Genomic DNA, 72089 nt, shown 5'->3' with positions numbered 1-72089 from the left:
TATCTAAAGAGGTAAAAGACCTGTTCTCAGAAAACTATAAGACGCTGATGAAAGAAATCAAAGATGACACAAACACATGGAGAGATAAACCATGCTCTTGTTTTGAAGAATCAATATTGTGAAAATGACTAAAGTACCCAAAGCAATCTGCAGATTTAATGCAATCCCTATTAAATTACCAGTGGCATTTTCAAAATAACTAGAACAAAGAATCTTAAAATTTGTATGGCAATACAAAAGATCCTGAATAGCCAAAGAAATCTTGAGGAAAAAAAAAAAAAACATGGAGGAGGAGGAATCAGACTCCCTGACTTCAGACTACACTACAAAGCTACAGTAATCAAGACAATATGGTACTGGCACAAAAACAAAAATATGTACCAATGGAAGAAGATAGAAAGCCCAGAAATAAACCCACACACCTATGGTCAACCAATCTATGACAAAGAAGGCAAGGATATACAATGGAGAAAAGATAGTCTCTTCAGTAAATGGTGCTAGAAAAACTGGACAGCTACATGCAAAAGATTGAAATGAGAACACTCCTTAACACCATACACAAAAATAAGTTCAAAATGGGTTAAATACCTAAATGTAAGACCAGACAATGTAAAACTCACATAGGAAAGCATAGGAAGAATACTATTTGACATAAATCACAGCAACATCTCTTTTGACCCACCTCCTAGAACAATGTAAATAGGAACAAAAATAAACAAATGGGACCTAATGAAACTTAAATGCTTTTTCCCAGAAAAGGAAACTATGTACAAGATGAAAAGACAACCCTCAGAATGGGAGAAAATAATTGCAAACGAATCAATGGACACAGGGTTAATCTCCAATGTATATAAACACCTCATGAATCTCAATATCAAAAAAAAAAAAAAACCAATGAAAAAATGGGAAGAAGACCTAAGTAGTCATTTCTCCAAAGAAGCCATACAGATGGCCAAGATGCACATGAAAAGCTGCTCAACATCACTAATTATTAGAAAAATGAAAATCAAAACTACAATGAGGTATCATCTCACACTTGTTAGAATGGGCATCATCAGAAAAATCTGCAAGCAATAAATGCTGGAGTGGGTGTGGAGAAAAGGGAATCCTCTTGAACTGTTGGTGGGAATGTAAATTGATACAGACACTATGGAGAATAGTATGGAAGTTTCTTAAAAAACTAAAAATAGAACTACCATATGACCCAGCAATCCCACTACTGGGCATACACCCAGAGAAAACCATAATTAAAAAAGACATGCACCCCGATGTTCATTGCAGCACTATTTACAATAGCCAGGTCTTGGAAGCAACCTAAATGTCCATTGACAGACGAATGGATAAATAAGATGTTCTACATATATGCAATGGAATATTACTCAGCTATACAAACAATGAAATTGGGTCATTTGTAGGGACATGGATGGACCTAGAGACTGTCATAGAGAGTGAAGTAAGTCGTAAAGAGAAAAACAAGTATTGTATATTAACGCATATATGCAGCATCTAGAAAAATGATACATATCAATCAGTTTACAAGGCAGAATTAGAGACACAGATGTAGAGAACAAACATATGGACACCAAGGGGGAAAAGTGGGCAGGGGTTGGACGATTGGGATTGCCATATATACATTAATATGTATAAAGTAGATGACTAACAATAAATAAATATCAAATTGTACACTTTACATATATGCAATTTATTGTATGTCAATTATATCTCAATAAAATTCTTTTTAAAGGAAAATAATGGTGTTGAGGAAACTGGGTAGTCACATGCAGAAGAATTAAGTTAGAACGCTATCTTATGTCATACAGAAAAATCAACTCTAAATGGATTGAAGAATTGAATATAATACCTGAAACTGCAAAAATTCCTGGAAGTATGTATATAGGGGGTAAGCTCTTTTATATCATTTTGGAAAACATTTTTGGATTTCATACCAAAAGCAAAGTTAACTAGTGGGACTACATCAAACTGAAAAGTTTCTGCACTGCAAAGAAAACCATAGATTAATTAAAATGCATCCTATTATGTGGGAGAAAATGCTTGCAAATCATATATTTGATTAGAGGTTGTTATCCATAATATATTAGAGCATCATAAAATTAAACAACAACAAAAAACAATCTGATTTAAAACTGAGCAGAGGAACTGAACAACAGGTACATATAAAAGATGCTCAAAATCACTAATTATCAGGAAAATACAAACGAAAACCCCAATAAAATGTTGCCTCACCCCTTTTAGAATAACTATCTTTATGAAGTCAAGAGATAACAGTGTTACTGGGGATATTAAAAAAAGGTATGTGCACTGTTGTTTGAAATGTTAATTGGTGTAGCTAGTATGGAAAATTCTACGGAGGTCCTGCAAAAATTTTTGAAAATGGAATTACCTTATTATGTAGCAATCTCACTTTTGCGTGTATTTCCAAAGGAAATGAGACAAAATCTCGAAGAGATATCTGCACTCTCATGTTTACTGAAGCATTATTCACAATAGCAAAATATGGAAACAACCTAAGTGTTCATCAATAGATGAATGAATTTTTAAATTCACACACATACACACACACACTGGAATGTTATTAATTTTTGAGAAGGAAATCTTGCTGTTTGAGACAAAAATGGTTGGACTTTAGGGACATATTGCTAAAGTGAGATAAGTCAGACAAATGCTGCATGATATCAATTGTATGTGAAATTTAAGAAAGACAAATTCATAGAAGCAAACACTAACGGTGGTTGTTAGGGGATAGGGTAGGAGAAATGGGAGATATTAGTCAAACAATACAATCTTCCAGTTATAAGATGAATACATTTTTAAACTCTAATGTACAGTATGGTAATTATAGTTAATAATACTGTATTATACAATTAATAATTGCTGAGAGTATATCTTAAATATTCTAAGCACAAATAGGAAATGTTAATTATGTGACATGGTGAAAGTATTAGCTAAGGCTGTGGTGGTAATCATTTTGCAACATATAAGTGTAACAAATCAACACATTGTATACCTTAAATTTACACAATGTTATATGTCAATTACATATGAATTAAACTAAAAAATATTAATCTAGACTAAGTGAGAGAAGTAGAGTATCACCATTAGAGTAACACAGTAATAACTTCTGTAGGCGAGGTGAACTGACAAGTGATAAAATTGGCGAGTGATTGTTTTAGCAGCAATGGAATATTTGCATAAGCTCAAAGTATCTCTCCTAAAATATTTCTTAATTATCTTGATTGTTTCAACATATATTCACAACTTTTTTGGTATTTTTTCGTGAAGTAATTGAATCTAATTCTACTCAATCTATACCATTATCACCAGAGTGTGCTGCACTTAATGACTCCATTGCAAATAATACAGTATAGGAAGAGAGAAATAGTGGTTTTAGAGTAGAAAAACTTGGCACTTTTGAACCTTAAACATGTGGTCAAGGTAAACACCACCGAGAATAAGTCATGCTGATATCCGGTACCCCCTAATATAATCCAAGGAGAAGGCACGTTATCTCTGTTTAAATACGGTCTTAAAATTTATAACCACAGCTGATATTTGAGGAAACATTAAACAAACTCAAGTTGAGGGACATTCTACAAAATAGCTATCTAATACTCTTCAAAATTGTCAAGGACAAGAAACACAAAATTGTCAGGAAACTTTCATAGCTACACGGTGCTAAAGAGACATGACAATTAAATATTACGTGGTATCCTGAACTAAATTAAAGAGCAAAAAAAAAAGACAGTGGGAAAACTGGTAAAATCTGAATGAAGTCTCTAATTTAGTTAATGTACCAATGTCAATTTCTTAGTTTTGATTATTATACCATGGTTATGCAAGTTGTTCACATTAGAGGAAGTTGAATGAGGGATATGCAGAAACTCTTTGTACTATATTTACAACTCTTCTACAAGTGTAAAATTATTTCAAGATATAAAGATTTTTATCCACTTTTAAAATGAAATATTTTATTGTAATAAATTACCTCGGGTACATTTAAATTAATATTACTGAGTAAAACAAAGTAAATTTTTCAGTCTGAGTGATTGTCAATTAGATGAATTTGTAATTGGATGAAGATAACATTTCTTATTCCATTTTATGTTTTAGTCTATGTAAAGGTTTACATTGGATCTTTGTATCCTGATGGGTTACTGTTTGTTTTCTAGTGAATATAAATCAGATGTGAAATTTTTTATGTTTTCCAATTTATAAAGTTAGTAATTTAAAAAATACTTTGATGAAATTAAGTAGGATTTTAAAAAGAATAAATATCACTTGATTATCTCAATGCATATGACATAATTTGAGAAATTCATCACCATTTTATAATAAAAATTTTCAATATACTAGGTCTACAGGCAATTTACCCCAATATAATAAAGATCATATATAAAAATCCCACAGCTATATTCATACTCAATATTTCCTCTAAGATCAGGAACAAGGAAAGCATGCCCACTCTTATCACTTTTATTTACATAGTATGAGAAGCCCTAGCCAGAGCAATTTGGCAAGAAAAAGGTATAAAAGACAACTAACCAGAAAGGAAGAAGTAGAATAATTTCCAGGTGTAAATGACATGATCTTATAAGTAAGAAACACTAAAGACTCCCCTCAAAAACACTGCAAGAACTAAAAAGCAAATTCAGTAAAATCATAGGAGACTATCAACATGTAATAATCAACATGTAAAAAGAAAATTAAGAAAACAATCTCATTTAAAATGTATTATCAAAAATGAATGGATAAAGAAGATGTGGCATATATATACAATGGAATATTACTCAGCTATAAAAAGGGATGAGATGGAGCTATATGTAATGAGGTGGATAGAACTACAGTCTGTCATACAGAGTGAAGTAAGTCAGGAAGAGAAAGAGAAATATTGTATGCTAACTCACATATATGGAATCTAAAAATGGTACTGACGAACTCAGTGACAATAACAAGGACGCAGATACAGAGAATGGACTGGAGAACTCGAGGTATGGGAGGGGGCGGGGGGTGAAGGGGAAGCTGAGATGAAGCGAGAGAGTAGCACAGACATATATATATACTACCAACTGTAAAATAGATAGTCAGTGGGAAGTTGTATAAGAAAGGGAGTCCAACACAAGGATGGAAGATGCCTTAGAGGACTGGGGTGGGGAGGGTGGGGGGGACTCGAGGGGGAGGAGTCAAGGAAGGGAGGGAATATGGGGATATGTGTATAAAAACAGATGATTGAACTTGGTGTACCCCCAAAAAATAATAAATAAAAAAAGAAAAAAATTGTATTATCAAAAATAATAAAATATTTAGGAGTAATTTAATCAAGAAGGTAAAGACATATATACTAAAAACTGAAAAATATTAATGAAGAAATTTAAAAGTACCCAAATAAATGGAAAGACATTTTATGTTCAGGAACTGGAAAAGTTAACATTGCTAAAATGTCCATGGTATTCAAGGAGATCTAGAGATTCAATGTGATCTCCATTAAAATACCAATAACAAGTTTTACACAGAAATAGGAAAAAAAATTAAATCCATGTGGACCCAAAAAGACTCAATATCCAAAGCAATATTCAGAAAGTAGAACAAATCTGGAGGCAAAACACTTCCTAATTTCAAAATATGTTACACAAATATAGTGACAAAACAGAATTGTACTAGCATGAAGACCTATACAACAATGGGACAGAATGGAGAGTCTAGAAGTAAAACACTTACACATATATGTCAACTGACTTTTACAAGGATTCCAAGAATACACAATAGGAAAAGGATATTTTCTCCAACAAATGCTGCTGGCCAAACAATATCCACATGCAAAAGAATGTTTCTGAAACTCTGTCTAACACCACACACAATAATCAAGTCAAAATGGATTAAATTCTTCAACATAAGATGTCCAACTATGAAACTCCCAAAAGAAAGCATAGGAAAAATCTTCATGATATTGTTCTTGGCAATAATTTCTTGAAAATGACACCAAAATGCAAATTAGAAAAGCAAAAATAGACAAGTGTGTCTATATCAATCTATAAAGCTTCTGCACTACAAAGGAAACAACAAAATGAAAAGACAGCCAATGGAATGGGTGAAAATGTTATTAAACTATATATCTGATGAGAGGTCAATATCCAAAATACATAAGAAACTCCTACAAACCAATAGGAAAAAGATGTCCAAATTAAAAATGGGTAAAGGACTTGAAAAGACATTTCTCCAAAGTAGACATGAAAATGGCCAACAAATATATTAAAAGATGCTCAATATCACTAATAATCAGAGAAATGGATATGAAAATCACAACGAAATACCACCTCACACTTGTTAGTGTGGGTATTGTAAAACCTTGGATTGCGAGTAACTTGTTCTGTGAGTGTTCTGCAAGATGAGCAAACATTTCTAATAAATTTTAATTTGATAAATGAGCAATGTCTTGCAATATGAGTACTACATGATGTTGAACGCCACATGATCACAACTGAGGCAATGGTTCTCCTCTCTCTCTCACTGCAGGATTGTGGGTGATTGTCTCCCATGTTCGGATGCTTGGTCTCAGGCCGCAGTGTTTGGCAGAAATCAGTGGTTTTTCAGAACACTGGAAGGTGCCCACAACTGGCACGAGTGTATTTTTTGTCACTTCAAAGCACCTGTGGACAGTCCTTTGCTTTTCCATACAAGAGTAAGCTTAGGAACGTTTTGCTTCATTCTAGGTCAGTCTACCTGCAGATAGACCCTTTCCTCTGCTGCCCTATTGCCAGTTACATTAAATACAGTATATGACAAAAGTTGATTAATACTATACTGTAGTCAACACCCGTGTGAGTGTATACAATGGCCTCCATGCAGAAAAAGGTTGAAAAGAAAGGCAGTAGGAAGGAGATGATTACAGTGGAATTTAAGGAAATCATAATGAGGTATGCAAGTGGCCAAAATTGCAAGATTTTATAAGAAGTCTACATTGACCATTTGAACAATATTAAAGAAGAAAGAAGAAATTAGGGAGCTAGATGCAGCAAAAGGAGTCACGAGAATATCAAAGCAATGGCCACGTGTTCTGGACGATGTAGAAAATTTGCTTCTGGTTTGGATAAATAAGAAGCAACTAGCAGGTGATACTGTGACCGAGAATTTTATCTGCGAGAAGGTGAAGGCCTTGTACACTGACCTCGTAAGTAAACTGTCAGATAAATCAACAGAAAATGAAGAAGGCTTCAAGGCAAGCAGGGGATGGTTTGATAATTTAGAAGAGAAGTGGCATCCATAGTGTTGTGAGGCATGGAGAGGCTGCAAATTTGGACGCTAAGGCAGCTGAGGCGTTCACTACTGAGTTCCAGAAGCTCATGGTTTCTGAGTGTTACCTGCCAGAGCACGTTTTTAACTGCAATGAGATGGGACTTTTTTTGGAAAAAGATGCCAAAGGGGACCTACATTGCAGAAGAAGAGAATGCAATGCCCAGTCAGAAGTCCATGAAAGACCATCTCACCCTCTTGTTTTGTGTTAATGCAAGCAGGGATTTCAAAGTCAAGCCCTTGCTCATGTATCATTCCGAGAATCTACAAGCCTTCAAGAAATGCAAGGTGCAAAAGAGCCAGTTAAACGTTATGTGGTGGCCCAACAGTAAAGCTTGGGTCACACATATCTTGTTTACTAAGTGAATCAATGAGGTCTTCGGTCCTGCAGTGAGGAAATACCTTTTAGAAAAGAATCTGCCACTCAAAATCTTGCTGGTTATGGATAATGCTTCTGCTCATCCTCCAGGCTTTGAGGATGACTTACTGGAGGAATTCAAGTTCATTAAGGTCAAGTTCCTTCTTTCCAACACCACTCCAATCCTCTAGCCCATGGATCAGCAGGTCATTTCGAACTTTAAAAAGATTTACATCAAAGCACTATTTCAGCAATTTTTCAAGGTGACTGAAAGAACAAACCTTACCCTCCAAGAGTTTTGGAAAAATCATTTTGACATCATGAACAGCCTCAAGATTATCTATAAAGCCTAGGATGGGGTCACCAAGAGAATCCTCAATTCTGCTTGGAGAAAACTGTGGCCTGATTGTGTTCTTGGACATGACTTAGAGGGGCTTGCTCATGAACAGGAGCCACCAGTTGTTGATGAAATTGTGTCCTTGCAGAAGACCATGGGACTGGAAGTGAATGAGGGTGACATTCAAGAGCTGGTGGAGGAACATGGCCAGGAGCTGACCACCAACAAACTGATGGATCTGCATCACAAGCAACAGCAAGAGGTTATGGAGGAGATCTTGTCTGCAGAAGAGGAAGAGAAAAAGACAGAGGAATTCCTCACTTCAAATGAGATTAGGGAGATGTGTAAAGTGTGGGAAACAGTGCAAAATTTTGTAGAAAGGCACCACCTGAATAAGTTTGCAACAATGTGAGTGCTGGCTCTGTTTAATGACAATACAGTCACATTTCCACGAAATCCTCAAAAGAAGGCAAAAGCAAGTGTCATTGGATAGGTTCCTTGTTAAATTTGCCAGAAAAGAAAAAGATTCCATTGAGCCAATAGATAGAAGTGATTCTGTTAGTGATAGTGAAAGTCCTCCTACACAATAACCTCCTCTCTCTTGTCTCCCTCACATCAGCCATGAAGGTTTTAAAAGGTAAGTTCAGGATAATTTGTTTATTTTTCTTTATATTTTGTGTTTTCTTTATTATTTTGTATAATATTACAGTATTGTAATCATTTTATGTGATTATTTTTGGGTTGTGGAATGAATCATCTGAGTTTCCATTATTTCTTATGGGGAAATTCGCTCTGATATACAAGTGCTTTGGATTATAAGCATGTTTCCAGAACGAATTATGCTTGCAAACAAAGGTTTTACTGGTTCACATGGCAATAATTGGCTAGGATGTGGAGAAATGGGAACACTTGTACACTGTTGGCAGGAATGTAAAATGGTGCAGTCACTATGGAAAACAGTATAGAGTTTTCTCAAAGATTTCAAAATAGAACTACCTTACAATCCAATAATTCTTCTTCTGGGTATTTAATCCAAAAACATTTAAATAAGGATCTGCATTCCCATGTTTATTGCATTATTCAAAACAGCCTTTTACAGATGAATGGATAAAGAAATTGTAGTATATATAAAAAATATTATTCAGCCTTAACATAAAGACAAAAATCCTGCAAAAAGTGAAAATAAAAAAGGAAAAACCTTGAGGACATAATGTTAAGTGAAATAAGCCAGTCACAGAAAGACAAATAATGCATAATCACATATATGATGTATCTAAAATACAGTCAAACATATAAAGAGAAAGCAAAATGGAGTTACCACGGGCTGAGGAAAAGTGGAATAGGGGACTTGCTAATCAATATGTATAAAGTTTCACTTATGCAAAATGAAGGAGTTGTAGAGATATCCTTTATGAATCATGCCTACAGTTTGAAATATTGCAGTGCATACTTAAAAAGTTGTAAAAATGGTAGATCTCATATTGATTGTTTTTACCATAATTAAAACCATGTAGAAATGAATTATTGTGCCTCATTTTGTAAATGAGAGAGAATAACACATCTTGTAGCACATCAGAGTGACAACTTTTTTTTTAAGTTCTTTATTGGAATATAATTGCTTTACATTCTTATACCAGCTTATGAGATACACCAAAGTGAATCAGCTGTATTTATGCATATATCCCCATATTCCCTCCCACCCACAACTCTCCCCCACCCTCTCTGTCCAGGCCCTCCAAGACACAACCCATCATTGAGTTGACCTCCCCTTGTTATACAGCAACTTCCCACTAGCTATCTCTTTTATAGTTGGTAGTATATATACGTCTATGCTACTCTCTCACTTCGTCCTAGCTTCCCCTTCACCCCCCCACCCCCCCAACCCCGTGTCCTCCAGTATTTTCTCTGCATCTGCATCCTTATTCTTGTTCTGTCACTGGGTTCAACAGTACCATTTTTTTTTTTTACATTCCATATATATGAGTTAGCATACAATATTTGTTTTTCTCTGTCTGGCTTACTTCACTTTGTATGACAGACTCTAGGTCTATCCACCTCATTACATACAGTTCCATTTCATTCCTTTTCATAGCTGAGTAATATTCCATTGTATATATATGCCAAGTCTTCTTTATCCATTCATTTGTTGATGGTCACTAAGGTTGCTTCCATGTCCTGACTGTTGTAAATAGTGCTGCAATGAACATTATGGTACTTGCTTCCTTTTGGATTATGGTTTTCTCTTAGTATATGTCGAGGAGTGGGATTACTGGATCATATGGTAGATCTATTTTTAGGTTTTTAAGGAACCTTCAAACTGTTTTCCATAGTGGCTGCATCAACTTACATCCCCACCCACAGTACAGGAGAGTTGCCTTTTCTCCACACCCTCTCCAAGTGTATTGTTCCTAGATTTTTTGATGATGGCCATTCTGACCAGTGTGAGGTGATACGTCCTTGTGGCTTTGACTTGCATTTCTCTAATGAGTAGTAATGTTGAGCATCTTTTCATGTATTTGTTGGCCATCTGTATGCCTTCTTTGGTGAAATGTCTATTTAGGTCTTCTGCCCATTGGTGGATTGGGTTATTTGCTTTTTGAAGCTGCATGAGCTACTTGTGTATTTTGGAGATTAACCCTTTGTCCGTTGCTTCATTGGCAAATATTTTCTCCCATTCTGAGGGTTGCCTTCTTGTCTTGTTTATGGTTGCTTTCGCTATGCAAAAGCTTTTCAGTTTCAGTATGTCCCATTTGCTTATTCTTGATTTTATTTCCATGATTCTAGGAGGTGGGTCAAAATGGATCTTGCTTTGATGGATGTCAGAGTTTTCTGCCTATGTTTTCCCGAATGAGTTTTATAGTGTCTGGCCTTATATTTAGACCTTTAATCCATTTTGAGTTTACTTTTGTGTATGCTGTTAGAAAGTGTTCTAATTTCATTCTTTTACATATTGCTGTACAATTTTACCAGTGCCACTTATTGAAGAGACTGTTTTCCATTGTATATTCTTGCCAACTTTGTCAAAGATAAGGTGCCCATATGTGCTTGGGTTTACCTCTGTGTTCTCTATTCTGTTCCATTCATCTTTCTTACTCTTTTTGTGCCAGTACCATACTGTCTTGATCACCATGGCCTCGTAGTATAGTTTGAAGTCAGGAAGCCTGATTCCACCAACTCCATCTTTCCTTCTCAAGATTGCTTTGGCTATTCAGGGTCTTTTGCGATTCCATACAAATCATAAGATTTCTTGTTCTAGTTCTGTGAAAAATGCCTTTAGTAATTTGATAGAGATTGCATTGAATCTGTAAATTGCTTTGGGTAGTACAGTCATTTTCACTATGTTTATTCTTCCAATTCAAGAACATGGTTTGTCTCTCCATTTGTTTGTATAGTCTTTGATTTCTTTCATCAGTGTCTTATAGTTTTTTGCATGTAGGTCTTTTGCCTCTTTAGGCAGATTTTTTCCTAGGTATTTTATTCTTTTTGTTGGAATGGTAAATGGGAGAGTTTCCTTGATTTCTTTTTCTGCTATTTCATTGTTAGTGTATAGGAATGCAAGAGATTTCTGTGCATTAATTTTGTATCCTGCTACTTTACCAAATTCATCAACTAGTGCTAGCAGTTTACTGGTGCAGTCTTTAGGTTTTTCTATGTATAATATTATGTTTTCTGAAAAGAGTGACAATTTTCCATCTTCTTTTCCAATTTGTATTCCTTTTATTTCATTTTATTCTCTGATTGCTGTGGCTAAAACTTCCAAAACTATATTGAATAATAATGGTGAGAGTGGACACCCTTGTCTTGTTCCTGTTCTTAGAGGGAATTCTTTCAGTTTTTCACCATTTAGGGTGATGTTGGCTTTTGGTTTCTCATATATGGCTTTTCTTATGTTGAGGTAATTTCCTTCTATGCCCATTTTCTGAAGAGTTTTTATAATAAATGCTTGATGAATTTTGTCAAAAGCTTTTTCTGCATCTATTGAGATTATCATATCGGTTTTATCCTTTAATTTGTTGATATGATGTGTATATATTAAAGAATCCTTGCATCTCTGGGAAAAATCCAATTGATCATGGTGTATGATTTTTTAATGTGCTGTAGGCGTCTGTTAGCTAGTATTTTGTTGAAGATTTTTGCATCTATATTCATCAGGGATATTGGTCTCTAATTTTCTTTTTTTGTGACATCTTTGCCTGGTTTTGGTATCAGGGTGATGTGGCTTTGTAGAATGAGTTTGGGAGTGTTCCTCCTTCTGCTATATTTTGGAAGATTTGGAAAAGGATAGGTGTTAGCTCTTCTCAAAATGTTTGATAGATTTCGCCTGTGAAGCCATCTGGCCCTGGGCTTTTGTTTGTTGGAAGATTTTTAATCACAGCCTCAACTTCCATACTTGTGATTGGTCTGTTCATACTTTCTATTTCTTCCTGATTCAGTCTTGGAAGATTGCATTTTTCTAAGAATTTATCCATTTCTTGCAGGTTATCCAATTTATTGGCATATAGTTGCTTGCAGTAGTCTCTCATGATCTTTTGTATTTCATTGGTGTCAGTTGTTACTTCTCCTTTTCCATTTCTAATTCTGTTGATTTGTGTCTTCTCTCTTTTCTTCCTGATGAGTCTGGCTAATGGTTTATCCTTTTTTTTTTAAATCATCATACAGAACCAGCTTTTCATTTTATTAATTTTTGATATTGTTTCCTTGTTTTTTTGTATTTATTTCTGATCTGAACTTTATGATTAATTTCCTTCTGCTCACTTTGGTTTTTGTTTGTGTTTCTTTCTCTGATTGTTTTTGCTGTAAGCTTAGGTTGTTTATTTGATATTTTTCTCGCTTCTTGAGGTAGGACTGTATTGCTATAAACTTCCCTCTTAGAACTGTTTTTGCTGCATTCCATAGGTTTTGGGTTGCGGTGTTTTCCATTGTCATTTGTTTCTAGATATTTTTTTGATTTCCTCTTTGATTTCATTAATGATTTCTTGATTGTTTAATAGTGTATTGTTTAGTCTCCATGTGGTTGTATTTTTTGCAGTTTTTTTCCTGTAATTGATATCTAGTCTCATGGCATTGTAGTCAGATAAGATGCTTGATATGATTTCAATTTTCTTGAATTTGCTGAGGTTTGATTTGTGACCCAAGATGTGATCTATCCTGGAAAATATTCCATGTGCACTTGAGAAGAAAATGTATTCTGTCATTTTTAGATGGAATGTCCTAGAAATATCAATTAAGTCGAGATGGTCTAATGTGTCATTTAAAGCTTGTGTGTCCTTATTTATTTTCTGTTTGAATGAGCTGTCCATTGATATAAGTGGGGTGTTAAATTCTCTTACTATTATTGTGTTACTGTCGATGTCCCCTTTTATGGCTGTTAGCATTTGCCTTATGTATTGTGGTGCTCCTATGTTGGGTGCATAGATATTTACAATTGTTATTTGTTCTTATTGGGTGGATCCCTTGATCATTATGTAGTGACTTTCCTTGTCTCTTGCAACAGTCTTTACTTTAAAATCTAATTTGTCTGATATGAGTTTTGCTACTCCAGCTTTCTTTTGACTTACATTTGCATGGAATATCTTTTGCCATCCCTTTACTGTCAGTCTATATGTATCCCTTGGTCTGAAGTGGGTTTCTTGTAGGCAGCATAGAGAAGGGTCTTGTTTTTGTATCCATTCAGCCAGTCTGTGTCTTTTGGTTGGAACATTTAATCCATTTACATTTAAGGTGATTATTGCCATGTGTGTTTCGATTACCATTTTCTTAATTTTGGGGGTTTGTTTTTGTAGGTCTTTTCCTTCTCTTGTGTTTCCTGCTTAGAAAAGTTCCTTTAGCAATTGTTGTAAGGCTAGTTTGGTGGTGCTGAATTCTCTTAACTTTTGCTTGTCTGGAAAGCTTTTGATTTCTCTGTCGAATCTGAATGAGATTCTTGCTGGGTAGAGTATTCTTGGCTGTAGGTTTCTCTCTTTCAGAACTTTCAGTAAATCCTGCCATTCCCTCTTGGCCTGTAGAGTTTCTGGAGAAAGGTCAGCTGTTATCCTTATGCATTTTCCCTTATATGTTGTTTGTTGCTTTTCTCTTGCTGCTTTTAGTATTTTTTCTTTAGTTTAATTTTAGTCAGTTTGATTAATATGTGCCTTGGTGTATTTTCCTTAGGTTTTTTCTGTATGTGACTCTCTGCACTTCTTGGACTTGGTTAACTATTTTCTTTCCTATGTTGGGGAAGTTTTCCACTATAACCTCTTCAAATATTTTCTCAGACCCTTTCTTTGTTTCTTCTTCTTCTGGGATGCCTGATTCAAATGTTGGTGTGCTTAATATTATCACAAAGGTCTCTAAGACTGTCTTCCATTCTTTTTATTCCTTTTTCTTTTTCCTGCTCTGTGGCAGTTATTTCCCCCATTCTATCTTCCAGCTCACTTCTTCATTCTTATGCCTCATTTATTCTGCTGTTTCTACCATCTAGAGTATTTTTAATTTCATTTTTTTTGTCCATTGCTGTTTGTTTGCTCTTTAGTTCTTCTGATTCCTTATTAACTGTTTCTTGTATTTTCTGTATTTTGTTATGTAGATTTTGTATCATTTTTACTATCATTACTCTGAATTATTTTTCAGCCAATTTTCCTATTTCCTCTTCATTTATTTGGCCTTGTGGGTTTTTTCCTGCTCCTTTACCTGCATGGTGTTTCTTTGTTTCCTCATGGTAGTCCAAACTTCTGAGGTTGCTTTTCCAGACAAAAAAGGGATTTAAAGAAGACTGTCCAAGCCCCAGACTAATGGCAGAGTATTGAGTCAAACAAATACTAAGTCAAGGAAACACATACGTGTATGAGACACACAAATACTGAATCCAATAGAACATAAGGCATTAGAAAGTCCTGACAGAAGAACCCCAGTGTGCTATCAGACATTCAAAGAGAAAACCAACAGAAATTCAAAACCAAAACAGAACAAAACAGAAACAAAAGCAAAAACAAACAAACAAATAACATCACACACACACACAAACACAAATCCAGGGAGATATTGAAAGCTAGGATCAAATATAAAAATGAGCTAGAGTACCACCACACATACTGAAGATTATCATACTGAAATCAGACAATTATACTTAGAACTAAGATAAAGACAGCAGTTTGTCATCTGGAGAATAAAGCAAGGAGACAGAGCAGACTGATAATGTTGCTTATAAGTATATTAGGATAAAATAAACTAAAAAAGGATAGAAGACAGGGCAACAGAAGAGCATAGTGTGACTGGAAATATGAAACAAAAAAGAAAGAAATAGAAATGTATAAAAGATAGAGCTGAAAAGAAGGTAGGAGAGATACAGTCAGCACTACAAAAAGCTTAGCTAGAAATATAAATATATAAATAGGCTAAAAATAAAAATAGAAGAAAAAATAGAATTTAAAAAATGTTATAAAACTTGTAGATCCCTTAGGACTAAGATTGTAATTAATAAAGAAAAAGCAAACAAACAAAGCAACTAGAACTGACCCCAGTATGGACCAGTTCAATAGAATTGATACTAATATTTCTGTTCCCTTGGGGTCTCAGCTCTAAGTGTCCTTCTACCCGCCTGGGTTTTTTTGTATTATTCTGTGACCAGCAGAGCTTCCTTTATTGTTCCTCTGTAAGCACTGCTATGTGGGGAGAGAGAGGGTACAATAGTGGCTCCTTCCCCTGGGAGTGAGTGAGCAGTGGAGCCCTGTTTCTGTCATGGTGGTTCAGTTGGGCATGACGATGCCTGTTGCAGAGGGACACCAGCAGCTCAGGTGTAAACAGAATGTCTCAGAGTTGGGTCACTCTGCAGTCTTTTGGCTCTAGGCTGCAGGCACTCTAAGCCAGCCTGGCCCGGGGGCCTTTGTTATACCTAAGTGTGTTAGCTTGGTCCACAGGGGTCCTCCTCTGTGTGTCACAGGTGCTGAGAGAGAGGCTAAGCCAGTGGCTCCTCCCCCGTGCTTGTGAATCAGCAGTATCCAGCCACCACTATGGTCTTGCAGCTCTCTGTGGTAGGCATGCCTCACTGTGGACCTCTTCTCTCCCGCCTCCTTGGACCATTTCCCCAATGCCAGCAATGTTTCTCACCCTGAACCAGCTCTCTGGTTCCCAAGCTCCCACTCCCAGACCCCCTGTTCAGCTGTGAATAGTTGCCTCAGTCCAGGCACAGTGCACCGTGGTGCAGACTCACTGTGTGTCTCTCACTCTTTCTGGCCTGCCACTGCTCAGCCACTTCACCTTCTTTGAACAGTCACAAATGCCTCCCTACCAGTTATGTTGGGATCTTTGCAGTCCTTTCTGGTATCTGAGGTCATTTGCTGGTATTCATCTGGTTCTCTGTGGGAATTATTGCATCTTCTAGTGTATTCCTAATGCATCTTTGGAGAGGGATGCATTCCGTGTCCTTCTACTCCTCTGCCATCTGACTGGGTTGCTTTATTTTTTAAGTGTAGAAGTTATTATAGGATATTTATATCATTTTTCTTTTCCTTTGTGCTTAGCCTAGTCTCGCATACACATAGGGTGCTGCTGTGCAGAGGTCTTGCTCCCAACACCTCAAACCAGATTTCCTAGTGGGGACCAATTGTAATATTTTTTTTCTACTTCTGTGAAAAAATGCCATTGGCAATCTGATAGGGATTGCTTTGAATCTGTAGATTGCTTTGGGTAGGAGAGTCATTTTCACAATATTGATTCTTCCAATCCAAGAACATGGTATATTGCTCCATTTGTTTTTATCGTCTTTGATTTCTTTCATCTGTGTCTTATAGTTTTCTGCATACAGGCCTTTTGCCACCTTAGGTAAGGGTACTTTTTGTTGCAATGGTAAATGGGAGTGTTTCCTTAATTTCCCTTTCTGATTTTTCATTGTTAGTGTATAGGAATGCAAGTGATTTCTGTGCATTAATTTTGGATCCTGCTACTTTACTAAATTTGATTGGTTAGCTCTAGTAGTTTTATAGTGGCATCTTCAGGAATTTCCATGTATACTATCATGTCATATGCAAACAGTGACAGTTTTAATTCTTGTTTTCCAATTTGGATTATTTTTATTTCTTTTCTTTTTTTTCTGATTGCTTTGGCTAAAACTTCCAAAACTATATTGAATAACAGTGGTGACAGTGGGCACCCTTGTCTTATTCCTGTTCTTAGAGGAAATTCTTTTAGTTTTTCAACATTGAGAATGATGTTGGCTCTGGGTTCGTCATATATGGCTTTTATTATGTTGAGGTAGTTTCCATCCATGCTCATTTTCTGGAGAGGTTTTTAAAAAACGGGCGTGGAATTTTGTCAAAAGCTTTTTCTGCATCTATTGAGATGATCCTATGTTTTTTTTCCTTGAATTTTAATATGGTGTATCACATAGATTGATTTGGGCATATTGAAGAATCCTTGCATTCCTGGGATAAACCCCACTTGATCATGGTATGTGATGTTTTTAATGTGCTGTTGGATTCTGTTTGCTACTATTTTATTGAGTATTTTTACATCTATATTCATCAGTGATATTGGCCTGTAATTTTCTTTTTTTTGTGACATCGTTATCTGGTTTTGGTATCAGGGTGATGGTGGCCTCATAGAATAAGTTTGGGAGTACTCTTCCTTCTGCTATATTCTGTAAGAGTTTGAGAAGGATAGGTGTTAGCTCTTCTCGAAATGTTTGATAAAATTTTCCTCTAAAGCCATCTGGCCCTGGGCTTTCGTTTGTTGGAAGACTTTTAATCACAGTTTCAATTTCAGTGCTTGTGTTTGGTCTGTTCATATTTTCTATTTCTTCTTGGTTCAGTCTTGCAAGGTTATATTTTCTAGGAATTTTTCCATTTCTTCCAGATTGTCCATTTTATTGGCATATCATTGCTTGTAGTATTCTCTTACGATCCCTTGTATTTCTGCGGTTTCAGTTGTTACTTCTCCTTTTTTATTTCTAATTCTGTTGATTTGTATCTTTTTCCTTTTTTGCCTGATGAGTCTGGCTAGTGGTTTATCAATTTTGTTTAACTTCTCCAAGAACCATCTTTTAGCTTTATTATCTTTGCTACTGTTTCCTTCTTTTACATTTATTTCTGATGTGATCTTTTTGATTTCTTTCCTTCTACTAACTTTCATTTTTTTTATCCTTTCTCTCATTGCTTTAGGTGTAAGTTTAGGTTGTTTATTTGAGGTTTTTCTTGTTTCTTGAGGTAGGATTTTATCTATAAACTTCCTTCTTAGAACTGCTTTTGCTGCATCCCATAAGTTTTGTGTCATTGTGTTTTCATTGTCATTTGTCTCTAGGTTTTTTTTTAATTTACTCTTTGATTTCATCAGTGATCTCTTGGTGGTTTAATAGTGTATTGTTTAGCTTCCTTTTTTTGTATTTTTAAATCTTTATTTATTTATTTATCTATTTGCTACATTGGTTCTTCATTGCTGCACATAGGCTTTCTCTAGTTGCGGTGTGTGGGGGCTACTCTTTGTTGTAGTGCATGGGCTTCTCATTGTGGTGGCTTCTCTTGTTGTGGAGTATGTGCTCTAGGTCTGCAGGCTTCTGTGGTTGTGGCATGTGGGCTCAATGATTTTGGCTTGCAGGCTATACAGCACAGGTTCAGTAGTTGTGGCACACAGACTTAGTTGCTCTGTGACATGTGGGATCTTCCTGGATCAGGGAATAAACCTGTGTCCCCTGTGTTGACAGTCAGATTCTTAACCAGTGTGACACAAGGGAGTTCCATGTGTTTGTATTTTTAACAGTTTCTTTTCCTCCAATTGATATCTATTGTGAAAGAGTTTTGGTTGGAAATGATGCTTGATATGATTTCAATTTTCTTAAATTTACCAAGGCTTGGTTTGTGACCCAAGATGTGATCTAACTGGGACAATGTGCAATATGCAGTTGAGAGGGAAGTGTATTCTGTAGTTTTTGGATAGACTGTCCTATAAATATCTATTAAGTCCATCTGGTATAATGTGCCATTTAAAGCTTGTGTTTCCTTATTTATTTTCTGTCTGTATGATCTGTCCATTGGTGTATGTGGGGTGTTAATATCCACTACTATTTTTGTGTTACTGTCAATTTCTACATTTAATGACTGTTAGCATTTGCCCTATGTATTGAGGTGCTACTATGTTGAGTGCATAGATATTTACAGTTTTTATATCTTCTTCTTGGATTGATCCTTTGATCATTGTGTAGTGTTCTTCCTTGTCTCTTGTCTGTATTTTACAGTCTATTTTGTCCAATATTATTGGCACTCCAGCTTTCTTTTGATTTCCATTGCATTTTTCTATCCCTTTACTTTCAGTCTGTATGTGTCCCTAGGTCTGAAGTGGGTCTCTTGTAGACAGCATATATATGGGTCTTATTTTTGCATCCATTCAGCCACAATGTCTTTTGGTTGGCACATTTAATCCATTTACATTTAGGTGATTATTGACATGTGTGTTCCTATTACCATTTTTTAAATTGTTTTGGATTTGTTTTTGTTAGTCTTTTCTTACTCTGTGTTTCCTGCCTAGGGAAGCTTCTTTAGCATTTTTGGTAAAACTGGTTTGGTGGTGCTGAAATCTCTTAACTTTTGCTTGTCTGTAAAGCTTTTGATTTCAAATTTAAATGAGATCCTTGCTGGGTAGAGTAATCTTGATTGTAGTTTTAGGTTTTTCTCTTTTATCTCTTTAAGTATACCCTGCCACTCCCTTGTGGCTTGCAGAATTTCTGCTGAAAGAAATCTTATGGGGTGTTCCTTTGTATGTTATTTTGTTGCTTTTTTCTTTCTGCTTTTAATATTTTTCTTTGTGTTTAATTTTTGATAGTTTAATTAACATGTGTCTCAGCTTCTTTCTCCTTGGATTTATCCTTCATGGGACTCTCTGTGCTTCCTGGACTAGATTAACTATTTCGTTTCTCATGTTGGGGAAGTTTTTGACTATAATATCTTTTAATATTTTCTCAGACACTTTCATTTTTTCTTCTTTTTCTGGGACATCTATAATTCAAATATTGATGTGCTTAATGTCTCCATTGTCTCTCTGAATTCTTTTTCAGGCAGTTGGCCTATTTCTTCTTCATTTATTTAGTCTTATTTGTTTTTATTTTGCTCCTTTGCCTTCAAGATATTTCTGTCTTCTCATTTTGTCTAATTTACAATATGTGAAGTCTCCTTTCCTTAGGCTGCATGATAATAGTTCCTTTTGCTTCTGTTCTCACCTCTGATGGTGTGGTTGGTCCAGTGTCTTGTGTAGGCTTCCTGATGGGGGGCGGAATGGTGCCTGTATTCTGATGGATGAAGCTAAGTATTTTGCTTCTGATGAACAGGGCCATGTCAGGTGGTGTGTTTTGGGATGTCTGTGAGCTTATGGTGACTTTAGGTAGTCTGTGTGCTGATGGGTGAGTTTGTGTTCCTGTCATATATTGTTTGGTGTGAGCCATCCAGCACTGGGAGCTGCAGGCAGTTGGGAGGAGCTGGCTCTTGAATTATGATAATGGCCTCTATTAGAGCTCTCAGTGATTAATCTTTCCTGTAGCTGGGAAATCTCTAGTGGTCCAGCATCTTGGACTCAGTGCTCCCACCACAGAGCCCCAGGCCTGACTTCTGGTCAATGAACCAAGACCCTGCAGGTCAATCATCCTAGCAATAAAGGGGATTAAAAATAAGACTAACCAAGCCTCAGACTAATGACAAAATCTTAAATCAAACAAACAAAAAGAGAAGCAAGGAAACAGGCACAAACACAAAAGAAGCAAAAACAGAACCAAATAAAACAAAAAGCTAGAGAACAACCAGACAGAAGAACCCCAGGACAAAATTAGACAATTAAAAAGGAAAGCAACAAAAACACAAAACCAAGAAAACAAAACCAAAGCAAAGTGCCAACTGAAGAATGAAGCAAAGAAACAAAACAAATCCACAAAAATGTTTAAAAGAAATAAAAAAAGGGGAAATAAGACAGAACAATAGCAGAGCAACATAGAAATAGAAATATAAAAGAATAAAATAAAAATATATTAAAGTAAACACTTTTAAAGACAAACCCTAGAGAGAGAAATGGTTATAACAAAATCAAACAAACCAAACAGAAACAAGGACACTCACTCATGTAAAAGAAACAAAAACAGAACTAAATAAAACAAAAAGCAAGAGAACAACCAGATAAACAGAAGAACCCAAAAATGAGATCAAACAAGTAGAATCAGATCTATGAAAAACACAAAACCTAAAAACAAAACCAAAGCAGTGTTCCAACTGAAGAATAAAGCCAGGAAACAGAACAAACCAATAACAATTATTAAAAATAAAATAAGATAAATTAAAATGAAATAAAAGGGAAAAACATAGAACAATAGAAATGCAAATATTTTAAAAATACAAAATATATTAAAGAAAAGGAATAAAAATAAAGGAAAATAACACAGCACAAAAGAAAAGCAAACAAAAAACAGAAATACATAAAAAACTAAAAATAAAAAATGTTTTAAAACATGGAGATCTCAAAAGACTAAATAAAAAAATACTAAAATAACAATGTCAAAAAACGAAAGAGCCAAAACCAACAACAGAATGAATCAAAACATAATAGAATTAATAATAGTTATGTTTCCTTGGGGTCTCAGCTATAAGTATCCTTGCACATGCCTTGAGCTACAGGCCACCTCCACCTCTCCAAAAGGTCCTCCTCTGCCTCTCAGTTGGACTCTGGGCCTGCTGTGGGCCCTATGGGGAAAACCCAGACACTGTTCTGTCCCAATTCCTGCATGTACTTGCCCCAAAAGTTCACAGCTGCCAGAACTAGACCTTTTTCATTTGCTGGAACACTCATTGCCTACTCAGATATTCCATAGACACAGGGTCTACCTTGCTGATTGCAAGGATTTAATCTGCAGCTTGCACAGCTGATGGAAAGATTTTCAATCCTCTTCCTTAGTCAACCCCCATCCCTGGGGTCCAGCTTTGGTTTTATCCCTACCTCTGTGTGTTGTCCACCCACATGAAACTGGTCCTGAGGCTGCCTTGGAGCTCTTGGGTCTACCTCAGTAAGGACAGGGTGCAGAGGTAGTATGAATGCTTGGATCACTGGAGCCCTGTTAACAGCACCAAATATGCAGGTAAGTCAGGAGCCGCAGGTGCAAGAGATAAGGCCCTAGTGAAGGCCAGCCCTGACTGGTCTTTTTCTGGTGCTCAGCAGCAGGCATGTGATAGTCATCCCTGGAGAGGGCTTCCTTTGTTGTTTGTTGGCAGGGGCTGGCATGTGGAGAGAAAGGTTACAACAGTGGATCCTCCCCAATGTGTGACTCATCGGTAATGCCTTGCTTCCATGGCAGCCCAGTCTTCCTCCATAGGCATTCCCTGCTGTGGATTTCCCCCCATCCTCTCGGTCTATCTCCCCATAGCCAACAGCTGTTCTCACCTTGGGCCTGTTCTACAATCCCCATGTTCCAGCTCCCAGCCACCTTGCACACCTGTGGATGCACGCCTCATTCCAGGACATGCAGGGCTGTGGTAAGGACCATCTGTGTATTCCTCACTCTGTCCTGTCTGCTTCACCCTCTTCTGACAGCTACAAATGCTTCCCTTCTGTCCCAATCAATTTCCCCATTGGAGAGAGGGTTTCCTTGTCAGATAGCAAGTTTGCCCGAATTTGGGAATCTCTCCTCTGCTTCAGTTCCCCTGCCCCAGGGTGCAGGTCCCATCCAATTTCCTCTCTTCCTCCTTCTCCCCTTATTTTTTTTTGGTCCTACCCTGTTATATGGGAATCTTTATAGTTTTTTCTGGTGTCCAATGTCTTCTGCTAGTATTCAGCCAGTTTTGTGCGAGAATTGTTGCAACTATAGATGTATTCCTGATGCATTTGTAGAGAGAGATGAGCTCCATGTCCTTCTACTCCACTGCCATCTTAACTTCCATCCAGTGCTCTTTAAATGAAAAACACATATTTCTAGGATTTCCTGCCTCCATTATGCAGTTTAAAAGTTTTCTCAAAATAGAGTTTCCAAAAGATATGACAATGTACTCAAAATAGTACTCAAAATAGTGTTCTAGCACTGCATATAAATGGAAATTTTGCATTTATCTGTGAAGTCTAGTTTTCTATATTAGGAACAGAGATGTTTGTAAGGAACCCCATGGTAGTATTGCTCAGCCTTCTTTAATTTTCCTGAATTGAACTTTTACTGAGAATTTTATGTTTGTAATATGTTGTTAAAGTGACCTATTAACAAATTAGTCTTAGATTGATTATATTTGGTAAAAATGAGAATATTTTAGAAAGAGAAATTGTGTTTCAATAATATACCTCTGTGGATATTTAAGTTTTATATATACTGAGGTTTTGTATTTACTGCCTACATCCAAGATGTCTCTTTGTTGTATCTCACATCCTTGTAAATTTTAGTTGAATTATTAAAAGGATATTGTAAGCTTATTCTTGAAGTTGATCACAGTGACATATCTTTGGATGAAGATCAGATGCCTGATGACCTGCACCCAGGTGCTTGTGCTTACTGGAAAAGACATCATTTAAAGGATTATCTTCAACCTAGGTGGAAGGACCCTTATCAGGTGGTCTTAAGTAGTGTGTACACAATAAAACTGAAGGGAATTGATGGTTGAATTTATATTTTCCACTTAAGAAGGGCCTCTGCTCTGGACTGGTCTATAGAAAAGACTGCTGACTTCAAGTGACAGCCTCACCAGGATGAGAAGAAAGTGCTGGTAGACAGTTGACCCAAGATTCTGGACCAGGCCTGTAAGACCCATCCTACTCGTTCAATTCAACTCTTTACCAAATGTTTATCTCCCTATCAAAATTGGAAGTTAATGTTTTACTTGTAGCTATACTTTTGCCACAATATTGAAGATGGAAAGAAAATTCTTTAGTAAAGTTGCCATAAAATATAGCTATTGGGATAAGCCCCTCACAATACCTATCACTGACTTTTCAGATGTTCCTAACATCGCCACTCATCCAGACTAACATCACTCTAGCCTAACATGTCAGGTTCAAATTCTTCAACATATTAATATATCCATCTCTTGCATGATACTATCCTTGGTTCTTAGAGACCAAGCACTACTCAACCCAGGACCCCCTCACTTTGTGCTTTACTTAATTGAAAAAATATCTTAAAGAGAAAAATGCAAGTAAATTATGCCAGCAACTTCCATGTATCAAATACCACATAGATAGCTTTTGGAAAGCCTACAAGATACATGATCCATAGTTTAATTCTGTGTTAACAAAACTTCCAATTAATGAGGCTATCAGTGAAAGCACACTGGGTAGGATCACTTGCACTCTCCCAGGTTTTGTCTTCACATGTGGCATTAGAATTGACCAGCCTTCCCAAGGGTGTGCACATAAATGTCTGACAAATACAAGGTTTATGTTTACTAGGACATTATGTTGCCCCATTGTCTATACATTAGAAAATAGATGAACCTCTTTCCTCTCTTCATTACAGAGTCAAGAGATCGAGGTTAGCAAGAAACCAAGACACCTGGTGGCAAAATCTTTTGGGAATCTTATTTCCTAATACAAGAGTATATGTAAACAGAGATGGTCAGAAATCTATCAGCCACCATTGGTCAAATAGCTGAAAATATTGCAAACAGCATTGCAGCACAATAAACTTCCCTAAATTACTTAACCCAAGTGATATTAGATAACAGGATTGCTTTAGGCTTTCTACTGACAAAACAAGGAGAATTTTGTGCTATTGCCCATACTACTTTTTGCACGTATATCAATACCTCTGAAGAATTTGAAACATGCCTGGAAAGAATTTCCCAAAAAGCAAGTTGGTTACAAGATGTAGGAGAAACTGACCATTTGAATGACCTTCAGGAATAAGGAATATTTTCTTTCTGCTTTATTATTTTCATAATATGTATTATCATTATTTTCCTAACTACCAAGCTACTCATGACATGTATCACTGCTTGTTTTAAGTCTATTGCTAAAAGCAAACATTTGATGTTTTTGTAACAATTCAATATGATTGATAATTTGTATAGCCTATAAAACACTTCCCTGTCAGCACATACCTCTGTTTGTCCACCACATTCAAATACTTACCCCTCAATGAGGATAAAAAGGGAACTTTATTCCTGTTTTTAAAAATAGAAAAAGAAAAAGAGCTAAACCTAGCACTGAGGGTCATGATGGACCCAGGGCAGACAGCAATAACCCTGACATTGTGGGACAAATATTTTGATCATCAATGTTATCAAAAGATTTATGAATTTCCCATGCTTCTAATGAATTGTTAAAACTAGTGTTATAAAATACAATATAGTGTTTCACTCATCATATTGTTCTAGCAGGACATATAAATGAAATCTTTGCAACTGCATGTGGAGACTTGTTTTTTATACTAGCAATATAGATGTTTGTAAGAAGCTCTATGGTAGATTTATTTGGCATGGTGTTTTGTTTTGGAATTTATCTTATACCTAAAATTTGTTTCTTATACTGCAAGCCTGTTAAACTAGTAATTCTACAAGCTATTTGGAAGCTGGTCACAGCTCAGTGTTCTATCAGGGAAAGTAAGAGATAGATTTCTTGACCTGAAAACAGTGAACTATTTCCCATAGTGTATCAATGTTTCTTACAAATACACACAAAAGTGTTTTCCAGACAACATTACATCAATGAATGGACCATATTCTGAGTATGTCATGGTTGTATTAAGTTATTTACCAGTTGTGTAAAACTAGTGTTTCTAAAATGTACTATGAAGATGTCTCCATTGTAATGTTCTAGCAGTACATATAAGCATATAAGTGAAACATTTGCAACTGCATGTGGATATTTGTTTTATATATTATAAACATAAATGTAAGAAGGTCTATGGTAGATTTGTTTGGCACAGTGCTTTCTTTTGGAATTTAACTTACACCCAAAATTTAGTTTCCTGTACTGCATGCTTGTTAAACTAGTGATTCCACCAGCTACTTGGAAGTTGCACTCAGCTCACACTTTTGAGAGTATATGTAGGGGTATTATTTTACCCCAAATACAAGTGAAGCATTTTTTTTATACTACCAATGTTTTTTAATTTAATTTATATATTTATTATTTTTTGGGGGTACACCAAGTTCAATCATCCGTTTTTATACACATATCCCCATATTCCCTCCCACATCGACTCCCCCCACCCTCCTTCGAGTCCCCCCACCCTCCCCACCCCAGTCCTCTAAGGCATCTTCCATCCTCGAGTTGAACTCCCTTTGTTACACAACAACGTCCCACTGGCTATCTATTTTACAGTTGGTAGTATATATATGCCTGTGCTACTCTCTCGCTTCATCTCAGCTTCCCATTCACCTCCCGCCCCCTCCCCAAACTCGAGTTCTCCAGTCCATTCTCTGCATCTGCATCCTTGTTCTTGTCACTGAGTTCATCAGTACCATTTTTAGATTCCATATATGTGAGTTAGCATACAATATTTGTCTTTCTCTTTCTGACTTACTTCACTCTGTATGACAGACTTTAGGTGTATCCATCCACCTCATTACATACAGCTCCATCTCATCCCTTTTTATAGCTGAGTAATATTCCATTGTATATATATGCCAAGTCTTCTTTATCCACTCATTTCTTGATGGGCATTTAGGTTGCATCCATGTCCCGGCTATTGTAAATAGTGCTGTAATAAATATTATGGTACATGTTTCTTTAGGGATTATGGTTTTCTTTGGGTATATGCCCAGTAGTGGGATTACTGGATCATATGGTAGTTCTATTTGTAGTTTTTGAAGGAACTTCCAAATTGTTTTCCATAGTGGCTGTACCAACTTACATTCCCACTAACAGTGCAGGAGAGTTCCCATTTCTCCACACCCTCTCCAACATTTGTTGTTTCCCGATTTTGTGATGATGGCCATTCTGATCGGTGTGAGGTGATACCTCATTGTGGCTTTGACTTGCATTTCTCTGATAATTAGTGATGTTGAACACCTTTTCATGTGTTTGTTGGCCATCTGTATGTCTTCTTTGGAGAAATGTCTATTTAGGTCTTCCGCCCATTTGTGGATTGGGTTATTTGCTTTTTTGGTGTTAAGCTGCATGAGCTGCTTGTATATTTTGGAGGTTAATCCTTTGTCCATTGTTTCATAGGCAACTATTTTTTCCCATTTTGAGGGTTGCCTTCTAGTCTTGTTTATGGTTTCTTTTGCTGTGCAAAAGCTTTTAAGTTTCATGAGGTCCCATTTGTTTATTCTTGATTTTATTTCCATGATTCTAGGAGGTGGGTCAAAAAGGATGTTGCTTTGATGGATGTCATAGAGTGTTCTGCCTATGTTTTCCTCTAGGAGGTTTATAGTGTCTGGCCTTACATGTAGGTCTTTAATCCATTTGGAGTTGATTTTTGTGTATGGTGTTAGCAAGTGTTCTAATTTCATTCTTTTACATGTTGCTGTCCAATTTTCCCAGCACCACTTATTGAAGAGGCTGTCTTTTTTCCATTGTATATTCGTGCCTCCTTTGTCAAAGATAAGGTGCCCATATGTGTTTGGGCTTACTTCTGAGTTCTCTGTTCTATTCCATTGATCGTCCTTTCTATTTTTGTGCCAGTACCATACTGTCTTGATCACTATGCTATTGTAGTATAGTTTGAAGTCAGGAAGCCTGATTCCACCAACTCCATCTTTCCTTCTCAAGATTGCTTAGGCTATTCGGAGTCTTTTGCATTTCCATACAAATCATAAGATTGCTTACACTAGTTTTGTGTAAAATGCCATTGGTAATTTGATCGGGATTGCATAGAATCTGTAAATTGCTTTGGGTAGTACAGACATTTTCACGATGTTGATTCTTCCAATCCAGGAACAAGGTATGTCCCTCCTTCTGTTGGTGTCATCTTTGATTTCTTTCACCAATGTCTTAAAGTTTTCTGCATACAGATCTTTTGCCTCCTTAGGCAGGTTTATTCCTAGGTATTTTATTCTTTTGGTTGCAATGGCGAATGGGAGAGGTTCCTTAATTTCTCTTTCTGCTCTTCTGTTGTTAGTGTATAGGAATGCAAGAGATTGCTGTACATTAATTTTGTATGCTGCTACTTTACTAAAGTCATCAATGAGTGCTAGCAGTTTTCTGGTAGAGTCTTCAGGGTTTTCTATATATAATATCATGTCATCTGCAAAGTGTGACAATTTTACTTCTTCTTTTCCAATTTGGATTCCTTTGATTTCTTTTTCTTCTCTGATTGCTGTGACTAAAACTTCCAAAACTATGTTGAATAATAATAGTGAGAGTGGAAACCCTTGTCTTGTTCCTGTTCTTAGAGGGAATTCTTTCAGTATTTCCCCATTTAGAACGATGTTGGCTTTTGGTTTTTCATATATGGCTTTTATTATATTGAGGTAATTTCCTTCTATGCCCATTTTCTGGAGAGCTTTTAACATAAATGGATGTTGAACTTTGTCAAAAGCTTTTTCTGCATCTATTGAGATGATCATATGGTTTTTATCCTTCAATTTGTTGATATGATGTATCACATTGATTGATTTGCGTATATTGAAGAATCCTTGCATCCCAGGGATTAAACCCCACTTGATCATGGTGTATCATTTTTTTAATGTGCTGTTGGAGTCTGTTAGCTAGTATTTTTTGAGGATTTTTGCATCTATATTCTTCAGTGATATTGGTCTGTAATTTTCTTTTTCTGTGACATCTTTGCCTGGTTTTGGTATCAGGGTGATGGTGGCCTTGTAGAATGAGCTTGGGAGTGTTCCGCCTTCTGCGATATTTTGGAAGAGTTTGAGAAGGATAGGTGTTAGGTCCTCTCTAAATGTTTGATAGAATTCACCCATGAATCCATCTGGTCCTGGGCTTTTGTTTGTTGGGAGATTTTTAATCACAGTCTTAATTTCCTTACTTGTGATTGGTCTGTTCATATATTCTATTTCTCCCAGGTTCGGTCTTGGAAGATTGTATTTTTCTAAGAATTTATGCATTTCTTCCAGGTTATCCAATTTATTGGCATATAGTTTCTTGTAGTAGTTTACCATGATCTTTTGTATTTCTGAGGTGTCCATTGTTACTTCTCCTTTTTCATTTCTAATTCTGTTGATTTGCATCTTTTCCCTTTTTTTCTTGATGAGCCTGGCTAATGGTTTATCATTTTTTAAAATCTTCTCAAAGAACCAGCTTTTAGTTTTATTAATTTTTGCTATTGCTTCCTTCCTTTCTTTTTCATTTATTTCTGCTCTGATCTTTACGATTTCTTTCCTTCTGCTCACTTTGGGGTTTCTTTGTTCTTCTTTTTCTAATTGTTTTAGGTGTAAGATTAGGTTGTTTATTCCATAATTTTCTTGTTTCTTAAGGTAGGACTGTATTGCTATAAACTTCCCTCTTAGAACTGCTTTTGCTGCGTCCCATAGGTTTTGGGTTGTTGCGTTTTCATTGTCATTTGTTTCTAGATATTTTTAGATTTCCTCTTTGATTTCTTGAGTGATTCCTTGGTTGTTTAATAGTGAATTGTTTAGCCTCCATGTGTTTGTATTTTTTGCAGTTTTCTTCCTGTAATTGATATCTAATCTCATGGCATTGTGGTCTGAGAAGATGCTTGATATGATTTCAATTTTCTTGAATTTGCTGAGCTTTGATTTGTGACCCAAGATGTGATCTATCCTGGAAAATGTTCTGTGTGCACTTGAGAAGAAAGTGTATTCTGTCATTTTTAGATGTAATGTCCTATAAATATCAATTAAGTTGAGATGGTCTAATGTGTCATTTAAAGCTTGTGTGTCTTTATTTATTTTCTGTTTGGATGATCTGTCCATTGATGTAAGTGGGGTGTTCAAGTCTCCCACTATTATTGTGTTACTGTCGATGTCCCCTTTTATAGCTGTTAGCATTTGCCTTATGTATTGAGGTGCTCCTATATTGGGGGCATAGATATTTACCATTGTGATATGTTCTTCTTGAATGGATCCCTTGATCATTACGTAGTGTCCTTCTTTGTTTCTTGTAATAGTCTTTACTTTAAAGTCTAATTTGTCTGATATGTGTATTCCTACTCCAGCTTTCTTTTGCCTTCCATTTGCATGGAATATCTTTTTCCATCCCTTTACTTTCAGTCTATATGTATCCCTTGGTCTGAAGTGGGTTTCTTGTAGGCAGCATATAGAAGGGTCTTGTTTTTGTATCCATTCAGCCAGTCTGTGTCTTTTGGTTGGAGCATTTATTCCATTTACATTTAAGGCGATTATTGACATGTGTGTTCCAATGACCATTTTCTTACTTGTTTTGGGTTTGTATTTGTAGGTGTTTTCCTTTTCTTGTGTTTCCTACTTAGAGAAGTTCCTTTAGCACTTGTTGTAAGGCTGGTTTGGTGGTGCTGAATTCTCTTAACTTTTGCTTGTCTGGAAAGCTTTGGATTTCTCCATGAAATCTGAATAAGATTCTTGCTGGATAGAGTATTCTTGGCTGTAGGTTTCTCTCTTTCAGGACTTTCAGTATATCCTGCCATTCCCTTTTGGCCTGCAGAGTTTCTGTAGAAAGATCAGCTGTTATCCTTATGGGTTTTCCTTTATATGTTATTTGTTGCTTTTCTCTTGCTGCTTTTAATATTTTTTCTTTGTGTTTAATTGTCATTAGTTTGATTAATATGTGCCTTGGTGTATTTCTCCTTGGGTTTATTCTGTATGGGACTCTCTGTGCTTCTTGGACTTGGTTAATTATTTCCTTTCCCATGTTGGGGAAGTTTTCCACTATAAGCTCTTCAAATATTTTCTCAGACCCTTTCTTGTTTTCTTCTTCTTCTGGGATGCCTATCATTCGAATGTTGGTATGCTTAATGTTATCACTGAAGTCTCTGAGACTGTCTTCTAATCTTTTTATTCTTTTTTCTTTTTCCTGCTCTGCGGCATTTATTTCCCCCATTCTCTCTTCCAACTCACTTATTCGTTCTTCTGCCTCATTCATTCTGCTGGTTATATCATCTAGAGTATTTGTGATTTCAGTTATTTTGTTATCCATTGCTGTTTGTTTTTCTGAGTTCTTAGAAACTGTTTCTTGTACTTTCTCTATTTTGTTATTGAGATTTTGTATCATTTCTACTACCATTACTCTGAATTCTTTTTCCGGCATTTTTCCTATTTCCTCCTCATTTATTTGGTCTTGTGGGTTTTTTTCCCGCTCCTTTGCCTGCATGGTGTTTCTTTGTTTCCTCATGGTAGTCCAAACTTTTGGGGTTGCTTGTCCTGGCGATAGAAGTGTTTATAGAAGACTGTCCAAGCCTCAGACTAATGTCCAAGTGTCGGGTTAAGCACATACTAAGTCTAGGAAACACATACATGTATAAGACACACAATTACTGAATCCGTTAGGACATAAGGCTCTGGAAAGACCTGACAGAACCCCAGTATGTTATCAGATATTCAAAGAGAAACCCAACAGAAATTGACAACTGAAACAGAACAAATCAAAGACAAAATTCAAAGCAAACAAACAAACTAGACAATTGTCCTAAGAACCAAGAAAAAGAGAAAAACCTAATATTAAATACCAAGGCGGTGCGTCATCTGGAGAATAGAGCAAGGAGTCTGAGCAGATCCATAGTATTGCTTATAAGTATGTTAAGATAAAATAAACTAAAAATGGATGAAAGAAAGGGGAACAGAAGAGTGTAGTGTGATTGGAAATATGCAAATAAAAAGAAAGGAATAGAAATGTATAAAAGATAGGGATGAAAGGAAAGTATGAGTGATATATTGTCCATACTACCAAAAACTTAGCTAGAAATAGAAGTATATAAAAAGGCAAAAAAAATAAAAATAGAATCAAAAATAGCATTTAAAAATTAGGTTATAAAACTTGTAGATCCCTTGGGACTAAGATCGTAATTAATAAAGTAAAAGAAAATCCAGAACTGATCCCAGAATGGACCAGTTCAATAGGATTGATACTAATATTTCTGTTTCCTTAGAGTCTCAGCTGTAAGTGTCCTTCTACTCCCCTTGGGGTTTTTTTGCATTATTCTGAGACCAGCAGAGCTTCCTTTATTGTTCATCTGTAAGCACTGGTGTGTGGGGAGGGAGAGGGTACAATAGTGGCTCCTTTCCCTGGGAGTGAGTGAGCAGTGGCACACTGTTGTTTCAGTCGGGCTTGGAGGTGCCTGTTGCAGAGGGACGCTGGTGGCTCAGGTGTAAACAGAAAGCCTCAGAATTGGGCCTCTCTCGGGTTTTTTTTTTTTTTTTTTCTTGACAGGGGTTTTAATGTAGCCCCGCCCGAGTGCCTGAGGGTGCTTGTTATCCCTGAGCACCTTACGTGGCCCACAGGGTGTCTCTCCACTGCCTGTTGCAGAGGCACTGAAGGAGAGAGAGAGGCTATGCCTGTGGCTCCTCCCCCACCCCCACCCGTGAGCCTGTAGCATCCAGCCACCATAATGGCCGGACAGCTCTCAGGGACAGGCACTCCTCACCACGGACCTCTTCCCTCCTGTCCTCTCAGTCCTTCACCTTACTGGCAACAATTTTTCTCACCCTGAACCAGCTCTCTGGTTCCCACGCTCCCACTCCCGGACCCTCTGTTCAGCTGTGAATTGACATCTCAGTCCAGGAATGCTGAGCTGCAGTGTGGACCCTCCATATGTTTCTCACTCACTCCCATCTGCCACAGCTCCACCGCTTCACCCTCTTTGAGCCTTCATAGATGCCTCCCTACTGGTTATGTTGGTATCCTTGCAGTCCTTTCTGGTGTCCGAGGTTGTCTGCTGGTGTTCAACTGGTTCTCTGTGGGAATTATTGCGTCCTTCGGTGCATTCCAAATGCATCTGTGGAGAGGGATGAATTCCACGTCCTTCTACTTTGCCGCCATCTTTTTCTCCCTATACTATCAATGTTTTTTAATAAGGCACTAAGAAGACAGTGTCAAGACAGTGTTGTCTCAGTCAAAGGAACATATTCCTAGTTCATCGGCTTATATTAAATTACTTACCAGTCCTCTACAACTAGTGTTTCTGAAAGCTACTATGACAAAGCATTCATCACAGAGTTTTAGCAGTGCATGTAAATGAAACCTTTGCAATTGTTTCCTATGTTAACAATATAGATGTTCTCATGAAGCTATGTGGTAGATTTTCTTGTCACAGTGTTCTCTTCTGGAATTGTATTTTACCCAGAATTTCATGTTTGTAGTTTGTTGTTTAACAGGCTTCTTACACTAATAATTATATCAACTATTTGGTAGCTTCTCTCAGCTTAGATTTCTATGAGTGAACGTAAAGGAGAGTTTCACGACCCATATACTAGGAACCATTTTCCATACTATCAGTGTCAATGTTTTTTATAAGCTCTACACAACAGTGATATTTCAATGAACGGAACATATTCCCAGCATATCATGCTTATATTGAATTGTTTAACAGTCATGTAAAACTAGTGTTTCTATAAGTTAATATGATGATGCATTCATCACAGTGTTCTAACAGTACATATAAGTGAAATATTTGCATCTGATGTGGAGACTTGTTTCTTATATAAGATGTGTTTCTTATATAAGCAGTATCTTTTAAGAAGCCACATGATTGTATTACTTGGCAAAGTGTTCTTTCCTTACTTAAACATATACCCATAATTTCATGCTTGTAGTTTGTTTTATATCAGGTTTTTAAAGCAGTAATTATGTCAAATATTTAGAATGTGTCTCAGTTCAGAGTTATATCAGTAAAAGTAAGGGATATCTTTCTTTGCCCACATATAGTAAAACATTTTCCATAGTAACAGTACAAATGTTTCTTACAAACTACTCACAAGATGGTTTCCAGACTGTGTTATTTCACTGAATGGAACATATTCTAAGTATGTCGTGCTTGTATTACATTATTTACTAGTCCTGTAAAATTACTGTTTATAAAAGCTACTATGACGAAGTCTTCATCACAGAGTTCTAGCAATGCATTATAAGTGAAACTTTTGCAACAGCATGTCTAGATTTGTTCCTCATAGTAGCAATATACATGCATCTATTCTTATGTATGTATGTTTGTTTGCTAGAAGCTATATGGTAGATTTACTTGGCACAGTAGTCTATCTTAAATTAATCTCATGCCCAGGATTTCATGCTTGTAGTGAGATGTTTAACAGGTCACTTAACCTAGTTATTCTACCAACTATTTGGAAGCTGCGCTCAGCTCAGAGTTCTATCAGTGATTGTAAGGAGAAGCTGTCCTGACCCTCATACAGTGAACCATTTCCCATACTATCAATATCAATGTTTTTATTAAAGCTATACAGAAGATGGTTTCTGGAACAGTTATTTCAGTGAAAGGAATATATTTCCAGTAATTCATGCTTCTATTGGATTTTTTCACAGTCTTGTAAAACTAGTGTTTCTAAAGTCTGCTATGAGGATGCATCCATCACAGTGTTCTAGCAGTGCATGTAAGTGAAAGGTTTGCATCTTCATGTGGAGGCTTTTTCCTTTTATATGCAAAATTGATGATTTTAAGAAGTGACATAATAGTATTATTACTTGGCACAATGTAGTTTTCCTTAATTAAACATATAGCCAGAATTTTAGGCTTATAATTTAACAGGCCTCTTAAAACCAGTGATTATACCAGCTATTTAAAAGCTGATCTCAACTCAGAGTTCTATCAATGAAAGTAAAGGATAACTTCCTTGACCTGCATTCAGTGAACCATTTCCCATAGTATCTGTATCAATGTGTTTTATAAACTACACACAAGATTGTTTTGGAACAGTATTATTTCAATGAACAGAACATATTCTAAGCATTTCATTGTGTAATAAGTTATTTACCAGTCCTGTAAAACTACTGTTTTTAAAAGCTACAGTGAAGAAGCCTTCATCACAGAGTTCTAGCAGTGCATGTACATGAAACCTTTGCAACTGCATATGGAGACTTGTTTCCTGTATTAGCAATATAAATATTTGTAATAAGCTGTATGGTAGATTTATTTGGTGCAATGTTCTTTTCTGGAATTAAATTTATACTCAGAATATCATTCTTGTACTGCATTCTTTACCAAGCTTCTAAACTAATGATTCTACCAGTTATTTTGTAGTTGTGCTCAGTTTAGACTCATGACACTATACATAAGGTATAGACTTTTTGCCTCACATACAATGAAACTTTTCCCAAATTATCAATATTAATGTTTTTAACAATGTGTTAAGAAGACTATTTTCCAATGTTTTTTTTTTTAATTTAATGGAGTGAATTCTCAGTATGTCATGTTTATGTTGAATTGGTTTTCGGTCTGTGAAACTAGTGTTTCTCAAAACTACTATGACCATATTCTAGTGGTGTATATAAATGAAACAGAACTTTGTATCTGCACGCAGAGATGTGTTTCCTATATTAGCAATCTAGATCTTGTAAAAAAAATTGCAAGCCAGTATTTCTTGGCACAGCGTTCTTTTCATAAATTGAACTCATACCTAGGATTTCATGCTTGTACTGCATTAACAGGCATTTAAAACCAGTGATTTTACCAGTTATTTGGAAGCTGAGCTCAGCTCAGGTTCTGACAGTTTATGTAAGAGAAAGCCTTTTGGACTCACATACAGTGAAGCATTTCCCATACTATCAGTATCAATGTTTTTAAGAAACTACTTACAAAATGGTTTTGAGGCAGTGTTATTTAAATGAAAGGAATATGTTTCCAGTATATCATACTTCTATTGAATTGTTTAACAGTCTTATAAAACTCATGTTTTTAAAAGCTACTATGGTGACCCATTCATCATGACATTCTAGCAGTTCATGTAAGTGAAATATTTGCATCTGCACATGGAGAAATGTTTCTTATATTAGGGATATAGATGTTTGTAAGAAATATGATAGATTTTCTTTGCACAGTGTTCTCTTTCTGAATTGAACTTATACTCAGAATTTCATAATTGTAGTGATTTTTTGTAACAGGCCTATTAAACTAATAATTGTACTAGCTATTTGGAAGCTGGTCCCATCAGCGAATGTAAATAAAATTTTCTTGACCCTCACAGAGGGAGCCTTTTCCCATACTATCAATATCAATGGATTTTGCAAGCTACATACAAGACAGTTTTGAGACAGTGTTATTTCCATGAAAGGAATATATTCCCAGAATGTCATGTTTCCACTCTATTTTTAAAATAATCATGTGAACTAGTATTTCTGAAATATAATATGACAATGCATTCATCACAGTGTTCTAGCAGTGCATATAAGTGTAAACTTTGTGTCTGCCAGTGGAGATTTGTTTCTTATATTAGAAATGTCAAAGTTTGATAGAAGCGATGCAATAAATATTCTTTCCATAGTGTTCTTTTCCTGAATTGAACTTAAACTCAGATTTTCATTTTTGTATTGAGTTGATTGGCATGCTTGTTTAACTAGTTATTCTAGTAGTTGTTTGGGATCTGTTTTCGCCTCAAACATCTATCAATGAATGTAATGAAAAGCTTTTTCAATCCACATACATTGAAGCATTTCCCTTACCACCAACCTCAATGTTTGTAACAAGCTACATGAAAGTCAGTTTCAGAAGTGTTATTTCAACAAAAGGATAATATTCCAGGTATATCATGCTTCTGTTTAGTCATTTGACAGTCCTGTAAAACTAGTGTTTCTATGAGCTTTGGTGATGCAGCCATCACTGCGTTCTAGGAGTGCACATAATTGAATCTTTTGTCTCTGAATGTGGAAGCTGGTTTCCTTTTTGGAATATATTTGCGTACAAGGGGTATATGATAGCATGGGGATCTTTTTCTGAATTGAACTAATACCCAGAATTTCATGCTTGTAATGAGGTGTTTAAAATGTCTGTTAAACTAGTGATTCTACTAGATTATTGGACCATGCTCTTCGATCAGACTTTTTATCAGTGAATGTAAGGGGCATCCATTTGACCTGCATATAGTGAAGAATTTCCCATACTATCAATGCTAACATTTGCAAGCTACTTATAAGACAGTTTAAGTACAGTGTTATTCAAATGACTAGAATATATTCCCAGTATGGCATGCTTATATTGAATTATTTAACATTCCTGTCATATTCGTGATACTGCAAGTGACAATGATGATGTATTTTTCACAGTATTCTAGCAGTGCATATAAATGAAACCTTTATGACTTCATGTGGAGACCTGTTTTCTATATTAGCAACATAGATGTTTGTAAAAGCCACATCTATGTGTATTTTGATAGATATACTTGCCACAGCATTATTTTCCTATATTGAACTAATACCAGAATATCATACATGAAATAAGTTGTTTCAAGGCTTCTTAAACTAATGCTAAACTAGGTATTTGGAAGCTGTGCTGAGCTCAGTCTTCTATAAATGAATGTGAGTTAAATCCTATTCCAGCCACATGCAGTGCAACATTTCCAATATTATCAATATCAATTATTTTAACAATCTACTAAAAAGGTTTCAGGACAGTGTTATTTCAATGAATGAAATATATTCACAGTATTTCATACTTGTATTTAATTCATTAACCTTGCTGCAAAAGTATGGCTCCTAAAAGCTGCTATGAAAATGCATCATCACAGTGTTGTAGCTGTGTATATAAGTGAATCATTTGCATTTGTTTGTGGAGACTTGTTTTTAAGTTAGACATATATATGTTGTAACAAGTAATATGGTATTATTAATTAGAACAGTGTTTATTCCCTGAATTTAACTTATACTCTGAATTTCAGGCTTGTAGTGAGTTGTTTACACGTACAAATTGTAGATTGCTCTTGGTAGTATAGTCATTTTAACAATATTAATTCTTCTAATCCGTGAACACTGTACACGTTTTCACCTGTTTACATCAGATTCAATTTATTTCACCAGTGTCTTATAGTTTTCAGATTACAGATATTTTATCATTTTAGGTAGGTTTATTTTTAGGTATTTTATTCTTTCTTTGTGATTGTAAATTGGATTATTTCCTTTATATCTCTTTCTCATGGTTCATTATTAGTATATAGAAATGTAACCAATTTCTGTATATTTACTTTATATCCTGCAACTTTGCTGAACTCATTGATGTGCTCTAGTAGTTTTTTGGTGGTGTCTTTAGGATTTTCTATGTATAATATCACGTCATCTGGAAACTCTGATAGTTTTGTTTCTCCCTATTCCATTTGGATTCTTTTATTTCTTTTCCTTTACTGATTGCTGTGGCTAGCATTCCCAATGCTTTGTTAAATAGAAGTGGCAAGACTGGACATCTATGTCTTGTTTCTTATCTTAGAGGATATGCTTTCTGCTTTTACTATTGAGTTTGATGTTAGCTGTGAAGTTCTCATAAGTGTCCTTTATTATGTTGAGTTATGTTCTCTCTATGCCCACTTTGATGAGAATTTTTATCGTAAATGTTTGCTGAGTTTTGCCAAAAGCTTTTTCTGCATCTATTGAAATGATCATATGGTTTTTATTCTTCAATTTGTTAATATCATATATCACATTGATTTGCTGATTGAAAAATCCTTGTGAATTTGACCATACACTTGATCATGGTGTATGATTCTTTTAATGTATTATTGAATTCAGTTTGCTAACATATTATTTTTGCATCTATGTTCATCAGTGATATTGTCTGTAATTTTCTCTTTTTTTGTGATATCTTTGGTTTTTGTATCATGGTGATGTTAGTTTCCTAGAATCAGTTCTGAAACCTTTCTTTCTCTGCAATTTTTTTGGAATAATTTGAGAAGTATAAGGTGTTATCTCTTCTCTAAATATTTGTTAGAATTCACCTGTGAAGCCATCTGGTCCTGGATATCTGCTTATTGGATTTTTTTTTTAAATTATGGATTCAATTTCTTTACTGGTAATTGGTCTGTTATTAATTTATATTTCTTCTTGGTTCAGTATTAGGAGATTGTACATTTCTAGGAATTTGTCCTTTTCTTCTAGGTTGTCCATTATTTTAGTATTTAAAATATTTATTTCTCTATGTCCCTGTAATATATTCATCACCACCCACCCACAGTCAGATGGATGACAAAACCTTCAATTTTTTTTCAATATTAAATAAAGGTGAGCCACTGGATTCTTAGAAAATGGTCTTCAAAGACCTCTATAGTTAAAGCACACACACACACACAAAAAAAAAAAAAAAAAAAACAGGAGAAAACATGAATGCAGTCCCCTGTTACCACAAATTATGCAGTTGAGTTTTCTACATTTGCAGAAATCTCAGGGGTCAGCACATCTGGAGTGCAATGGATAAGCCTCAACCTGGGAAAATCACCTTCATAATCATGGTATCTCCCCTGCTTCATAGATATAGATTTTCCATTTTATTGCCATTTAGTTGTTCATAGTAGTCTCTTAAAATGTTTTGTATTTCTGTGGTGTTGGTTGTAACCTCTCCTTTTTCATTTCTGATTTTATTGATTTGAGCCCTCTTTTTTCTTGGTAAGTCTGGTAAAGGTTTATAAATTTTATTTATCTTTTCATAGAACCAGGTCTTAGTTTCACTGATTTTTTTTTCTATTTTTTCTTGTCTCCAATTATTTGTATCCTAATCTTTATGATTTCTTTCCTTCTACTAATTTTGAGATTTGCTTGTTTTTCTTTTTCTAGTTCCATTAGGTGTGAGTTTATGTTGTTCATTTGAGATTTTTCTTGTTTCCTGAGATAAACTTGTATCACTCTAAACTTCCCTCTTAGAACCGCTTTTGCTGCATCCCATAGGTTTTGGATTTTTATATTTTTATTTTCAATTGTCTCCAGGTATTTTTTTTCTCTTTGATTTCTCCAGTGATCCATTTGTTGTTTAGTATCCATATTGTTTAGCTTCCATATTTTTTTTCAGCTTTTTTTTCTTGTAGTTGATTTCTAGTTTCATAGCATTGTGGATCAAAAAGATGCTTGATATGATTTCAATTTTCTTAAATCTACTGATGCTTGTTTTGTGCCCTGGCATGTGACCTATCCTGGAGAATGTTCCATGTACACTTGAAAATAATGTATATTGTGTTCCTTTTGGATAGAATGTTCTACATATATATATATATATTTAAATCCTCATGGTCTAATGTGTGATTTAAGATCAGTGTTTCCTTATTTATTTTCTACCTGGATGAACTCTCTCTATTGATGTAAATAGGGTGTTAAAATCCCTATTCTTATTTTATTACTTTCAATTTCTCCCTTTACGTCTGTTAATATCTGCTTTAAGTATTTAGGTGCTCCTATGTTGGGTGTGTACATATTTACAATTGTTATATCTTATACTTGGATTGATCACTTGATTATTATACAAAGTCCTTCTTTGTCTCTTATAACAGTCTTTGTTTTAAAGTTTACTTTGTCTGATATAACTATTGTGATCCTGTCTTTCTTTTGATTTCTATTTGCATGGAATACCTTTTAATATCCCATTTCTTTCACTGTGTGTGTCTTTAAATCTGAAGTGTATCTCTTATAGGCAGCATATATATAGGTCTTGTTTTTGTATTCATTCAGCCACTCTATGTCTTCCGATTGGAGCATTTTGTCTATTTACATTTAAAGTAATTATTGATATGTATGTTCTTATTGCCATTCTGTTAATTGTTTTGGGGTTGTTTTGCATATCTTTTTTCTTTCTTCTTTTGTGTTCTTCTGTTGTGGTTTGATGACTATTTTTAGTGTTATGTTTGGATTCCTTTTTGTTTTCTGTGTGTTTACCTATTATAAGTTTTTGATTTGTGGTTACCATTGAGTTTACATATGGTAATTTATATACACACATGATTGTTTTAAGTTGCTGGTCTCAATTTCAAATGCATCTTAACTATCTTGTATTTGTACTGTCCTCCCCTCAGAATGACTACTTTTTTTATCATATTTTACATCTTATTTTGTTGTGTATGCCATAACTTCTTATTGTGTATAGAGACAATTTTAGTACTTTTGTCTTTTAATCTTCTTACTAGTTTTGTGCATGGGTCATGAGCTTTTTCCTTTCACAATTTTTATGATTCTAGTTGTGACCTTTTCTTTTTCACTTAGAGGAGTTTTATTACTATTTCTTGTAAAGTTTTCTTGGTGGTACAGCACTCTTTTAGCTATTGCTTATCTGTAAAGCTTTTGATATCTTTATAAGATCTGAATGAGAGCCTTGCTGGAATATTCTTGGTTGTTGGTGTTTCCCTTTCATCACTGTAAATATATCATGCTACTTCTTCTGGCCTACAGAGTTTCTGCTGAAAATTCAAATGACAGCCTTACAGGAATTACCTTGTATGTTACTTGCTGATTTTTCCTTGCTGCTTTTAGTAGACTTTTTAATTTTAATTTTCCATTTTAATTACAATGTGTCTTGGTGTGTTCCTCTTTGGGTTAATTCTGTATGAGACTCTCTGCACTTCTTGGACTTAGATGCCTGTTTCCTTTCCCGGGCTAGCAAAGATTTCAACTATTATGTCTTCAAATATGTTTTCAACCCCGTTTTTCTATCTTCTCCATCTGGGACCCTTATAATGTGAATATTAGTACACTTGATGTCATCCCAGAGGTCTCTTAAGCTGTGGTCATTTCCTTTCATTCTTTTTTTTTCCTTTTTTCTGTTCAGCATCAGTGATTTCCGCTACTTTTTCTTTCAGTTCACTGATCTATTCCTCTGTATCATTTAGTATGAATTTATTTTCGTTCTTGATTTTAAGATTCCACATCAAAGAGAGATAATAAGGTATTTGTCTTGTCTGACACAATTTTTTAATCCATCTATCCATTGATGGACACCTAGGTTGTTTCCATATCTTGATCATTGTAAATAATGTCATAATAAACATGGGATTTTATACATCTTTTTGAGTTAGGGGTTTTGATTTTTTTGGATAAATACCAAGAAGTGGAACTGCTGGTTCATATGGTAGTTCTATTTTTAATATTTTGAGGAACCTTTATACTGTTTTCCATAAAGCTTGCACCAATTTATATACCCAACATTAGTACACAAGTATTCCCTTTTCTCCTCATCCTTACCAACACATATTTATTATTTTATTGATAATAGCCATTCTAGCAGGTGTGGGGTGACAACTCTTTGTGGTACTGATTTACATTTCCCTGATGATTCATGGGGTTGAGCACATTTTCATGTACTTGTTGGCTATCTGTATGCTTTCTTTGGAAAATTTCTATTTAGATCTTGTGCCCATTTAAAATTGATTTTTTTGTTGTTATTATTTTGTTTTGTTTCTGTTATTGAGTTTTATGAGTTCTTTATATATTTTGGATGTTAGCCCCCATCAGATATTTTATTTGCCATTATTTTCTCCCATTTAATAGGGTTCTTTGTTCCTTGTTATTTTGTTGATAGTTTCCTCTGCTGTACAGAAGATTTTTAGTATGATATAGCCACATTTATTTATTTTTGCTTTTGTTGCTTTTGCTTTTGATGTCAGAGTAAAAACAATTACCAAAACATGTCTAGGAGCTTGCCACCAAAGTTGGCTTTTAGGAGTTTTATGTTTTCAGGTCTCACATTCAAGCTTTTAATCTATTTTCAGTTAATTTTGTGTATGGTGTAAGATTGTGGTTGTGTTTCATTCTTTGGCATGTTGAAAAGTTAAAATCTTAATGAAATGCCAACCAAAAGAAATGTAGAATATGCGAAACATTACAAATCTTGTAGGACCCCATATTTTTCATCACCTCTACCTTTTTTAATGTGGGGAAGGTGTGGGATGCCTCAGGTGACCACCAGGGACAGAGATTCTGGGGGCTCTGAACACTTTCTGCAGGTATCAAAAGACTATCAGATCTTCCCTAGAGGTAATCCAGGAACTGAAAGAAAGTTCCAGCTGGGGCCAGTCACAGCAGTGGCTAGAAAAAAAAAAAAAAAAACAAACCTCTCCCACCTCTAACCTTGAAGAACCTATTCTCTAAAAACCATTCATATAAGTAAAGGCAGGAGGCATCACCTACATGATTACCATCCCCATGGCTACTACAATTAATTAAGTGCCTGCTATATGGGCAGCACAGTTAGATGCTTCCTAGATATTTAACCTTCTCAGTAACCAATTCAGGTAACCATTATCTCCATTTTATGCATGAAGAAACTAAAGAAGCTCAGAGAATTCAAGTCACTTGCCCAAGGCCACACAGCTGGTAAGTGAGAAATGTGAAAGGAATAAGACCAAGGCTGGTTCCAACACTCACATTCAAAGAACAGTGTTGCTCACCAGAAAAGTCAGAACCCCCAAATGGCAACTGGTATAATGTCTACTTGTGTCATGGTAGCTGTGTTTTCTTACCAGTTAGCATAGTTTTTCGAGGGCATCTACTCATGGTCTAGGGTACTGCTGCTGACTTCTTGCCTTCCTCAAACTCTGGACCATTGGATTTGATCCTCAGGTTTACTCTCAGTGGGCACAGGTATGGTGAAGGAATCCTTGTTTCACTGACAGCTGGCCTCATAACCTGGCCAGGAAGATGTATGAGGGACTCACACTTTTCCATGACATACATTACCCATGACCCTGAGCTGAGTCCCCTAGTCTCTCACCTAATGGATCCTAGGGGACAAATCCTTTATGCTGCCTCTAATATATTATGACTTTTGAAATCTAGGAAACAAGAAATGTACAAAAAGGAGCAAAATAATCTGAAATTACCCATAAACCCCACTACCTAGAATCAATCTCTGTCTTTTTGTAAATTCTGAGTTATTTGTTTGTACCTACTTGGTCTCATGTTAGAGTTTTTGTCTGTTTGTTTGTTTTTCAGTGTCCTTCCTTTTGTTTTTATATCTTTTTTTAAAAGCTCTTTATTGGAATACAATTGCTTTATACTGTTGTGCCAGTTTTCGCTGTACAACAAAGTAAATTAGCTGTATTTATACATATATCCCAATATCCCTTCCCTCCCACGACTCCCTCCCACCCTCCTTATCCCATCCCTCTACATCATCACCCATTATCAAGTAGATCTCCCTGTTTTATGAAGCAGCTTCCTACTAGCTATCTATTTTACATTTGGTAGTGTATATATGCCAAAGCTACCCTCACACTTCATCCCAGCTTCCCCTTCATCCCCCACCCCATGTCCTCAAGTCCATTCTCTACATCTGCATCTTTCTTCTTGCCTTGTCACTGGGTTCATCAGTTCACCATTATTTTAGACTCCATATATATGAGTTAGCATACGGTATTTGTTTTTCTCCTTCTGGGTTACTTCACTCTGTATGACAGACTCTAAGTCAATCCACCTCAATACAAATAACTCAATTTCATTTGTTTTTTTTTGTTGTTGTTGTTGTTGAGTAATATTCCATTGTATATATGTACCACATCTTCTTTATCGATTCATCTGTTGATGGGCATTTAGTTTCCTTCCATGTCCTGGCTATTGTAAACAGTGCTGCAATGAACATTGTGGTACATGTTTCTTTTTGGATTATGGTTTTCTCAAGGTATATGCCCAGGAGAGGGATTGCTGGGTCATATGGTAGTTCTACTTTTAGTTTTTTAAGGAACTTCCATACTGTTTTCCATAGCAGCTGTGCCAATTTACATTCCCACCAGCATTGCAGGAGGGTTCTCTTTTCTCCGCACCCTCTCCAGAATTTATTGTTTCTAGATTTTTTGATGATGGCCTTTCTGACTGGTGTGAGGTGATATCTCATTGTGACTTTGACTTGCATTTCTCTAATGGTTAGTGATGCTGAGCATCTTTTCATGTGTTTGTTGGCCATCTACATGTCTTCTTTGGAGAAATATCTATTTAGGTCTTCCGCTTATTTGTGGATTAGGTTATTTGCTTTTCTGGTATTAAACTGTATGAGCTGCTTGTATATTTTGGAGATTAATCCTTTGTCTGTTGCTTCATTGACAAATATTTTCTCCCATTGTGAGGGTTGCCTTCTTGTCTTTTTTATGGTGTCTTTTGCTGTGCAAAAGCTTTTAAGTTTCATTAGGTCCCAAATGTTTTTTTCTTGATTTTATGTCCATTATTCTAGGAGGTGGTTCAAAAAAGATCTTGCTTTGATTTATATCATAGAGTGTTCTGCTTATGTTTTCCTCTAAGAGTTTAATAGTGTCTGGCCTTACATTTAGATCTTTAATCCGTTTTGAGTTTATTTTTGTGTATGGTGTTAGGAAGTGATCTAATTTCATTCTTTTACATGTAATGCCAAAATTTTTTTTGTCTTGCCTTATACTTTTTCCACTGGTCATTATTTCAAGAGCATTCTAAATTAATTAGAAAAATACCTAATTCTTAATGTCTCATAAACTCATATATGTAACTACAATGTAAATTATGAGATAAAACCTCTATTTTAAAACATTTATGTTATTGCTAATATTTTGCAGCCATAAACAATATGATCAGGCATTATTTATGAGCATTTCCTTCAGTAGCATTCCTGGAAGCAAAATTATGGGTCAAAGCATGTGGATACTTGACACAAATGCTCACACTGTTATCCAGTGTGTATTTTCCAGTCTACCTTTTAGCCACATACAGCAATCTCTCCTCTTGCAAAAATTACCCTTTTGAGGTAATTACCTCATTCCCATTGTGAATCAGTCTGTAGTGCAGGGTGGAGAAATATCCCTCTGAGATTGGAATCCTGAGCTTAATGCCTTCAAGGTAGAGAACCCACAAGAGATATCTTTACATGTGTTTGTTTGCTCTTTCAGTATTCTTAGCATGGAAAAATTTTATAACACTACAGATATTAGAACAGTGCAAGTTGAAGAAAAGATAGTTACCGTGTGATAGAATCTTTATAAATATCACAAATATAACAGTAGTCTGTAACCCTCACAGCCCTCTCTTTAGGATGGATTTGAAAGAACTGTAGGTTATGGCTCCTAAGTCAGGAAATTTTATGATGGTAAATATGAAGGACAGTCGACAGGATATAAATTAGGAGGGTTTTAGCTCTTCCAAGTTCAGGGGTTACACAGCCAACATATCCCTCTGAGGTCTTAACTGAAGATGCAGACTTCCAGACAGCAACCATAGAAGGGCATGTCTAGAGCCTAGGGAGTACTGGAGGGGGTGTACAGACAAGGTTTATCAAGGTCCTTGCATACATTGGGCTCCGTGGCCAATGCTTACAGATATACAAGGGACCGTCTATCCGGGAGAGGGGGAAGGGGTTAGCTTGGAGAATTAGCTTTCCCTTCTTCTCTCCTTCTATCCCTCCCACTCTCCTTTAGAAGGCAAAATATACATGCCAGTTAATCTGCATGGTGAGTGTGTGTATGTAGAGGCTCTCCACCTGCCAGGGTTCAAATCCAGCCTGCCACTTCCCCAGCAGGTCATTTAGGTAGCAGATCTATGCCTCAGTTGCTTCACTGGAAAGCAGTGTACCCACCTCAATAGGTTGTTATGAGAATTAAAGATTTTTTTTGTTGTTGTTATTCTGGGCTCATTCCTGGAGTTTCACAAAGAGCCTGTGGCTCCAGACTTTCCAATGATGTTGGTAAGTGCCTAAACCTCTGTATTAAAATTGCTTCATGCTTAAGATAGCTGTGTTATGGACTAAAAATTCCCCCCCCCCCCAAATTCTATTTTGAAGCCCTAACCCCTAATGTGATTATATTAGAGATGGGGACTTTGAGAAGTTATTAAGTTTAGATGAGATCATGTGGGTAGAGTCCCCATGATGCAATTAGTACCATTGTAAGAAGAGAAAGATAGTACTTGCTCTTCTCTTTTCTCCTCCTCCTCCTCCTCCTCCTCCTCCTCCTCCTCCTCCTCCTCCTCCTCCTCCTCCTTTTCCTCCTTCTCCTTCTCCACCTTCTCCTTCTCTGCCTCTGGCATGTAAAGACATAGTGAGAAGCTGGCCATCTCTTTACCAGGAACAGAGTTCTCACCAGAAACCTAATCTACAGAAACCATCATCTCGGACTCTCAGACTCCAAAACTATGAGAAATCAATGTCTGTTGCTTAAGCCAGTCTATGTAATTTTGTAATAGCAGCCTGAGTTGACTAATACTGAATGATTTTGCTATCTTGCAACATCTCCTAACCTTTGTACTGGGAAGCCCTCCCAATCTCCTTGCCCCAGCCCCTCAACCCTCATTGCCATTTATGGCACTTACCATGCATTTGCACATGTTGTTCCCTCTGCCTAGACTACCCTTCCTTGTATCGATCTGCCATCTGGACTTTTACTCTGTTTCTAAGGCAGAACTGAATTTCCACCCCTCTTCTGGTATCATTCATAATACCTTTTCCCAGTGCCCTAATGCACAGGCAGAGTTAGCAGCCTTATTCTAGGCCTCCAGCACTTGGAACAGCATTCATTAGCACAATATTCAGCAAATACTGATTGAGATCCCATGAGGTGTCTGGAAATGTTCTTGTCACTGGAGTTCCATAAGGAGGAGCACAGCACAGACAGGACAGGAATGCACACAGGTTACCTGTTTATCCAGCTCCATAGGAGCATAGTGGCCTTGGGCAATTCCTGAACTTCTCTCTGCTCCATATGAAAAGTAAGGCTGTTGTTGGACACCTATAAATGGCCCGGCAAGGTCCCCAGCACAAGTCAAAGTGTTAGGTAGGTACCATTGATCACTCTCAGTGGGAGGGACAGACAATGAACAAGTAGACAGACATGCAGAAAGCTCTGCCCAAGTCCTGAGACCTATGAGAATAGTCTGTCTAGGGTGGTCAGGGAAGACTTCCCTGAGAATTGACACTTGAGTGGGGGTGACTTGGACACCTCTGAGTATCTGCCATCCTGGATACAGAAGCTTCTTAGGCTGTGATTCCAGCCAGTGGTCAGCCAGGCATCCCATCTGGCATAACAGCCAGGGTTCTGTCTGTTCTCCCAGAGCTTGGGTACTACCTCTGCTGCTTAGATGGAGGGAGCAGGGGTAAGCAGTCTCAGGGCTGCAGCACCTGAGACTTAGAAGATTCCCACCACACCAGTCCCAATGTCCCTCTCCCTGACTTGCTTAAAATTTCAGGTCATAGGGCCCAAGCCTGGTGCACAGTAGGTATGGGGGTATGGAAGAGATCTGAGTGGCTTGAGGGAGCTTCCAAGAACAGAATCTCTCCCCCCAAAATCAACACTGAGGCCAGGGAGAGACAAGTGAGACATGAGACAACATTGTTACATGAATCAGTATCCGAATCTCCCAAGTTTCATCTCACTGTGATTAAAAAGCCACTAAAGCATCATAAACTTGTTCTGGCTTCAGCTTTTGGTGACTGAACATCTGTCACTGGGTCACAGGCAGCTGGACCTCAAACTGCTCTTGATGAGAATAAAATCTCACACTCACTTATCAGGATCATCCTGTGTGCCTGGTGCTGTGTGGAGGGACTTTCCACAATCATTCTCTATAAGGAGGGTTCTGCTACTATCCCCTCTCACAGTGAGGAAACTGAGGCTCAGAGAAGGCAAGTAAGCAGAAGAGCTCACACAGCTCAGAAGAAGCAGTAGAGAAGGATTTGAACCTACCATCTTGCCTAAATCTGAGGTGAGGTGAGAAGACAGGTGCTAGTAGTGAAAGGGCTAATACTGAAGCTGATCGCTGGGGTGGATGGATTCAATTCATTTAGGCCCATTGAAGAGGCATCAGTTAAATGTGTAGACCCTGGAGCCAACCTGCCACCCCTTGCTGACACTTGACCTTAACCAGCTCTGGAACTCTTTGGGCCTCAGCTTGTGCATCTGTAAAATGATGATAACACTTACCCACCTCAGAGGGATGTGATGAGGATTAAAGAAATTACAGCAGATATAGTGCCCAGAGGAGAGCTTGGCACATAACCATGACTCTGCAAATGTCACCTCTCAAGGTTGCTTACTGAGATGGGTAAGGTCCAAGGCATGGGGTGGTGGGGTGTTAAGGGAGTGAGACAGCCACCCTCTGGGTACTCAGGGTCTCCTGATGGAAATGAGAATTGGACACAATTTCAGGAATGTGAGAGTGTGAGTGCTGGCTGTGAAGGGATCCCCAGGGAGCCTCCTATATTGCTGACACAGCAGGGTTTAGCCAAATAAAAGGAAAGCAGAACTGGAAAATGACCTGAATGTCCCTCAACAGGGGACTGGATAAGATGCTGTGGTGCACTCTAAGCTATAGGTCACAGAATGATGTGTAGAAAAGTTCTGGGAGTACAAAGCCAGGTGCAGAACTCTCTGCATACAATGTGATTCTATTCATGAGAGAGAAAAATGTACATAGAACACTGTCATCCAGGGTGCAACAGGACCAAGATGAGCCCTGAAAAGATGAGGCATCAGCCTGGCCATCAGGAGCAGCCAGGCAGGTACAAAATAAGCTGTTATTTCCTCTGGAAAATGACAGCCTTAAGAATCTCATTTTGGGCAGTGCCAACAACAAAGTACAAAAGGGAGGGTGAATAGGGCCAGCAGTTGCAGGCCCACAGGAAGGAGGTGCTCCATTTTACCTGTTGAACTTCTGTTTCAGAAAACTAAGGGGACAGACCAGTCTTGTGAGCTGGATGTGAACAACATTCCAGAACTTCTCCATTCCCCTTCAGCTCAAGGCTCAAGAGACTGCTAAAGCAACAAGAGGCTGAAAAGGGGACTTCTGTCCAAATTAAAGCCCAAATTTTTCAAGGCTAAGTGAAAATAATCCAGGTTAACCACGGGCAGGCAAAAGTTCCCAGCACCTGCCCTGGGTCAGGCCTGCCCATAGGCTTCTTACTTTCCAGTGGATGAGATGACAATAAGATTCAATAAATGGGACCTGTACCATTAACAGCAATACCATTCCCAGAGAAGGGGCCAATGCTGAAAATTAAAATAGGCTGCTAAGGGAGGCCCTCCATGAGATGAAACTGTGCAAAAACTTGAAAAAGGAGGAAGCCACAGAGGTGTCTGGGGGAAAAGGTAAGCCAGGCAGAAGGCATAGCCAGTGCAAAGGCCCTGGTGCAGAATTATACCCGGAGCCAAGTGAGCGATGGAGAGCCAAGGAAGAATTGAGATGATGGGGTAGATGATCAGGGTGGTGAGGGTTACTGGGAGGACTTTGTCTCTCACTATGAGTGAAGAGGGAGCCATGACAGGGTGGCAAGTATAGGAGGGGCTTGGACTGACCTAGGTTTTATCAGGATCCCTCTGGCTGTTCAATGGGAAATGGACTACTATGGGAATGAACAGATAAATGAATGAAGGAATCAATGAATGGATGAATAAGGAGAGGGTGATGAGAAAAAGAAGCCAAGCAGAGCTCTACACTCAGGAGACACACAAAGGTGATGGCAGTATGTGGACTGCATGCCATTAACTATATCTTGCAGATGCTTGCCTGATGCCCTCAAAGCTGCAGCTTAGGCCCCCTTTAGGAGCACATTCCACCAGGTCCCTGTTACTGGCTTCACTTTGCTGTCAAGGGCCCCGAAGCTCAGAGAGTGAGACGTTACCAAAGTTACACAGCCCCATTATGGATACATCCAGGATGGGAATCTATATCCTTCTGACCACAAAACCAGGCTTCTGGGCCTCTGAGGGGCAGAAGCATCCCCACTCCTCAGACACTTCAGAAGCTACCTCTGAATCAATTTAAGGAAGAAAAGGGCTTTGAGAATTTCCGAGCACACAGGATTGCTAGTGTCCTAGCTTTGCAGGGGAGAAGGTCTTTACATATGCTACCTGCATGAGATAGGCTGGATATCCCTCAGGCCCCACAGGATATGCCTGAAATTTATCACTTTCTTTATTTTAATAAAGACCATTCAAGGCCCTGAAAAATTAATTTCCACTAGGAAGACAATTACATGTCAAATAATACACCTACTTAGCAAAAGATAAAGAAAAAACCCAGTTAGGCAGGCTTTGTGTGGGCTGATTCTGAGATATGTCAGCTCAACCCAAAAGTCCTTGGAAAGTTATTATCAAATGGTAATGAACAAAGGCATGCAGGCAACAGGAGAGAGTTCATTTCTAATATTTGTGCCCTGTCACAATTTATTTCAAACCTATAAACAGCATCTGTGGGAAAGCCATTCTTCTTCATCTTCTAATAAAAGGATATTAACAGCACCACCAAAGGCCAGCATGGGAGGAATCAGATATCCCTGAGCTGAGGGGCTGCAAAGGGATGTGGCCTGTGGCCATAGTTGTCCCCACATGGGTAAGGCTGGCCTGAGTCAGCAGATAACATACAACTCATAGGGCTCATATCAAAATGTGAGCTGGTGACTTCTGAAATGATGGGTGCCAACATTTCCACAGATTGGGTGGGAATGGAGAAGCCAGATGACTCCTAGGATGGGCCCAAGTCCCAGCACCAGCGAGCCTTCTCAGTTACATGTGGCTGTATGAGCCCTGGAGGCCCCTAGGTTTGCACTCTTTAATGGAACATTCAGGTGTGGGGAGTGAGGCCCAGAGAGGCTGAGTTGCTTGGGATCATATTGCAAGGTGGGACACCAAGGACTCAAACCCAGCTCTACTTCCCCCAGCCTATGTCAGGGCTGCAGCTTGGCCTGGGGTCAGACCAGTGAACATGTGTTATCACAGGATTTGGTACATGTAGATCAAGGCCACTACAGCTCTCAAGCCAAATCTGACTGGCTGCCTGCTTTTGTAAGAAAAGATTTATTGGAAAAAAGTCCATGCCCATCCATGTCTATACTAGGGTACAGTAGCTTGCAAACGACAGTGGTCCAAGGGGTGCTGCCCATTCAAGTTGACCTGACTGTTATCAGAACCTGCAGGCTCAGTGGGTTTGTGCCCTCATCTGGCAACATCTTCATTGTCCAGAGGAGGTTCGCATCAAGGTACATGGCCCCCTTACAAGGCTGGGAGAAGGGGCATCCTGTGGGGGCTGGGGGAATGGCAGTGACAGGAAAGGATCAGGACCCCACTTATAGACAAGGTAATCCTGGTTCCTTTGCAAGCTGTGACTGCTAGAGAGCAGCTGGGGGGGCTGCAGTTTGCCAGGGTCATGATGGTTCCCACAGAGGGCCTCAGCCTCCTCCCAGGGGCTGCTTCAGCCCCACATTGAATCTATCAACAGTCCTTCAGAACCACTGTGAGGGCAGATCCCAAATTCAAATTCACCCACTTACTACCTCTATATCACCCCATGGCCTGGACACCAGCATGTCTTCCTGGAGCTCCAAAGAGGCCTCTCAAGGATTATCTTTGCCTGGATCCTAGTTAACACAACAGCAGAGGGACCACACAGAATCCAAATGATGTTACTCCCCTGCTTAAAGCATTTGATGGTTCCCTGTGCACTTAGAATAACTTTTACATCTTGGTTTTTGCTTCCCCCTCTAGCCTTGCCCATTCCTGCTTGCCCACCAAATTCACATGATATTGTCCATCTTTCACATGCTCAAATATGCGAAGCACATTCCCACCTCACAGTCTTTGCTCCTGCTATTTCTTTTCCTAGAATAAGATTCCTCAGGCTATTCTTATGGCTGTTGGCTTACCCGTCGGTGTATTTTTAATCATCATCTTCTCAGAGAAACCTTCCCTGAACCCCACTCTAGGTGAGCTCCTGCCTGTTGTGCCCTCTCACTGCCACCTGCTCATTTTCTGGCAGTGCCAATGGCAAGCATCTACTACTTATGAGTTTGCTTATGAGTGTCTCTCCTCAACCTAACTGAGCCCAGCCAGGGCAGGACCTGTTCTGATCCTTCATTGCAGTATTTCCAGCATAATTAGTACTTAGTACATATGTGCTGAATTAGTGATTAAAAGAGAAGAACAAATTAAATATATTTTAAGTGAGAAAGTTCTCAGTGGTTTGAAGAGAGGTGAGTATAGTTGTGAATTGTGTTTTGGGCATGTAGAGTCAGAGGTGCCTGGGAGCCTCCTTTGTGTTGTCCTTTAGGAGTAGCAGGTGATAACAGGATAGGATCCAGCCAGGAGCTGGAGGTATGGAGAGCAGACAGACAGAGGGAGCAATGCAGTGTGGTGGTCAAGAGCCAGGACTCTGGAGTAGGGCAGCACAGATCAAATCCTACCCAAATCTCTTAGAAGCTATGTCCTCAAACAGCCCCTCTGGGCCACATCTCCTGAAAAATGGAAGATTATGGTATCACTGCTGGAGGAATCACACTGGTGCCAGATAGATATTCTCTACATGGCAACATTCTTGTTACAGAAAGAACTCACACTCCAGACACTTCCTCTATCTTGTGCTCTGGCCAAGAAAAACAATAGAATGTGGGTGTTCCCTGGAGGCCAGCTGCACACCCAAGGATGCTGTCCTAATCTAGGCCTGGTGTACCCTTTCAGTGTGGTCCTGTTGGAAGATACCTGGCCACCTGAAGAAGGGCTCTGATACTTGTCTCACTGGGACAGCCTGGCTTGGTCATTCTTAAAATCACCAGACGAAAAAGATAACTTCCTCATTGTACAAGTCTTCAAGGTTTTTGAAAATTGAGATTTATTATTTTCAGTATTAAAGAGAAACTTCCATTTGATTCCGGAAGTCTGTTGTGTGTGTGTGTGTGTGTGTTTTAACAGTTTTATCAAGGTATAATAGATATACAATAAATTCAAAATATTTAAAGTGTACAATTTGATCAGTTTCAACATATATGTGCACCTGTGAAATAGTTATGTTTTGAAATAACATATTCATTCACAAAACTTCCTTGTGCTCATTATAATCCCTCCTTCATGTCCTTCCCCATGCCCAAGCAATCGCTGATCCATAAGAATTAGTTTGTAATTTTCTAGAATTTTATAAAAATGGAATCATACAGTGTATATTGTTAGTCTGGCTACTTTTACTAGCACAATTACTTTAGATCCATTCAAGTTGTTGCATGTATCAATAGTTCATTTCCTTTTATTGCCAAGTAGTATTCCACTGTATGGATATACTACTGTTTATTTACCCATTTATCAATTGGTGAATATTTATTTCCATTATTTGGTTATCATGAAGCATATTGCTATGTACGTTTGTATATGAGATTTTGTGTGGATATATTTTTCCATTTCTTTTGAGTAAATGCTTAGGAGAGGAATGGCTGGATCATATGGTAGGCATATGTTTAAACCTTTTAAGAAACTGCTAAACTATTTTTCAACATGATTATACCATTTAGCATTCCCAACAACAAATTATGAAAGATTAATTTCTTCCACATTCTCATGGGCACTTGGTATGACCAGTAATTTTAATTTTTAGCCATCTTATTAGGTGTGTCATTTTGGTTTTACTGTACATTTGTCTAATATCTAATGATCCTGAGAATCATCCCTTTAAAAGGGTCTTTCACAGAAAAAGTTTTAAAATTTTTGATGAAGTCCAATTTTTTCTTTAAAAATTGTGCTTCTGGCGTCGAGTCTTAAGAACTCTTTGCCTAGTCGTAATCCTGACGATTTTCCTTCAATTTCTTTCTAAAGGTTTTAAAGTTTTATATTTAATCTATGATCAACTTTGAGTTAAATTTTGTATAAGGTATGAGTTTTAATTTGAGGTTGCTTTTTTCAGCCTATGGATTGCTTCAGCACCAAAAGGCCATTTTCCGTCTGTTAAATTGGCTTTGCACATTTGTTAAAAGTCAGTTGAGCATATTTCTGAGTTCTCTATCCTGTTCCATTGATCCATGTAACTATCCCTCTGCCAATAACACAGTCTTGATTACTATAGCTATATACCATGTAGGCCTGGAGTTTTCTTTGTGAGATTTTAAAATAAAATTTCAATTTATTTGATAAAGCTATTTAAGTTACCCATTTCCTCTTGAGTGAGGTTTCTTAGTGTATTTCAAGGAATTTTTACATTTTATTTGTTTTAAAAAAGTTTACTGGCATAAAGTTGTTCATAGAAATCCCCAAGTACCCTTTAAATATCTGTCAAATCTGTAGTGATGTTATTGTTCTTATTCTTAGGATTGGTAATTTGTGTCTTTTCTATTTTTCCCTGGATTACTCTGTCTAAAACTTTATTACTTGTATTGTTATCCTCAAAGAACCAGGTTTTGCTTTCATTTATTTTCTCTATCCTTTTTCTTTTTTGTCATATTGTTTTTCACTCTTAAATTTATGCAGTTTTCCTCCTATTTACTTCAGCTTAATTTGTTTTTTTTTCTTTTTCAAACTAGTTTCTTAAGGTCAAAGTTAAATTCATTGATTTAATATCTTTCTTCTCTTATAATATTGGTATTTAATGCCCTTTAAACGTCCCCTATATATTGCTTTAATAGCCTTCCACAAATTTCAAAATGTTGTTTTCATTACCATTCAAATCAAAATATTTCTTTTGATTTCCTCTTTCACCCATGGGTTATTTATGAATGTGTTATTTATTTTCCAAATATTTGAGGATTTTCCAGAAATATTTCTGTTATTAATGTTTAATTTCATTGTGTCATAGAACATACTTTGCACAAATTAAATATTTTTAAATTAATTGAAATTAGTTTTATCACATAGAATATATTTTATCTTGGAAAATGTTTTAGGTGCACCTGAGAAGAATGTATACCTGCTGTTTTGGAGTGGAATGTCAAACAGGTCAGGTTGGTTGATAATACTGTTCAAGCCTCGCCGTGAGGAGGAGGTGGAGGAGGAGGCGGCTAGGGGAGATCGAGCAGCGAGCTGGAGCGCGGAGCGTGAGTGAGGGAGCCGAGCCGCCTGCCCGCTCGCCCCCGCCGCCTCCCCTCCGTAAGCAGGAGCCCGGGCCAGGGCCCGGCACGCCGCCGCAGCTCCTCCCTCGTCGCCAGGCGGCGAGGGCAGCGCGCGCGAGCCAGGGGGAGGGAGAGCGAGCGAGCGCCGGGAGGAGGCGGCCGGACCGAGCGAGCGCCCGCTCGTGTGGCGTGAGGGGAAGCCGCTGCCCGCCCCCTTCGCCTTCCCTTCGCTCCCCCTCCCTGCTCCCCCCCCCCCCCCCCCCCGACCGCGGAGCAGCACCATGTCGGTGCCAGCGGCCAAAGTCAGTAAAAAGGAGCTCAACTCCAACCACGACGGGGCCGACGAGACCTCAGAAAAAGAACAGCAAGAAGCAATTGATCATATTGATGAAGTACAAAATGAAATAGACTTAATGAACAAGCCAGTGAGGAGATTTTGAAAGTAGAACAGAAATATAACAAACTCCGCCAACCATATTTTCAGAAGAGGTCGGAATTGATCGCCAAAATCCCAAATTTTTGGGTAACAACATTTGTTAACCATCCACAAGTGTCTGCACTGCTTGGGGAGGAGGATGAAGAGGCGCTGCATTATTTGACAAGAGTTGAAGTGACAGAATTTGAAGATATTAAATCAGGTTACAGAATAGATTTTTATTTTGATGAAAATCCTTACTTCGAAAATAAAGTTCTCACCAAAGAATTTCATCTGAATGAGAGTGGTGATCCATCTTCAAAGTCCACTGTAATCAAATGGAAATCCGGAAAGGATTTGACGAAACGTTCAAGTCAAACACAGAATAAAGCCAGCAGGAAGAGACAGCATGAGGAACCAGAAAGCTTCTTCACCTGGTTTACTGATCATTCTGATGCAGGTGCAGATGAGTTAGGAGAGGTCATCAAAGATGATATTTGGCCAAATCCATTACAGTACTACTTGGTTCCGGACATGGATGATGAGGAAGGGGAAGGAGAAGAAGATGATGATGATGATGAAGAGGAAGAAGGACTGGAAGATATTGATGAAGAAGGGGATGAGGATGAAGGAAGATGAAGGAGAAGATGACTAATGGAACACTGATGGATTCCAACCTTCCTTTTTTAATTTTCTCCAGTCCCTGGGAGCAAGTTGCAGTCTTTTTTTTTTTTTCCTCCTCTTGTGCTCAGTCGCCCTGTTTTTGAGGTCTCTTTTCTCTTTATACCATAGTTCACAACCTATTTTGGGGGGAAATACCTTGAGCAGAATTCAGTGGGAAAAGAATCTCTACCCCTTTCTGTTCCAAATTCATTTTTATCCCTTCCTGTCTCAACAAAAACTTTATGGAATCAACACCACCATGCTCTGTGGGAAAAAAGAAAAACCTTCTGCTCCCTTAGCTCTGCTGGAAGCTGGAGGGTGCTAGGCCCCTGTGTAGTAGTGCATAGAATTCTAGCTTTTTTCCTCCTTTCTCTGTATATTGGGCTCAGAGATTACACTGTGTCTCTATGTGAATATGGACAGTTAGCATTTACCAACATGTATCTGTCTACTTTCTCTTGTTTAAAAAAAGAAAAAAAAAACTTAAAAAAACGGGGTTATAGAAGGTCAGCAAAGGGTGGGTTTGAGATGTTTGGGTGGGTTAAGTGGGCATTTTGACAACATGGCTTCTCCTTTGGCATGTTTAATTGTGATGTTTAACAGACATCCTTGCAGTTTAAGATGACACTTTTAAAATAAAATTCTCTCCTAATGATGACTTGAGCCCTGCCACTCGATGGGAGAATCAGCAGAACCTGTAGGATCTTATTTGCAATTGACATTCTCTATTATAATTTTGTTCCAATTTATTTTTTTTTTTTTATTTTTTGGGGGGTACACCAGGTTCAATCATCTGTTTTTATACACATATCCCCGTATTCCCTCCCTTCCTTGACTCCATCCCTCGAGTCCCCCCCACCCTCCCTGCCCCAGTCCTCTAAGGCAACTTCCATCCTCGAGTTGGACTCCCTTTGTGTTTTTTTTTTAATTAATTAATTTATTTATTTATTTTTTGGGGGTACAGCAGGTTCAATCATCTGTTTTTATATACATATCCCCGTATTCCCTCCCTTCCTTGACTCTCCCCCCCTCGAGTCCCCCCCACCCTCCCCGCCCCAGTCCTCTAAGGCATCTTCCATCCTCGAGTTGGATTCCCTTTGTTATACAACAACTTCCCACTGACTATTTTACAGTTGGTAGTATATATATGTCTGTGCTACCCTCTCGCTTCGTCTCAGTTTCCCCTTCACCCCCCGCCCCCTTCCATACCTCGAGTTCTCCAGTCCATTCTCTGTATCTGCATCCTCATTCTTGTCACTGAGTTCACCAGTACCATTTTCAGATTCCGTATATGTGAGTTAGCATACAATATTTGTCCTTCTCTTTCTGACTTACTTCACTCTGTATGACAGATTGTAGTTCTAACCACCTCATTACATATAGCTCCATCTCATCCCTTTTTATAGCTGAGTAATATTCCATTGTATATATATGCCACATCTTCTGTATCCATTCATTTGTTGATGGGCATTTAGGTTGCTTCCATGTCCTGGCTATTGTAAATAGTGCTGCAATAAACATTATGGTACAAGTTTCTTTTGGGATTATGGTTTTCTTTGGGTATATGCCCAGGAGTGGGATTACTGGATCACAGGGCAGTTCTATTTGTAGTTTTTTAAGGAACCTCCAAATTGTTTTCCATAGTGGCTGTACCAACTTACAGTCCCACCAACAGTGCAGGAGAGTTCCCTTTTCTCCACACCCTCTCCAGCATTTGTGGTTTCCAGACTTTGTTATGCTGGCCATTCTGATTGGTGTGAGGTGATACCTCATTGTGGCTTTGATTTGCATTTCTCTGGTGATTAGTGATGTTGAGCATCTTTTCATGTGTTTGTTGGCCATCTGTATGTCTTCTTTGGAGAAATGTCTATTTAGGTCTTCTGCCCATTTGTGGATTGGGTTATTTGCTTTTTTGGTATTAAGCTGCATGAGCTGCTTGTATATTTTGGAGGTTAATCCTTTGTCCGTTGTTTCATAGGCAATTATTTTTTCCCATTCTGAGGGTTGCCTTTTAGTCTTGTTTATGGTTTCTTTTGCTGTGCAAAAGCTTTTAAGTTTCATGAGGTCCCATTCGTTTATTCTTGATTTTATTTCCATGATTCTAGGAGGTGCGTCCAAAAGGATGTTGCTTTGATGGATGTCATAGAGTGCTCTGCCTATGTTTTCCTCTAGGAGTTTTATAGTGTCTGGCCTTACATGTAGGTCTTTAATCCATTTGGAGTTTATTTTTGTGTATGGTATTAGCAAGTGTTCTAATTTCATTCTTTTACATGTTGCTGTCCAATTTTCGCAGCACCACTTATTGAAGAGGCTGTCTTTTTTCCATTGTATATTCGTGCCTCCTTTGTCAAAGATAAGGTGCCCATATGTGTTTGGGCTTACTTTTGAGTTCTCTATTCTATACCATTGATCGTCCTTTCTATTTTTGTGCCAGTACCATACTGTCTTGATCACTATGGCCTTGTAGTATAGTTTGAAGTCAGGAAGCCTGATTCCACCAACTCCATTTTTCCTTCTCAAGATTGCTTTGGCTATTCGGGGTCTTTTGCGTTTCCATACAAATCGTAAGATTTCTTGCTCTAGTTCTGTGAAGAATGCCATTGGTAATTTGATCAGGATGGCATTGAATCTGTAGATTGCTTTGGGTAGTACAGACATTTTCACGATGTTGATTCTTCCAATCCAGGAACATGGTATGTCCCTCCATCTGTTGGTGTCGTCTTTGATTTCTTTCATCAATGTCTTAAAGTTTTCTGCATACAGATCTTTTGCCTCCTTAGGCAGGTTTATTCCTAGGTATTTTATTCTTTTGGTTGCAATGGTGAATGGGAGAGTTTCCTTAATTTCTCTTTCTGCTCTTCCGTTGTTAGTGTATAGGAATGCAAGAGATTTCTGTGCATTAATTTTGTATCCTGCTACTTTACTAAACTCATCAATGAGTGCTAGCAGTTTTCTGGTAGAGTCTTTGGGGTTTTCTATATATAATATCATGTCATCTGCAAAGAGTGACAATTTTACTTCTTTTCCAATTTGGATTCCTTTGATTTCTTTTTCTTCTCTGATTGCTGTGGCTAAAACTTCCAAAACTATGTTGAATAATAGTGGTGAGAGTGGACACCCTTGTCTTGTTCCTGTTCTTAGAGGGAATGCTTCCAGTTTTTCCCCATTGAGAACAATGTTGGCTTTTGGTTTTTCATATATGGCTTTTATTATGTTGAGGTAATTTCCTTCTATGCCCATTTTCTGGAGAGCTTTGATCATAAATGGATGTTGAACTTTGTCAAAAGCTTTTTCTGCATCTATTGAAATGATCATATGGTTTTTATCCTTCAATTTGTTGATATGATGTATCACGTTGATTGATTTGCGTATATTGAAGAATCCTTGCATCCCAGGGATAAACCCCACTTGATCATGGTGCATGATTTTTTTAATGTGCTGTTGGAGTCTGTTAGCTAGTATTTTGTTGAGGATTTTTGCATCTATATTCATTAGTGATATTGGTCTGTAGTTTTCTTTTTTTGTGCCATCTTTGCCTGGTTTTGGTATCAGGGTGATGGTGGCCTCGTAGAATGAGTTTGGGAGTGCTCCCCCTTCTGCAATATTTTGGTAGAGTTTGAGAAGGATAGGTGTTAACTCTTCTCGGAATGTTTGATAGAATTCGCCCGTGAACCAATCTGGTCCTGGGCTTTTGTGTGTTGGGAGATTTTTAATCACTGCCTCAATTTCCGTACTTGTGATTGGTCTGTTCATGGTTTCTATTTCTTCCTGGTTCAGTCATGGAAGATTGTATTTTTCTAAGAATGTATCCATTTCTTCCAGGTTCTCCAATTGATTGGCGTATAGTTGCTTGTAGTAGTCTCTCATGATGTTTTGTATTTCTGAGGTGGCCGTTGTGACTTCTTTTTCATTTCTAATTCTGTTGATTTGCATCTTCTCCCTTTTTTTCTTGATGAGTCTGGCTAATGGTTTATCAATTTTGTTAAACTTCTCAAAGAACCAGCTTTTAGTTTTATTTATTTTTCCTATGGTTTCTTTCCTTTCTTTTTCATTTATTTCTGCTCTGATCTTTATGATTTCTTTCCTTCTGCTCACTTTGGGGTTTCTTTGTTCTTCTTTCTCTAGTTGTTTTAGGTGTAAGGTTAGGTTGTTTATTCGGTAATTTTCTTGTTTCTTAAGGTAGGACTGTATTGCTATAAACTTCCCTCTTAGAACTGCTTTTGCTGCATCCCATAGGTTTTGGGTTGTTGCGTTTTCATTGTCATTTGTTTCTAGATATTTTTTGATTTCCTCTTTGATTTCTTGAGTGATTCCTTGGTTGTTTAGGAGTGAATTGTTTAGCCTCCATGTGTTTGTATTTTTTGCAGTTTTCTTCCTGTAATTGATATCTAGTCTCATGGTGTTGTGGTCTGAGAAGATGCTTGATATGATTTCAATTTTCTTGAATTTGCTGAGCTTTGATTTGTGACCCAAGATGTGATCTATCCTGGAAAATGTTCTGTGTGCACTTGAGAAGAAAGTGTAGTCTGTCGTTTTTGGATGGAATGTCCTATAAATATCAATTAAGTCGAGATGGTCTAATGTGTCATTTAAAGCTTGTGTGTCTTTATTTATTTTCTGTTTGGATGATCTGTCCATGGATGTAAGTGGGGTGTTCAAGTCTCCCACTATTATTGTGTTACTGTGGATGTCCCCTTTTATAGCTGTTAGCATTTGCCTTATGTATTGAGGTGCTCCTATATTGGGGGCATAGAGATTTACCATTGTGATATGTTCTTCTTGAATGGATCCCTTGATCATTATGTAGTGTCCTTCATTGTCTCTTGTAATAGTCTTTACTTTCAAGTCTAATTTGTCTGATATGAGTATTGCTACTCCAGCTTTCTTTTGACTTCCCTTTGCATGGATTATCTTTTTCCATCCCTTTACTTTCAGTCTATATGTATCCCGTGGTCTAAAGTGGGTTTCTTGTAGGCAGCATATAGAAGGGTTTTGTTTTTGTATCCATTCAGCCAGTCTGTGTCTTTTGGTTGGAGCATTTAATCCATTTACATTTAAAGTGATTATTGACATGTGTGTTCCAATGACCATTTTCTGAATTGTTTTGGGTTTGTATTTGTAGGTGTTTTCCTTTTCTTGTGTGTCCTACTTAGAGAAGTTCCTTTAGCACTTGTTGTAAGGCTGGTTTGGTGGTGCTGAATTCTCTTAACTTTTGCTTGTCTGGAAAGCTTTGGATTTCTCCCTCAAATCTGAATGAGATTCTTGCTGGGTAGAGTATTCTTGGCTGTAGGTTTCTCTCTTTCAGGACCTTCAGTATATCCTGCCATTCCCTTGTGGCCTGCAGAGTTTCTGTAGAAAGGTCAGCTGTTATCCTTATGGGTTTTCCCTTATATGTTGTTTGTTGCTTTTCTCTTGCTGCTTTTAATATTTTTTCTTTGTGTTTAATTGTCATTAGTTTGATTAATATGTGTCTTGGTGTATTTCTCCTTGGGTTTATTCTGTATGGGACTCTCTGTGCTTCTTGGACTTGGTTAATTATTTCCTTTCCCATGTTGGGGAAGTTTTCCACTAGAACCTCTTCAAATATTTTCTCAGACCCTTTCTTGTTTTCTTCTTCTTCTGGGATGCCTATAATTCGAATGTTGGTACGTTTAAGGTTATCACTGAGGTCTCTGAGACTGTCTTCTAATCTTTTTATTCTTTGTTCTTTTTCCTGCTCTGTGGCAGTTATTTCCCCCATTCTATCTTCCAACTCACTTATTCATTCTTCTGCCTCAGTCATTCTGCTGGTTATAGCATCTGGAGTATTTTTGATTTCAGTTATTTTGTTATCCATTGCTGTTTGTTTTTCTGAGTTCTTATGAACTGTTTCTTGTACTTTCTGTATTTTGTTATCGAGATTTTGTATCATTTTTACTATCATGACTCTAAATTCTTTTGCAGGCATTTTTCCTATTTCCTCCTCATTTATTTGGTGTTGTGGGTTTTTTTCGTGCTCCTTTGCCTGCATGGTGTTTCTTTGTTTCCTCATGGTTGTCCAAACTTTTGGGGTTGCTTGTCCTGGCCATAGAGGTGTTTAGAGAAGACTGTCCAAGCCTCAGACTAATGTCCAAGTGTCAGGTTAAGCAAATACTAAGTCTAGGAAACACTTACATGTATAAGACACACAATTATTGAATCCGTTAGGACATAAGGCTCTAGAAAGACCTGACAGAACCCCAGTGTGCTATCAGATATTCAAAGAGAAACCCAGCATAAATTGACAACTGAAACAGAACAAATCAGAGACAAAAGCAAAAGCAAACAAACAACAAATAACACCCTACACATACAAACATCAATCCAGCGAGATTTTGTAAGCTAGGATCAAATATAGAAAAGAGCTGGAGTACCACCAGAGAGAATGGAGATTCTCAGAATGTAATTAGACAACTGTACTAAGAACTAAGATAAAGACAAAAGCCTAATATTAAATAACAAGGCAGTGCATGATCTGGAGAATAGAGCATGGAGTCTGAGCAGACCTATAGTGTTGCTTATAAGTATGTTAAGATAAAATAAACTTAAAATGGCTGGAAGAAAGGGGAACAGAAGAGCATAATGTGGTTGGAAATATGCAAATAAAAAGAAAGGAATAGAAATGTATAAAAGATAGGGATGAAAGGAAAGTGTGAGAAATATTTTGTCCGTACTACCAAAAACTTAGCTAGATATAGCAGTATATAAAAAGGCAAAAAAATTAAAAAATAAATGAAAAATAAAAAAAATCATTAAAAAATTATGTTATAAAACTTGTAGATCCCTTAGGGCTAAGATCGTATTTAATAAATTAAAAAAAAAGAAAAAAGAGAGAGAGAGAGAGAGAGAGAGAGAAATCCAGAACTGATCCCAGAATGGACCAGTTCAGTAGGTATTGATACTACTATTTCTGTTTCCTTAGTGTTTCAGCTGTAAGTGTCCTTCTCCTTGCCTTTAGTTTTTTTTGCGTTGTTCTGTGACCAGCAGAGGTTCCTTTATTGTTCATCTGTAAGCGTCGGTGTGTGGGGAGGGAGAGGGTACAATAGTGGCTCCTTCTCCTGGGAGTGAGTGAGCAGTGGCGCACTGTTGTTTCAGTCAGGCTTGGAGGTGCCTGTTGCAGAGGGCGCTGGTGGCTCAGGTGTAAACAGAAAGTCTTAGAGTTGGCCCTCTCTCGGGGTTTTTTTCTTTTTGATGTTATTGTTTTTTTTTTTTTTTCTCTCAGCAGCCTCCCTGCTGCAGGCGTTGCAAGGGGTTTTAATCTAGCCCCGCCCGAGTGCCTGAGGGTGCTTGTTATCCCTGAGCGCCTTAGGTGGCCCTCAGGGCGTCTCTCCACTGCCTCTTACAGAGGCGCTGAAAGAGAGGGAGAGGCTACGTGCACTGCTCCTCCCCTCCGCCGGTGAGCCTGCAGCCTCCAGCTGCTGTCATGGCCGGGCAGCTCTCAGGGACGGTTGCTCCTCTCCGCGGACCTCCTCCCTCCTGTCCTCTCGGTCCGTCACCCTACCCGCAACAATGTTTCTCACCCTGAACCAGCTCTCCGGTTCCCACGCTCCCGCTCCTGGACCCTCCATTCAGCGGCGGAGCGATGTCTTGGTCTGGGAATGCTGAGCTGCACTGCGGACCCTCTGTATGTTTCTCACTCCCTCCCGTCTGCCACAGCTCCGCTGATTCACCCTCTTTGAGCCCTCATAGATGCCTCCCTACCTGCTATGTTGGGCTCCCCGCAACCCTTTCTGGTGTCCGAGGCCGTCTGCTGGTGTTCAGCTGGTTCTCTGTGGGAATTACTGCGTCCTTCCGTGCATTCCCAATGCATCTGTGGAGAGGGATGCACTCCACTTCTCTCTACTTTGCCGCCTTCTTTTCTCTCTCCATTCCTGTTTATTTTAAAATTTTTCTTTTTGTTTCACTGGAAAGGAAAGATGATGCTCAGTTTTAAACGTTAAAAGTGTACAAGTTGCTTTGTTACAATAAAACTAAATGTGAAAAAAAAAATACTGTTCAAGCCTTCTATATCATTACTTATTTCTGTCTACTTGTGCAATCAAGTACCAAGAAGAATATTAAAGTGCCCAATCTTAATTGCAGATTTATCTTTTTTCTGTTTTATTTTTTCCTTAATGTATTTTGAATATCTGTTAATATGACTTAGGATTGTCAGTTTTCTCTTTACAAACTGATTTCTTAATGATTATGAAATGGCTTTTATGCCCCCTGGTTATAATCTTTGATCTGAAATCTACTTTGATATTAATATATCCATTTTAATTTTCTTTTGTTTGGTGTTATTATTACATATTTTTCATACTTTTAATTTTAACTTATTTGTATGTTTATATTAGCTTATACTGTATCTATTTTTAAAAGCTCTTTATTGGAATATAATTGTCTTACACTGTAGTGCCACTTTTTGAGGTACACCAAAGTGAATCAGCTGTATTTATACATATATCCCCATTTCCTCACCCTCCCTATTCTGGCCAAGTCATCACCCATCATAGAGTTTATTTCCTTATGATATGCAGGAACTTCCCACACGCTACCTACTTTACATTTGGTGTGTATGTATGTCAATGCTGCTCTCTCAGTTCGTCACAGCTTTCCCTTTGCCCACCCATCCTGTGTCCTCAAGTCTGTTTTCTACATCTGCATCTTTATTCTTTTTTTTTTTAATTTTCAATTTTTTATTTTTTACAATAAACTGCATATATTTAGAGCATACAATTTGGTATCCCAATCTCCCAATTCAATCCCCCCCAACCCTCAGCGTTTTCCCCACTTGGTGTCCATATGTTTGTTTTCTACATCTGTGTCTCTATTTCTGCCTTGCAAACCGGTTGATGTGTACCATTTTTCTATAGTCCGCATTATGTGTTAATATATGGTATTTGTTTTTCTCTTTCTGACTCACTTCACTCTGCATGACACTCTCTAGGTCCATCCATGTCTCTAGAAATGTCCCAGTTTCATTGCTTTTTACAGCTGAGTAGTATTTCATTGTATATATGCACCACGTCTTCTTTATCCATTCATCTGTTGATGGGCATTTAGGTTGCTTCCATGTCCTGGCTATTGTAAATAGTGCTGCAATGAACATTGGAGTGCATGTGTCTTTTTGAATTATGGTGTTCTCTGGGTATAGGCCAAGCAGTGGGATTGCTGGGTCATATGGTAGTTCTATTTTAGCTTTTGCAAGGAACCTCCATACTGTTCTCCATAGTGGCTGTATCAATTTACATTCCCACCAGCAGTGCAAGAGTGTTCTTTTTTCTCCACACCCTCTCCAGCATTTATTGTTTGTAGATTTTCTGATGATGCCCATTCTAACCGGTGTGAGGTGATACCTCATTGTGGTTTTTATTTGCATTTCTCTAATAATTAGTGATGTTGAGCAACTATTCATGTGCCTCTTGGCCATCCATATATCTTCTTTGGAGAAATGCCTATTTAGGTCTTCAGACCCTTTTTTGATTGGATTTTCTTTTTTGATATTGAACTGGATAAACAGTTTATATATTTTGGAGATTATTCCTTTGTCTGTTGATTCGTTTGCAAATATTTTCTCCCATTCTTAGGGTTGTCTTTTCATCTTGCTTATAATTTCCTTTGCTGTGCAGAAGCTTTGAAGTTTCATTAGGTCCCATTTATTTATTTTTTGTTTTTATTTCCATTATTCTAGGGGATAGATCAAAAAAGATCTTGCTGTTATTTACATCGAAGAGTGTTTTTCCTGTTTTCCTCTAGGAGTTTTATAGTGTCTGGCCTTACATTTAGGTCTTTAATCCATTTTGAGTTTATTTTTGTGTGTGGTGTTAGGAAGTGTTCTAATTTCATTCTTTTACATGAAGCTGTCCGGTTTTCCCAGCACCGCTTATTGAAGAGGTTGCCTTTTCTCCATTGTATATCCTTGCCTCCTTTGTCATAGATTAGTTGACCGTAGTTTATCTCTGGGCTTTCTATCCTGTTTCATTCATCCATATTTCTATTTTTGTGCCAAGATCATACTGTCTTGATCACTGTGGCCTTGTAGTATAGCCTAAACACAGGAAGCCTGATTCCACCAACTCCGTCTTTCCTTCTCAAGATTGCTTTGGCTATTCGGGGTCTTTTGCGTTTCCATACAAATCGTAACATTTCTTGTTCTAGATCTGTGAAAAATGCCATTGGTAATTTGAGAGGGATTGCATTGAATCTGTAAATTGCTTTTGGTAATATAGTCATTTTCACAATGTTGATACTTCCAATCCAAGAACATGGTTTGTCCCTCCATCTGTTTGTGTCGTCTTTAATTTCTTTCATCAGTGTCTTACAGTTTTCTTGGTACAGGTCTTTTACCTCCTTGGTTAGGTTAATTCCTAGGTATTTTATTGTTTTTGTTGCAATGGTGAATGGGATTGTTTCCTGAATTTCTCTTTCTGATATTTCATTGTTAGTGTATAGAAATGCAAGAGATTTTTGTGTGTTAATTTTGTATCGTGCAACTTAACCAAATTCACTGATTAGCTCAAGTAGTTTTCTGGTGGCATCTTTAGGATTTTTTATGTATAGTATCATGTCATCTGAGAAGTGACAGTTTTATGTCTTCTTTTCCAATTTGGATTCCATTTATTCATTTTTCTTCTCTGATTGCTATGGCAAGGACTTCCAAAACTATGTTGAATAGTAGTGGCGAGAGTGGACATCCTTGTCTTCTTCCTGATTTTAGAGGGAATGCTTTCAGTTTTTCACCATTGAGAATGATGTTTGCTGTGGTTTTGTCATATATGGCCTTTATTATGTTGAGGTAGGTTCTCTCTATGCCCACCTTCTGGAGAGTTTTTATCATAAATGGGTGTTGAATTTTGTTAAAAGCTTTTTCTGCACCTTTTGAGATGATCATGTGGCTTTTACTCTTCAATTTGTTAATATGCTGTATCACATTTATTGATTTGCATATATTGAAGAATCCTTGCATTCCAGGGATAAACCCCACCAGATCATGGTGTATGATCCTTTTAATGTGTTGTTGGATTCTGTTGGCTAATATTTTGTTGAGGATTTTTGCATCTAAATTCATCAGTGATATTGGTCTATAGTTTTCTTTCTTTGTAGTATCTTGGTCTGGTTTTGGTATCAGGGTGATGGTGGCTTCATAAAATGAGTTTGGGAGTGTTCATTCCTCTGCAATTTTTTGGAAGACTTTGAGAAGGATGGGTGTTAGCTCGTCTCTAAATGTTTGATAAATTTCACCTGTGAATCCATCTGGTCTGGGACTTTTGTTTGTTGGGAGATTTTTAATCACAGTTTCAATTTCATTACTTGTGATTGGTCTGTTCATATTTTCTGTGTTTTCCTTATTCAGCCTTGGAAGGTTATACCTTTCTGAGAACCTGCCCATTTCATCCAGGTTGTCCATTTTATTGGCATATATTTGCTTTTAGTAATCTCTTATGGTGCTTTTTATTTCTCCAGTGTCCATTGTAACTTCTCCTGTTTCTTTTCTAATTTTATTGATTTGAGTCCTCTCCCTCTTTCTTTTGATGAATCTTGCTAGATGTTTATCAAATTTATCTTCTCAAAGAACAAGTTTTTAATTGTATTGGGTTTTGCTATTGTTTTCTTTGTTTCTGTTTCATTTATTTCTGATCTGATCTTTATCTCTTCTCTCCATCTACTATCTTTGGGTTTTGCTTGCTCTTCTTTCTCTCATTTCTTTAGGTGTAAGGTTAGATTGTTTATTTAGGATTTTCTTTTTTCTTGAGGTAGGATTGTATCGCTATAAACTTCCCTCTTAGAACTGCCTTTGCTGCATCCCATAGGTTTTGGATCATTGTGTTTTCATTGTCATTTGCCACTAGATATTTTTTGATTTCCTCTTTGATTTCTTCAGTGATCTCTTGGTTATTTAATAACATATTGTTTAGCCTCCACGTGTTTGTGATTTTTACAGTTTTTTTTTTCCTGCAATTGATTTCTAATCTCATAGTGTTGTGGTCATAAAAGATGCTTGATACAATTTCAATTTTCTTGAATTTATCAAGGCTTGATTTATGACCCAAAATGTGATCTATCCTGGAGAATGTTCCATGTGCACTTGAGAAGAATGTGTAATCTGCTCTTTTTGGATATAATGTCCTATAGATATCTATTAAATCAAGCTGATTTAATGTGTCATTTAAAGCTTGTGTTTTCTTATTAATTTTCTCTATGGATGATCTGTCCATTGGTGTAAGTGGGGTGTTAAGGCCCCCACTATTATTGTGTTACTGTTGATTTCCTCTTTCATAGTTGTTAACATTTGCCTAATGTATTTAGGTGTTCCTATATTTGGTGCATATATATTTATAATTGTTATCTGCTCTTCTTGGATTGATCTCTTGATCTTTATGTAATGTCCTTTCTTGTCTCTTGTAACATTTTTTACTTTAAAGTCTATTTTATCTGATATGAGTATTGCTACTCCAGCTTTCTTTTGATTTCTATTTGCATGCAATACCTTTTTCCAACCCCTTACTTTCAGTCTGTATGTGTCCCTAGGTTTGAAGTGGGCCTCTTTTAGACAGCATATATATGGGTCTTGTTTTTGTATCCATTCAGTCAGTCTGTGTCTTTTGGTTGGAGCATTCATTCCATTTACATTCAAGGTAATTACCGATATGTATGTTCCTATTACCATTTTCCTAATTGTTTTGTTTTTGTTTCTGTGGGTCCTTTTCTTCTCTTATGTTTCCCATTTAGAGAAGTTCCTTTAGCATTTGTTGTAGGGATGGTTTGGTGGTTCTGAATTCTCTTAGCTGTTGCTTGTCTGTAAAGCTTTTGATTTCTCCCTCGAATCTGAAAGAGATCCTTGCTGGGTAGAATATTCTTGTTTGTAGGTTCTTCCCTTTCATCACTGTAAATATATTGTGCCACTCCCTTCTGGCTTGCAGAGTTTCTGCTGAGAAATCAGCTGTTAACCTTATGGGAGTTCCCTTGTATATTATTTGTCATTTTTCCCTTGTTGCTTTTAATAACTTTTCTCTGTCTTTAATTTTTGTCAGTTTGTCTACTAAATGTCTTGGAGTGTTTCTCCTTGGGTTTATCCTGCTGGGACTCTCTGTGCTTCCTGCACTTGGGTAGTTATTTCCTTTCCCATGTTAGGGAAGTTTTCAACTATTATCTCTTCCAGTATTTTCTCAGGTCCTTTCTCTCTCTCTTCTCCTTCTGGGACCCCTATAATGAGAATGCTGCTGTGTTTAACATTGTCCCAGAAGTATCTTAGGCTGTCTTCATTTCTTTTCATTCTTTTTTCTTTATTCTTTTCTGCATAGTGATTATCACCATTCTGTCTTCCAGGTCACTTATTCGTCCTTTAGCCTCAGTTAATTTGCTATTTGTTCCTTCTAGTGTATTTTTCATTCCAGTTATTGTGTTGCATATCTCTGTTTGTTCTTTAATTCTTCTACGATTTTGGTAAACTTTTCTGGCAACTTTTTGATCTTTACATCCAGTCTTTTTTCAAAGTCCTGTATCATCTTTACCATCATTATTCTGAATTCTTTTTTCAGAAGAGTGCCTATCTCCTCCTCATTTAATGTTTTTCTGGTGTTTTATCTTGTCCCTTCATCTGGTACAAAGTCTTCTGCTTTTTCATTTTCTCTGTCTTTCTGTGGCTGTGATTTTCAGTTCCAGAAGATGAAACACTGCTGATACTGCTTGATTCTGCTGTCTGCCCTCTTGTGGAGGAAGCTGTCTAGGAGGCTCGTGGGTGCTTCCTGATGTGAGAGACTGATGGTGGGTTGGGCTGGGTGGGCGAAGCTCAGTAAAGCTTTAATCCGATTTGGTGTTTGGAGCTCAGTAACACTTTATTCTGCTTGTCTGCCAATGGGTGGGACTGTGTTCCCACCCTGGTGGTCATTTGGCCTGTGGCGCCCCAGCACTGGAGCTTACAGGCTCCTTGGTGGGGGTAATGGTGGACTCTGGGAGGACTTACGCCAATGAGAACTTCTCAGAACCCCTGCCACCAGTGCCCCTGTCTCCTTGGTGAGCCACAGCTGCCCCCCCATCTCTGCAGGCAACCCTCCAACACCAGCAAGTAGGTCTGGTTCAGTCTCCTATAGGGTCACTGCTCTTTCACCCTGAGTCCTAGTCAACAAAATTTTTTGTGTGCCCTACAGGAGTGGAGTCTCTGTTTCCCCCAGTCTTGTGAAGGTCCTGCTATCAAATCCTGCTGGCATTCAAAGTTTGATCCTCTGGGTATTCCTCCTCCCGTTGCTGGACCCCCAGGTTAGAGAGCCTGACATGGGGCTCAGAACCCTCAGGACTTCTGCAGTATAACTGTTCTCCAGATTGTGAGTCACCCACCCAGCATTTATGGGATTTGATTTTAACACGATTGTGACCCTCCTACTGCCTCACTGTGGCTTCCCCTTTGTCTCTGGATGTGGGGTGTTTTTTTTGGTGAGTTCCAGTGTCTTTTTGTCTATGATTGTTCAGCAGTTAGTTGTAATTCTGGTGCTCTTGCAAGAGGGAGTGAGTGCACATCCTCCTACTCTGCCATCTTTATTCTCCTCCCTGCATCTTTTTTCTTGCCCTGTCACTGGTTACATAAGTACCCTTTTTTTTTTTTTTTTTTTTTTTTAGATTCCATACATATGAGTTAGCATACGGTATTTGTTTTTCTCTTTCTGGCTTTTTTTGCTCTGTATGACAGACTCTAGGTCTATCCACCTCATTAAAAATAACTCAATTATTCTTTTTATGGCTGAGTAATAGTCCATGGTATGTATGTGCCACATCTTCTTTATTTGTTGATGGGAATTTAGATTGCCTCCACGTCCCGGCTATTGTAAACAGTGGTGTAATGAATATTATGGTACATTTTTTTTTTTTTATCTCAGGGTATAGGTCTAGGAGTGGGATTATCTCAGGGTATAGGTCTAGGAGTGGGATTATCTCAGGGTATAGGTCTAGGAGTGGGATTACTGGATATTATGGTAGTTCCATTTTCAGTTGTTTTTTTTTTTTTTCAATTTACTGGTACTTTTTTTTTTTTTTTTAATCTCAGGGTATAGGTCTAGGAGTGGGATTATCTCAGGGTATAGGTCTAGGAGTGGGATTATCTCAGGGTATAGGTCTAGGAGTGGGATTATCTCAGGGTATAGGTCTAGGAGTGGGATTACTGGATATTATGGTAGTTCCATTTTTAGTTGGTTTTTTTTTTTTTTCAATTTACTGGTACATTTTTTTTTTTTTATCTCAGGGTATAGGTCTAGGAGTGGGATTATCTCAGGGTATAGGTCTAGGAGTGGGATTATCTCAGGGTATAGGTCTAGGAGTGGGATTACTGGATATTATGGTAGTTCCATTTTTAGTTGGGTTTTTTTTTTCAATTTACTGGTACATTTTTTTTTTTTTTTAATCTCAGGGTATAGGTCTAGGAGTGGGATTATCTCAGGGTATAGGTCTAGGAGTGGGATTACTGGATATTATGGTAGTTCCATTTTTAGTTGGTTTTTTTTTTCAATTTACTGAAATATAATTGCTTTACACTCTTGTACCAGCTTTTGCGGTACACCAA

General features: G+C 37.5%; 1 non-coding gene and 1 pseudogene across 1 annotated transcript; one reads left to right on the top strand and one right to left on the bottom strand.

Moving 5' to 3' along the window:
* Positions 1-39050: 39050 nt before the first annotated feature.
* On the bottom strand, positions 39051-39214 carry LOC130842783 (U1 spliceosomal RNA). The gene has a single exon (XR_009050569.1). It is a non-coding gene; the product is annotated as a U1 spliceosomal RNA (small nuclear RNA).
* Positions 39215-55599: 16385 nt separating this feature from the next.
* LOC130841849 (protein SET-like) lies at positions 55600-56546 on the top strand (annotated as a pseudogene).
* The last annotated feature ends 15543 nt before the right edge of the window (positions 56547-72089 follow it).

Source organism: Hippopotamus amphibius, chromosome X, assembly GCF_030028045.1.
Source record: "Hippopotamus amphibius kiboko isolate mHipAmp2 chromosome X, mHipAmp2.hap2, whole genome shotgun sequence".
NCBI lineage: Eukaryota > Metazoa > Chordata > Mammalia > Artiodactyla > Hippopotamidae > Hippopotamus > Hippopotamus amphibius.
The sequence above is the reverse complement of the archived record's forward strand: the minus strand, read 5'-3'. Positions and strand labels throughout refer to the sequence as shown.